Raw genomic sequence first — 72,089 nt, forward strand, 5'->3', positions numbered from 1 at the left:
TGTGTTAGCATTCCTTCGCAGGCATAACATACTTGGTTGTGTAGCTAGCCTTAGCACCTCTCCTAAGACCCTGTCCCTAGGCAAGTATAGCATTTCCATTATCATGTGGTTCATTTCCCAGAAATATTATCTCAAAAATAAAAGAAAAAAATTAAAGTATAATTAGAAGAGTTTTTGTTAGGCTGGATTTTGGCTTTTTGATTTGTGTTATCTCATCCACAGTTTTTATGTTTAATTTTATATCAACAATTCTTATTTTACTTGTTTTGCAGTAGTGTTGAGGACTGACCAAGGCCCTTCAGTTTGTTAACAGACATTCAACATTAGGGTAAAAGGGCCAACCAAAGTAACCCACCCTGGCCCTGAAACCAGAGCCAGTGAAGGAAACCCACCCTGGCCCTGAAACCAGAACCAAAGAAACACACCCTGGCCCTGAATCCAGAGCCAACCAAAGTAACCCACCTTGGCCCTGAGACCAGAGCCAGTAAAAGAAAAACACCTTAGCCCCAAGAACCGAGCCAGTGAAAGAAAGACTTTATCCCTGAACTCATGACCAAAGAAACATACCCTGGCCCTCAATCCAGAAACAAACAAACCCACCCTGGCCCTGAGACGAGAGCCAGTGAAAGAAACACACCTTGGCCCCGAGACACAAGCCAGTGAAAGACAGATTTTATCCCTGAACCCAGAACCAAAGAAACACACCCTGGCCCTGAGACCAGAGCCAGTGAAACCCACCCTGGCCCTGAAACCAGAGCCAGTGAAAGAAACACACCTTGGCTCTGAAACCTGAGCCAGTAAAAGAAAGACTATTCCTGAAGCCAGCACCAGAGAAACACACTCTGACCCTGAAACCAGTGCCAAAGAAACACACTTTGGCCCTACAAAGTGGTGTATCAGAGTCAGGGAAAGAAATTTGCCCTGGCCTTAGAATTAGAGCCAGAATCCCAAAAAGGTCAAGGGAAAGAAACACACTTTGGCCCTGAAACCAGAGCCAACTCTGCCCCTGACCAACTAAGCAAGAAACCAATCTAGCCACTCTGGGCTCAAGGACTGAAATCTGACCAATTCCTACCTGAAAATCTCCCTGGAAAACCTCCACCCCTAAGAAGCCCTGTACAAGCCCTGTGTCTGTTCAGGCCCTCTTCCCTGCTGCCTTCCACCCTGGCTGAGGCAACCACTCTCCTGGATTCCTGCCTCCCAATAAGTCTCTTGAAGGAGGTCTAGGTGAGACCTTCTTTCTTTCGTGGAGCAGAGAAGGAGCCTGGGCTGAGCCAAGCCGAGCTGTAACACTTTTGTTGCGGAAACCTTCCCCTAGCAGAGCAGAGCTGTTACACTCCAGAAACCGGACCAGAACTGTAACAACCTCCCTGGAGAAACCCTCCCCTACCAGAGCAGAGCTGTTACACTGGGGAAGCCTTTCCCTGGAGCAGGGCTGTAAGCTGCTATGTTTACTGTGACACTTGGTATTCCTGGGCTCCAGATTGCCAGGATCCCTTTCTATCCGAGTCACAATGCTTACATGACCACTGAGCTATACTGCCAGCTCTGTTCACTTTCCCTATTCCCCCTCAAACAGGATCTCACTAGTAGAACCTCCAGCTTCAGTTTACCAAATGCTGGGATCCACACTTGCTTTATGTGTTCACCTGTTGATGGAACTTTGTGTTTCTGTTAGTAAAGCTGCTATGAGCATCTGGGAAGTGTGGCAATACAACATTATGACAATACTGCCTACATTCATTCTAACGACTGGAACTTCTGCTAGACCTCACTACTGAATTAATAGTACATCTCTAGGTCACTTAAGACTTAAGACTGCTGTCCTATTGTGTACTAGGCCTACTTATTTCACTTACACTTCAGAGAACAATGCAACAACGAACCTTACTTACTTTCAATTTTTTGGTGCAATCAACTTTTACAACCTAAACTAATGCATAGCTATAATCTTGTTATGTGCATACTTCTCTGTGCCCTTGATCCAGAGTAATGTATACTGCACATGTTATGGCAATAAATGTGATAAAGAGCAAATACAGGTAGAAAGCAACCTCACAACCTCACAAAATGAATACCTGCCATAAATGTTGAAGACAACACACAGATATTACTTGATGTCATTTATTTATCTGGGTCAGCTGGAGTCACTGATTTAATCCCTTGTAAATACTCTGTTAAATATTTCTGTAAACTATCCTTCATTCCTTCCCCATGTGACTCTTTCTAGTCTGTTCAAAAGAAGAGAACAAACCCTTTGCATATGGACACACACCACACACACACACGAGAGGAAGAGAGAGAGAGAGAGAGAGAGAGAGAGAGAGAGAGAGAGAGAGAGAGAGAGAGAGAGGATAGCATTCAGGCAGGTACAAATTCAGAGTTACAGAACAAAGGGAGAGAAGTGAAAATCTGTGCTCACTGTTGGTTAAATTATACCAAGCAGAAATGCCGTTTCATTTCTTTTCCTTAATGTGACACATACATATAGTTAGTGTGTGGTGGTATTGTGTTCCCTAAAATATTGTGTACCTTAATAAACTTATCTGGGGTCAGAGAACAGAAAAGCCACAAGATACTTAGGCTAGAAAATGTTAGCACATGCCTTTAATCTTAGCATTCCAGAGACAGAAATCCCTCTGGATCTCTGTGAGTTCAAGGCCACATTGGAAATGGCCAGGCATGGTGACTCATGCCTTTAATCCCAGAAAGCAGCCTTTAATCCCAGGGAGTGGTGGTAGAAAGCAGAAAGGTTTATAAGGCGTGAGGACCAGAAACTGGAGGCATTTTGCCTGGTTAAGCATTTGGCTGGTTAAGGATTCAGGCTTCTAGCAGCAGTTCAGCTGAGAACCATTGGGACGAGGACACAGAAGCCTCCAGTCTGAGGAAACAGGACCAGCTGAGGAACTGGAAAGGTGAGATAGCTGTGGCTTGTTCTGTCTCTCTGATCTACCAGCATTGACCCCAATAACTGGCCTCAGGTTTGATTTTATTAATAAGAACTTTTAAGATTCATGCTACATTAGTGAATATCAGTTTATCACTAATGTATTCAAAAGGATGGAGTGATCAGTCTTTTCATGAAAATGTGCCTTTCCTTCATCCTAGCTTCCTTTCCTGTGGGATGATAAAAATACCTTGACAAAAGCACTGTAGGGGAGCGCGTGTTTACTTGACTCAGAATTCCAGGTTCCTGTCCATCATTGCAGAGAAGACAAGGGGTCAGGAATTGGAAGCAGCAGTCACACCCACAATCAAGAGCAGGGACATAATGAATGCATGCATGCTGGTGCTCAGCTTCCGTTCTCATTTATCACACAGTCCAAGACCCAACTCAGAGAAGGGTGCCACCTGCTTTTAGGCTGGGTCTCCCATGTCTATTAACATCAAGACAATCCCTCACAGGCACGCTCCCAGGCCAACCTCATCAGACAACCTGTCACTGGGACTCCTACCCAGGTGAATCTAGGTTGTGTCAAGTTGACAACTAAAACTAACCATCACTTCACCTACATTAAATAGAGAGGCCAGCAATGACTGGATCATATCTGAAGTATAAAAATAAGATAGCTCGAAATTCCTAGTTTCCATGTGGTTATACCAGTTTTCGTTGGCACCAGTATTATGGATTTCATCTTCTACAACTGTGGTTGTGCTTGATATGGTTAGTATTTTTCATTTTGGCCATGTTTATGGGAATGTACTAGTATCTTATTTTAGTTTTCATTTAGCATTTTCTCATGATTAAAGATATTGACCATCTTTTCATGAATTTATTTCACAGTTGTGCATTTTTAGTATAGTATTTGTTTAAATCTTTACCTTTTTTCAGTTGTAAAGTTTCTACTTTCTTATTGATTTTTTTGAGATTTTCTGTACATTGGACTGTGGGAGCCCACAACTGACTCAGTTTCCCAGTTTGAATCTGAAGTCTATTCTGAGTCAATAGAGTTCAGGCTTGCTTGCTCCAGGGCTGTGAGAAAGTCCTGATTAGCCTGCAGAGTCTCCTTGAAGGGCTGTGAGAAAGTCCTGATTAGCCCATGGGAAGGAACACACTATCTAGCTAGACCCAGGCTGTTAATACCAGCTGGAGGCACACTGAGATAGAAAACGAAACGCCTGCTCCTTGACACAAGGCAGGATAGATAGTTGCTGAATGCCTGTGCTGTGCATTGTTCTTCCTCTGTCCTTCAAAACGGTATATAAGCTGGCTGTGAAATAAACTCGGGACTGTCTGGCATTGACTGCAGTCCTCTTGACTCTTTTCTGTCTTCTTCATTGTCTCTACAATCCACACGCCCTTGCCCAGCTACCCAGCTGACTGTCGGCAGACTCCAACATTGGATGTAAATGACAAAATATATAATTTACAAATATTTATCCTAGCTTTAGGTCTTTCTTGTCATTGTTATCAACCACGCATTTGAAACACATGAAGCTTTGCAGCTTCAAAGTTTCCACTTTACCAAGCTCTTAACTTTTGGACCTTAGTTTATGTGTCACATCTATGGAATCTTTACCTAAATTCCAATCAGAAGAATTTTCCTGTGTATCCTGCATGAGGATCTACAAGTAGAGTAAGTTGATCTTTTATAAGATGAAGTACAGTAGTGATAGTTGTACATATGGATAGCCACTTGTCCCCACACCATTTGTTGAGAGATTGTCCTTTTCCCACTGAATTGCCTTTATGTTTGTCAAACATCAGTTGTCTAAGGAAGCAGGCATGGTAGCGTATGCCATAATCCCAAAACTTGGGACGATATGGCAAGAGGACCATAAATCTGTGCCAGGCTGGTCCACACAGCAAGTTTGCGGGCTGAAAAGAAATCTATGTCCTGAAGAAATCAGTTGTCGTGTATTTGTGAGAGTGTGTCCGGACTCTATTTTGTTCCTTTGATAGACTTCTCCCTTTCTTTTGGTTTGGTGAGACTGGGCCTCAGGTATCCCAGTTTGTCTTGAACTCACTATGTTATCAAAGATAACATTGAACTGCTTCTCCTGCCTGGACATCACAAGTGCTAGGATTGTGGGTGTGTGCCCCCATGCCTAGGTACTTGTTTATCTTGATGATGTAGGGTATCGTCTTGACGACTGTAGTTCATAATTAGTTTTCACTTCAGGTAGTATTGTTATTTATCCTTCTACTTGTGCTTTATTTCATGAGTTAGGCCCTCTGTATTTCTACAAATGTTTTAATCAGCTTGCTAATTTTTTTTTAATGGTAGGATTTTCAGGGGGAATCACAATGCATCCATAGATCAATGTTGAAGGCATAGAAATCATAACAATAGTGTCTTCTGACTTATGAAGACAGTATATATTCCATTTATTCTCTCAGCAATATTTTCTGGTGTGCAGTACATAGGCATTATACATCTGTATTTACATTACTCATGAATATTTCCCTGCTATAATTAACTATATTGTATTTTCAGAGGACTGTCAGTAGCCAAATGTTTAATAATGCTTGTGAGGAATTTATTCAGTTGAGAGTAGAATGGAAAACATATTTGATGTTTAACATGCTTTGTCCATATTTGCAGACTGGGTGAGAAAAATTCTATTTCTTGTAGGAGAGAAACAGTGTGAAGGATTTCTTTCTTATCCTGATTTCACTATTTTCTCTTTCATTCTGCTCTTACTTTTAACTGTTCTTTCAGCTCTGTTCTTTTATTTTACAGTTTTATGGTTCTTAGAATTGAAATTGTAGTGAATACTTTTTATTATGTATGAATATGGAATTTGGAATGAGCCATATTCCTCACAGGCTCTAATATCTGAACACTGGTTCCTTCCTTGGGGGTGCTATATTGGAGTGGAGAGGGGATATGGAACCTTGAGGAGGTGGGATTTTGCTGGAAGTATGTCACTGGGGTAAACTTTGAGATTTCATAGCCTCCCCAACTCCTGTTTGCCCTGCTTCTTGAGTGAGGATGAAAATGTGATCAGTCAGCTTCCTCCTCCTGCCAGCACATTGGCCTTCTGCTATGGCCTCCCTGCTATTACAGACTATTCCTCTGGAACCGAGGGTCAAGATAAACCCTTTCTTCTTAAGTTGCCTTTCCTTTTGGCGTTTTACCACAGCAGCAGAAACGTAATTAATACAATGTATTTAAAGCATAAAAATATCTGAACTGTGCCAGATGTCGTGGGGGTAGGGGCAAAAGCAAGTAGACATCTATGAGTTCAACCAGCTAACCAGAACTACATGGTGAGACTTTGTCCCCCAAAATATTTGAACTGCTCTAGTTTGATATTCCAAAATGTTTTCATCATTGTTCTCATTAAATTCCATAATTTTGATAGGTATTGGTCCAAGATTTAATAGTCTCATATTGAGTCAATGTTCATGAATGTTCTATGTCCACCTATGTTTGTAAGTAAATATCTTAACTTGTATCCGACTTAAGAGTTCCATATGTCCTCCTATGGGATCTGCCAGTCAGGTTAGGTTATACAGGTTTTCCCAATGATGAATAAATTATTTTCACATGATTGTTGTTGCACTGAGAAAAGTATATTACATTCATCTGCAATCGGTAATCAGTTTTCCTATACCTCCTTGTAGTTTTGCATCAATCAATATTTTGCTGTGTGACTGGAATATAGGTATGAAAGCTAACATTTTCCTAATGAATTTTAGACCTAACAATGTTGTGTGTTTCAAAATACTTTCATTGCATTTTGATTGTAGTTCTCTCTTAAATATTAAAATTATAACTCCTGGTTTCTAATTATTTGTACCTGGATGGTATTGTTTACTTATTTTTAAGTATTCAAGCTAACATTCGAATGCCTTTTGTTTCAGGTATATGTCTTAAAAAGCAATGGTTTTGGATTCTATTTCAATAGGCAATAAGAACATCTTTTTTTCTTGATAAGTTATATCCATTTACATGTTTTACAGTTATTTATCTGCTTGCTTATTTTGTATGTCTGGCAGGGGAATACGTGATCCAGTGTGCACATGTAGAGGTCAGAGAACAACTTGCAGGAGTCATTTCTCTGCTCCCACAATGTGGGTCCTGGGGATGCAACTCAGGTCATCAGATGCATTGCCAGGCACCATCATACTAGGGCTCCCATTTACATTTTAATATGATCAACATACGTGGTTATTTGGGCTCAGTTCTGTCCCAGTGTTTATTAATTCATCACTCATATAGAAAACTGCAGAAGGCCTTTTACTAGGCTGTGTATTTCATTGTACTTATTTCTGGTTCTGGGAATTGAACTGGGGTCTAGCACATGCTAAACCTATGCTCAGACACTGAGATTTTCCCCCGGCCACAGGAAATCTACTTTATTTGCTGTTTCCGTTTAAGTAGTATACAGTGCATTATTCCTCTTTATTGGTTTTTTTTAATTAACTTTTTTGTGTCACAGTAGAAATCAGACCCAAGACTTTCCAAATACCTAATAAGTGCTCTCTCTACCACTAACTTTGATTGCCAGCCAGACATTCACTTTTTAAAAAGTTATTACATTTATTTATTTGTTTGTTTATTGTGGCCAGAGTGTGCATATCCCAAAGCACATGTGTGGATGTCAGAGGAGAACTGGTAGGGTCGGTTCTCTCCCTCCCCCATGTGGGTTCCAGGAATCAAACTAGGGCCATCGGGCTCAGAGGTAAGTGCCTTTACAGGCTTGCCATCTCTCTGTCCTCAACATTAACTTTTTAATAGGCTTATTTAACATCTTGAGTAGGAAAAGTACTAGTTACTAGTACAGAAATATCTGGTGGTAAAAATGCGTAATTTACATAAAATTGTGTGTGTGTCAAAAGTAATTGTTAAATCACAAATTTATATGTTTGATTACCATACTGAATTAAGTAGGCAACTGCCTACAAATATGACTTCAAGCTAGGTGTGATGGCACACACACACAGCCCCAGTACTTGGGAGACAGCGGCAGGAGAACTGTTGCAAGTTCGAGGCCAGCCTGATCTTCATAGTGAGTTCCAGGGCAACTAGAGGGCTACCTAGCAAGACCATGCCTCAAAAACAAAATTTTAAAAGTGATTTCAATTTTCAATATAATACATGTAATGAATACATTTCATATATATTACATATATTCACACATATAGATCCTGATTCCTGCCTCTACCTAGACATATTAGATGCTCTTTTATTGTGTAATTCTTTACTAACTTGATCAAAGTCATTTGTTAAATGGCTACATTGATACTTAACACATGGACTGTTGTGAAGAGAAAATGGGCAATGTCTGACACATAATACTATACCAAATATATGTATTAGCCTCCCTTTTGTTAATCTTTACACAAGAGAGGACAATGTACAAACACATCCAGCATATTAATTAGTTATGATTAGGTAGGATATGATTTCATATTTAGTGATAGAAAGCTTTGCTATCCTTATGTGGTAAACACTACCTGGTGTGGAGGATAAAGTAAATCCTCCCCTCTCTGCAGTATATTTTTTAATGTCCTCTCTCACTATATTCTTTTGCTCTCTGTTTTGATGATGGAATAACAGCATGTAAAGGGGTGTCTGTTGCATGAAACACTGAGATCAGGAGGCCCAAGTCCCCAATACCAGGCCTGTCCTTGATTATAGGACCATTAGGAATTACTTAGCCTGTGCTAACATCAGCTCTATGCTGGCTAGTTTTATGTCAACTTGACACACAAACTAGAGTTATCTGAATGGAAGGAACCCCAGCTGAGAAAATGCCTCCATAAGGTCCAGCTGTAAGGCATTTTAATTAAGATTAGTTATGGAAGAAGGAGGGCCCAGCCTATTGTGGGTGGTCCCACCCCTGGGCTGGTGGTCCTGGGTTCTACAAGAAAGCAAACTGAACAAGCCACGAGGAGCAAGCCAGTAAGCAGCACTCCTCCATGGCCTCTGCATCATTCCTGCCTCCAGGTTCCTGTCCTGTTTGAGTTCCTGTGCTGACTTCCTTCAATGATGGACTGTGATGTAGAAGTGTAAGCCTTTACATAAACCCTTTTCTCCCCAACTTGCTTTTTGGTCATGGTGTTTCATCACAACAATAGAAACCCTAACTAAGATAAGCCCTGGCATAAGAAAAGAGCATTCATCTTAATGGTTAGGGGCCTGGGCTATGCTGACTTTTTACATCTTTCAGACTTTCCCCACTTTATCGGCTGCATGGAGACTAGGAGAATCCACTTTCTAATCAGTTTCCTTATTCACTGATTTTTATTTAATTGCTAAATCATAACTGTGTATATTCTTTAGGTACAATGTGATATTGTGATTTATGAATTCACACAAGAAAGGTTAAATTAACCTTTTCCCTCTGGAGGTGTCTACCTTTTCCTCATTGAAACACAACCTTGTCATCTACAAAGTTCATACTTTGTTAGAAAAATGTAAATATTGTCCCCTAATTGTTAATGAAAGTTTACAATTTTGTGTTGGGCCACATTCAATGCTATCCTTTTGGCTTAGTTTGGACACGCCTGTGAGATTCTCTGAAGCCAATTAACCTAAACAGTTTCTCGGGATAGCCTCAGGTAACACCTTCCATTTCTCCAGGCCCAATTGTGTCTCTCATTCTGTTGCATTGATTTGGATCTGGCTTGTACATTCAGAACTCAATGTGGACAATCATGGTTAAGTAAAGAAAAGAAAACATACACAACAACAAGTGGGGTTACCAGAGTTTGGATTTTCTGTGTTCTGGCTGACATTCAAGCCCCCTTGGCTGCTTTAGGGATAGCGTCGGCTTAGAACATGGTCTCATGTTTGCATTGCACATGCTAGGCCTGCATGCATCTTGCCTTCTCCTATCATATTTACTTACATAAAGACAGTCTTGTGAAGGTGTTTTAACTCTCATGGTGATTGTCGCTTGGGCCTTGGAACAAATTAGATTGTTACTCAGATTTGAAACCGAGTCCCTCTGTGTTAACAGTTTCTGCTCTGGGAAATAGGGGTCTGAGTGTGATTCTATGGAGTCCCTGACATTCTCTCTCCTGTGGAGTCACCGCTGGGCTAGTTAGGTAAACGGGAGCGTGCTGCCATTTCAAAGGACTTCATTGGAGATAGGGCAGGGGAAGCATGTTGGGAATTAGTTCATCTCACTGTTTTCACAGATACCTAAGAAAATAAACAGTGGAGAAGGAACAGAAGGGCTGTCTAAAAAGATGTGCCTTTCCTTCAGCACCTGTAATATGACTGGATTGCTGTCTTGTGGATAGTTACATACAATACTAATAGACCACCATATTATCTGGTTCCCTTGACTAAAGGTCCCCTTCTGAAGATGTATATTTCTGTAGGAATGAGGAAAATATATTGAAAGATTGAAATTATTTAAAAAAAACTTTATTATTGATTAATAAGCACTGTTGACGTGTGTGTGTGTGTGTGTGTGTGTGTGTGTGTGTGTGTGTGTGTGCATGTGGTCCTGGGAATTGAATCCAGATACTACACAAGCTAGCAAACTACCCTATCACCAAAGTACATGATTTCAATTTTCAAATAAAAATGTCTCTCTTAGTATAATAATATCCACTGGGTGGTGGCGGTGCATACCTTTAAACTCTGCACTTGGCAGGCAGAGGCAGGCAGATCTCTGAATTCCAGGCCATCCTGGTTTATGTAGCAGAGTTCCCGGGCAGCTAGCATTACACAGACAAACCCTGTCTCGACAAATCAAACCAAACCAAAGCAAACCAAACTCAAACAATAGTATTTAAGAATATAAATAATATCCTATTTCTGGCTTTTTAGAAAGACTACTATTCAGTAATGGAGAGGGGAAGCGATCAGGAGCATGCTGCCGTGAAAAGAGTCTGTTCCTCACTGTTTCTAAAAGGAGCAGTTCCTCATCCTACACCAGTCTACACAGGGGATAGCCTCTGTCAGTCTGTCCGTGCCCTCAGTGCATGGATGCTGTCTGTTCACACTGATGATTACAGATGTCTTTTATTCAGTCTTACTGGCTGAAATGCTCGTCTCTTCTAGAAGTATTCTAGGAGTCCCATCAGACAAACCTAGCCCATCTTTCCTTGACTTAGTCAAGTTGGCACATCAAACCACCACAGGCACAAGTAGGACACACTGTCTGCTTCCACACAGCATGAGAATTCGGCATTGTTCATAGTCACTGTTGAATCTTTTCTGTATTGTACATTCCAACCACAACCAGGATGTCTGTTTTTGTATATCTAAGCAAATCACATATTTCACTAAACTTTAATGCTTGCTAATATGACATTTTGGTGTTAGGAAGTTAGATTATTCTCTGTTTTCCTATCATGCTTTCTTGTATTAGTCTTAGTTCACATTATGCCTCAGATATACCTTGGAGTACTTCCAGGGTTTAAAGGGAAACTCTGATGACTGAATTATGTCAATTAAATACCCCATTTAAAAAGAAAATGTAGGAGAAGAAAACTCTGTACATTGCTGGTTTTCTTTGAAGAAAACCAAGACAACACTGACAAAAGCAAAATGTGAGATTTCCACAACTAATGCTCACTTGGCAATGTGGAGGACAGAGTCCCAAGCATGTGAATCCCCAAAATATGTACAAGATCAGTCACGGTAGCATGGCTACTCATATCAAAATAGTCCCAGACGACCTGACTACAGGAATCTCAGAAATACTTTCTAGAAGAAAGAAAATTTGGAATCTGGATCCTAATCTATGGTATCTATGGTTTCATTGACAGCTGCACACATCTCAACAATCATATGTTTTACATTATTCTCTCCTAACCGTTCTAGGAGGAAAGCACCATTTCCCCAATTTACACATGTCAGAACAAAAACTAATGAGGAATCACACAAAGTAAACTAAGGGGAAGGAATGAGATTCTACTTCTGCAAAGGGCACTTCTTAGTCTCCTATGTCAATGAAAAATGCCATGCTCATGCTATTGGATGCTTGTGCCTGCTCAGCCAGCAACCCTGTGTCTATGGAGAAGCTAATGGAGCAGAGGGCATCCCAGTGCAGGAAATCTCTAGGCTACAATGAATTGGCTGTAAAGGCCAGGAGCCTATGATTCCTCTCTCTCTCTCTCTCTCTCTCTCTCTCTCTCTCTCTCTCTCTCTCTCTCTCTCTCTCTCCCCCCCTCATGTGAGTATGTTCCTGTTAAGTATTGTCCAGTGGGAATCCGATACTGAATATCAGTATTATCAATATCAATCTCAATGTTCTGATACTCAACTATATATCAAGGAGACAGAAGTTAATGTGGAATAAAGAAACCATCTAATGATCTTTCCTCCTTAACCCATTATCAACATCACCCTGCATCACAATAATGGCTCCAAAGCTTTCATCTCAATGCAAGCATGGATGTGTGCTAATTCTTATTGCTACACTTCCAGGTGGTTTGCATGTCAGTCATACTGTTTGATTCCAGCCACTCTCATCATTTCTATGGCAGGAAGGAGAAAGCTGGGCCAGGAGGGACTGTGTTGAGGTCCTTCTATGTATCACATAGTCTGTGAAGGATTTCAGTTCTGTAAGGACCCATAGACTCATTTTAGAGAAAACCAGTAAAAATAAATAGAACCAGTAACTTCTCAAAAGCTTTCCTGTTATGTCCAGAAGATGCCAGGACCCCGAGAATACTGATTTCTCTGTTGCCCTGAATGAATGGAACCACGAATCCCCCTCACCTGCCCCAGTTCTCCTGTCTAGAGACCAACTGGCTAGTTAGTTGGCTTGCAGTCCTGCAATTCTCACATGGATCATCAGATGTCACCTGAATCCATTTTTAAGAGAATGTTTTTCTCACCATGAAATGGTATAATTTTTATAAACAGAAACAAAACTTTCCCTCAAAATATAATAGGAGAAGTTGCTTTGGGATAATGCTCTTGTACACTGTAAAGATTTGTCACTAGGATTGGTTTAATAAAACACTGAATTATGGGTTAAGTGTAAGATCTAGTTAACAATAAGCCTGAGGTACTGGCTGAGCATTTATAAGTAATATTAAGCCTCTGAGTCAATTATTTGGGAAGCAGCTGCCAGGTATTTGGGAACAGGTGGGTGGGAGAGAAACTTTTGCCTACAATAAGTACCAAATTTTCCCAATTTTCCTTGGTTGTTTTTGTCTTTAGATTTTAGTTTTAATTATGGGGGGAGGGCTGTGTATGTGAATGTCAGTGCCCAGAGGTGTTGGATCCCCCAAAGCTGGAGTTACAGACAGTTCTGAGCTTCCTGTCATTGGTGCTGGGATCTCAACTCAGGTCCTCTGGAGGAGCAAGAAGTGCTCTTACCAGCTGAACCATCCATCTCTTCAGCTCCCCAGGGGCTGGGCATGTAATTAACCTATTTGGGTGTATTAGAAATTTACTGTGTGATAGGGACTGTTAGTACAACTCCCTACCTGCATGTTCTACCATCTCACTGTATAGCTGCTTATAAAAGGACATTTCCCTGTAGATATCTGTGCCCGCTCAGAAGGAGTGACTTAAGAGACTTCCTTTCACCAGCTGGCCTGCTTCTTCAAGCAGCGTGAGAAATCAAAGTTCTTACAATTTCCTGTTTTAATAATTCGTCCAATGTTTTCATTGGTCCATATTCAACTAAATACCTGAAGAGAACACCTGTGTGGTAGTTTAAATGTATTTGGCCCCCATAAGCTCACATGGAGTGGCACTATTAGGAAGTGTGGCCTTGTTGGAGGAAGTGTGGTCTTGTTGGAGGTGCCTGGATGACACATGCCTTTAACCCAGACCTTTAGGCTGGAGGGCACACCTTTAATCTGGGCCACACCTTCTTTGGAAGTGTGCCATCATGGGAGCTGGCTTTGAGAACTTTTTCTAAAGTTTTATTCAGTGTGACAAGCAGTGAACTTCCTGTTGCCTCTGAGTCAAGATGTTGGACTCTCAGCTACAGCACCAAGTCTGCCTGCATGCTGCCATGCTCCTGGTCATGATGGACTGAACCTCTGAACCACCCTCTCTTCTCTGGGAAGGAGGAGAAAGTTGGACCAGGATGTACATTGTTAAACTCTGATTCCTAAATCCTAAGTTGTTCTAATGATCAGTTCTGCATAGAGAGCACTGTTTGCTTAAATGATGCATACTTCAGCAGCCTGGCAAACGCAAATTAAGGATTCCAGCATCACACATCAAGTAAGGGACGAGTGTGGCTTCATATTTGCTCCTACAGAAATGTTGCCTGAATTCTCAATAGGGACAGTATTCTCACAGAGGTGATGCTACACATTACTTTTGCTCTGTGGCAGGACTACAAAGTATAAAGAGTTTACACTTCATCTGTGATGCCATATCTCATAGTCTGGTCAGAAAAGGGTTTGTGAAGGGGGAATATGTCCAAAAATCTTCCTTTGCTGTGATAATGAAAGGACATTAAATGCTACCATCATGCAAATGATGGACCACCAAAGCTTAAGGTGGCATAGAGGCAGGAGCTGGGTCAGGATAACCGGTGGATTCTCCTGGACCTGGTGTTCTGCGAGTTAGGACTTAGCATTCTTGAAATGAAAATAAACAATTGTATTACAAATTCAACCCAGCTTGGGCTACACAGTCAGTTCCAGACCAACCTGGGCTACATAGTGAGCTAGTGCTTGAATGAATAAAATATATTTTCCTGAGAAGATGATCGTAATAATGAGAAAGTTGGGTGACAGGGATCATAACTGATGTACATCAGATTCCTTGTATGTCTCTAGCTGTTTGTCCAGAAGTTTCAAAGTACAAAAAAAAAAAAAAAAAGATTGCTGTTGCTTGCTGTGGGATGTTCTGTATGGCAAATGTGTTGCTAATTAGTCAATAAATAAAACACTGATTGGCCATTGGCTAGGCAGGAAGTGTAGGCGGGACAAGAAGGAGAATAAAGCTGGGAAGTGGAAGGCTGAGTCAGAGAGACACTGCCAGCCGCCACGATGACAAACAGCATGTGAAGATGCCTGTAAGCCACGAGCCATGTGGCAAGGTATAGATTAAAGGAAATGGATTAATTTAAGCTATAAGAACAGTTAGCAAGAAGCCTGCCATGGCCATACAGTTTGTAACCAATATAAGTCTCTGTGTTTACTTGGTTGGGTCTGACGGCTGTGGGACTGGCAGGTGAGAGAGATTTGTCTTGACTGTGGGCCAGGCAGGAAAACTCAAGCTACAGTTGCTCTCATAGAAAACATTTTTCCTATGGTAGCAACAGGCTGCACTTCCTTACCAGTGGCCCACAGTATTCCTGTACTCTACAACTATCCTTTCCACCAAGACTTTCAAAAATAAAAATGTTGGCCATAGTGACACACGCATCTGGGACCCCACTGCTGTGGGAGATGGGTTGTTGGGCAGGACATGCTGGTTTCCAGCCTATTTTCCAAGTTTAGTGAGAAACCCTGTCTCCAGTGAATAAGACACACAGTTATGGAGCAGGCCACCCAACGTCCTCTTGTGGCCTCCACATGACATGTAAATGGGCACATGCACACACTACACAAACATACACACAAAACCAAACCATCTTGGACAAAATGACTCTAATTTGCCTGTAAAAATGATAAGCACAAAAGAGTACTTAGAAAATATACCACAAACCCCAGGTTTCTCTTGGAAGTCACCAACAAGCATAGTGCAACACAATGCCATTGATTGACCAAGAGTGAAGTTGTCTAGCAGGGAGGGATCTGGGTGGCTGTACCATAGCCTCCTGGAGGGAGGATGGAAGGTCTGGGAAAGCCATCTGAGTATCAGGTAATTCAAGTGTGAACACCATATTCTCTACAGAGCAGCTCTCTGTATCCAGTCTGCACTCCTCACTTTACACTAAGGGAAGATAAAGTGAGTTGTTGAGCATTAGATTTGCGGTAATCCATAAATAAAACTGCTCTAGTGCATCTGCAAAGCTTCCAAGCAACCTAACAATACATTGCTGCTCTGTAAAACATCAACCCTTTTCATGAAAATGATGTAGGAACATGGTTAGGCTGCCACCTGCTGGCCATAATGAAAACTGCATCTGTGAGAGTCTTAGGTCACATGGAATCTATGGTGGGGCGGGAGGGGAAAAAATGCTGTGAACTGGACTTGATGGGACCTTACCTCTGGAGTGTGGGCAGTTTTTTCTCACCTCTGCATACATTCCTGGCATATAAAACTTCATGTCTTAGAGATATGTAATCTAAACCTGAGATTGGAAACCAATCCTGGTCTAAGGTTAATATAAAGTTGCAACGTTAGATAGAGATGGTGGAGCCATGTGTGTAAACACAAACACAAACACTCACATGCATGCATACAGAATCAGAGTCCTTTCCATTTGTCCATGTAGTTGAAACTGAACACGATGAATACTTTCCCGAAGTATGGAAGGTATATACATCCTTTATCAAATGTGTGTGTGTGTGTGTGTGTGTGTGTGTGTGTGTGTGTGTGTGTGTGGTACAGGTGTATTGTGGGCATACATGCATGTAGCAGGGGACAGAAGACAGCCTCCAGTGTTGTACCTCAGGTACCACCCCCTTTAAGTGTTGATTAGAGAAGGTTTCTTTCTCACGTGCCTGGAACACCCTGGTCGGCTAGGTAGGCGGGCCAGCAAGCACCAGGGACCTGCTGTCTCCACCTTCACAGGCAAGCAGGTGTCACCTGTTATTTTTTTCTGCTTTAGTTTTGCTTCATTTTCCTAATCATGCATTCGGGGATGGAACTCGGGGCCTCATGCCTACAAGGCAAGCCCTTTACTGATTTAGCTATCTCCCCAGACGTATTTTTACCAGCCGGAGCACAAGTATTTTCTCAGTTTACGTTTTAAAGTACTGGATGGTAGTGGCTCATGGCTTTAATCCTCGCACTCGAGAGGCAGAGGCAGGCGGATCTTTGTGAGTTCAAGGCCAGCTTGGGCCTCAGAGTGAGTTCCAAGATAGGCTCCAAAGCTACACAGAGAAACCCTGTCTCGAAAAACAACATTTTAAAGTACTTTTCCTTCCTGGATACAACATTTCAAATAACAAACAAAAGCACATTTATTACCACAGGCAAATCTCTGTCTGTCACTGGACTGAATCCTACCCCTAACCCAAGGGCTGTCTTCAGTGAAATGACCCTGACAATGAGCTATCCGAGCAGAGTCACACTAACCATTTTCTGACATCTTCCTTTGTGTTGCGGTGAATAAGTCACTGTAGGAAATACTAATCTTGAATGTGTCTGTGACAAGAAAGAATGCGGCTGGTGTGGTGCACATGGTTGAGCCTCGCATCAGATGAGGTGATGATGGTTCCCATTCACAGAACTAAGCTGAAAGTTTTCCACAAGGGAATGGAATGTTACTAGTCCCACTTTCTACTTTTTGTGTTTAGTGCAGCGTCTCACGGTGTAGCCAAGGCCAGTCTGGGACTCATCACCCTCCTCCTCAGCCTTCAGCATGCCAGGCTCCTGAGCTCACCCCACCAGCCCAGCTCAAGTATTCACTTGATGTAAACACACTCTTGATTCTCTATTCTTCTGCGTTTTCTTCTTGGCTCAAGAACATTTTTCTTTCCGTTTACTACATGTGCATTGCTGAATTCCCAAGCACTCAGTCATTTTCTAATTGCTTTCCTTGCAAAAGTTTATTTTAAACTGTCCCACAGCTCTTGAAAGAGCCTGTAATCTAAGACTGCTGGTCTAAGAATTTAACATTTTTCTGAGGTATTTCTGGCTTTTGTTTTGTCTTCATTTTGAGCCAGGGCTGTGGTATATTACTCTGGCTACTCCGAAACTTCTTGGCACACGTGATCCTGTGACGTCAGTGTTGAAAGAACTGGAAGTACAAGCATGTGCCACATAACACTGATGAAAATTGTCTTCTTTAGTGCTTGATATTTGATCATTTTTGTTTAATCATTCACTAGAATTATTTTAATTTGTGAACAATTTTAAGGAAAAGAATGTACATACCTTTTAAAATCATGTATATTCCTCTGCGTGTGTGTGTGTGTGTGTGTGTGTGTGTGTGTGTGTGTGTGTGTGTGTGTACACATGAATGCAGGTGCCTAAGAGGCCAGGAGAGGACACTGGATTCCCTGGAGCTGAGTTCCAGGCCATCAAGGATGTTGGTCATGGATGCTGGGAACAGAACTTGGGTCCTCAGCAAGAGTAGCGTGCACTCTTAACCACTGAACTATCTCTCCAACAAGACTGTAAACTGTTAAAGGATGGTAGCCATTTTAATGTTGCTGTATTTTAAATTCCACTGTGTTTTCCACTTGTTTCAATGACCTGGAGCTGATTCTTCTTTTCTGTCGTTTAGATTTTATTTTTATTTTTAATCATATATGCATGCCTGTCTGTCTGTCTGTCTGTCTGTGGGAATATGCACGTGATTGGCAGAGTTATTGGTTCCTGCTGGAGCTGGAGCTATAGGCAGGTGTGAGCTCCCTGACATGGCTGCTGGGAGCCATACTCACATAAACAATATGACTGTGGTGTTTCTTTCCTCCTGCCTCCACTTCTTGAGTGCTGGTATTACAGATGAGGGCTAACATGCCCAGATTATCAAAGATCCCAACACTCTGCATTCTAGGCAATCACACTACTACCTGAGCTACATCTCCAGCCCCCAAACTATGGCTTTGTATATTCACCAATGACTTCTTTTCATGTCAGTAGCATACCCATCTATAAACTACCAGAGAGATCGACAATGTGGCTGGGAAAGTCCTGCCACAGTTAAGAAAGGAACAGCAATGTCTAGGGACCACGTTAAAAATATCCCCGAATGTGCTGTCAGCCCACGTGTGAAGAGCTTGGGACAGGGTAGTCAGATGCAGTACGGATCTAAGTGCTTCAGTATCCTCGAGTCCAGCCTCTGGCAAGGACATCATGCTCCTGAGAGCAAGTCTCCTGCCAGCAAGCCTACCTTAGACCCCCAGCTTCCTCAAAGGTAAGCAACGGGGAACTGGACACTACTAGTGTCTTGTCTGTGGCCCTATGGGCAGAGCCAAAGACCAAGACCCTGCAGCGGAATCACAAAACAGGAAACAAGGACCAAATGACCAGTCACATCCTTAAGCTGAGTGATGAAGATAGAAGGAGCATATTTGAAAATACAGCACAGTGTGAGGAGATCCAAATAATGGGGAAAGAACAGGGTCCCTTTGCACTAAGCTGGGAGTGTGGGAGCACTGATGTTGGGCTGCCCCTCCCCAGGTATGTGGGGAGAAAGATACAGGAATCCAGACCTACTTGAGATCTGAGATTCTGTGCTGGGATGTCTGTAGACTAGTGGTTCTCAACCTTCCTAGTGCTGCGACCCTTTAATACAGTTCCTCAGGTTATGGTCACCCCCAACCCTAAAACTATTTCTGTAGCTACTTCATAACTGTAGTTTTGATACTCTTAATGGAAATAGTTTTGGAGATGGAGGTTTGCTGAAGGGGTCGCAAGCTACAGGTTGAGAACCACTGCTCTAGAGTGAGAGAGATGTGGGACCCTCCTGGCTCCAGTAAGTTTGGTTCCCTGAGCCAGCATGTCCTGGACCCGTTTTCCAACCCCAGACAGGCTTTTTCTTGGAGGAGGAGGAGCCAGAGGAAGACTGTGCTCTGAGCCTAGCTCCCCACTCTGTGAAAAGAGTCTGTCACAGTGCTCACCTACAGATTTGGGGGTCTTTTAGTGATCATACCTGTTTTAAATACCACTCAGAGGTTCCTGTGTATGTCTCAGAGTAATGTTGAAATATGCAGTTTGAGGGGGGCTGGAGTTTCGAGGCAGAGTTTCTCTGTGTAGTCCTGGCTGTCCTGGAATTTGAGGTTGACCTCGAACTCACAGAGATCTACCAGCTTCTGCCTCGTGAGTGCTGGTATTAAAGGTGTGGGCCACCACCACCTGGCAAAATATGTATTTTAAAAGAGAGTCTTCTTCTGAAGAAAGCATGGAGACAAGCAATAGCTGTAGCATCTAGATACTGATTGCACTTTTACTTTGCTTAAAACCTACTCATTTGCCTTATCAGCACACCTACAGGCTATAGAATAATAACCATTTTCAAAAACAGACTAAATTTTGTGTTCACTTTTCATTAGACAAATGTAAAGAATCTCATTCCTTTGGAAATGCTGCTACAGTTGTACTTAGAAAAAAGCTCACATCTGAAAATAATTAATCAGCTGACATATGTTATTAAAATGCTAATTTTTACAAAAACTATTTTGGGTATCTGACTGTCCTGAGAATGTGTCAAAAGCACCCAGAACAACTGATGTTAGCAAACAGAGCCACTGTGTGTTCACGTGGCCAGACAAAAGCAGAGGCCTTGGCCAAATGCACAGCAGGTCCAGGTCCTACTGCTCTCTCCCACACAAGGCTGCACAGGGCTGGCTCTCCCTCTGTGCACTGCTGCAGCATGGCGTCTAACCACTTCCACCCCTCCCCTGGTCTTCTGAAACATCCTTCAGTGGCGGACTCCACACACGCCCTCACCCTGCCCTCTTTGGCCCACTCTCTACACAGTGGCATGATACCTTCCACCAAAAGAATCAAATCAGGTCACCTCCACCAACCGTCCACAATACATTATAATCCAAATGACATACATAGAGGAAAACATCACATATCTGCCTTTCTATCTCATCCCCACGCAGTGCACACATTGTCTCCAAGGCTCTGGCCACTGGCCTTGACCTCTTCTCTTAGATCCATTGTACTCCATGTAGTGCAAGCACAACAACAACGTGGTTTGCACATGCCTTGATTCTTTTTGTCATTCAGGACTCAGGTCTAATGCTACTTCCTGAAACCCAACTTTTGGGACAACCCCACAGACCCTAGTCCCCATCACAACCATGTTCTATTCCCTTTGTGTTCTTTAAAGCACAAGTAATATATGGAGTTGCTCTGATTACTGATTTCCTCTGCTTACTGACATGATAATCTAACGTGATACTCCAGGACCCTGCTTGTCAATCAGTGCAGGAATCTGGTGCCCACAAAAGAGGCCAGTGTGTGAATATCTGGATAAACACGACATAATTGAAGGACCTGATGCATGTTTCACACACCACCTAAGACACTGATATTTAAATGAACAGCAAGGGAACATGTTGATGGATTTAAGCAGTTTGTGAAACAATATACTAGAACACAGAATTGCAAACCCACTGGCAATACATTTTAAATATGGACAATCATCAAAAAGAACTGGATATGCCCCACCCTCCTTCCCAGGCTTTGATTTAGCTGTGTTTTATGGACTTGGGATATCTACCATTTGAATAAGCACTACCTAGAAATGTGATGCAGTAATTCATGGCCCATTCGGAAAATGATGTGAACGACTTCCATTCTAGTAGTGGTCATTTAAAGGCACCCATGCAGAGTTCAGACATCTGGGGAGTCTATTAATGCCCTTGTTCCCAAGTGTGCTGCTCTTTGCTGCCACCTGACACCACAGGAGACTTTCCTACATGGCATCCCGACTCCACAGAACTGCTGCTGGTCAGAGGGATGGGAAGAGAAAAGGAAATGACTCACCTGTTGTGTCCCACATGATCTTACCACTCTTGCTCTGGTAACATGCTGACAAGACTCTACACCACACTTGGTTCTTCTCCAGGAGCTGGTTCTGGATGGAGAGTCCACAGCTTCCTCTCAGGTTCTACTAGAAGGCAGAGTAAGGGGAAAGAAAGCTCATGGAATAGAGAGTAATGCAGATGAAAAGCTCATGTGATATACTGTATGAATATAGGGATGGAGTAGCCTGTCTACATTCAGTCCAGTACAAGCTGTGCAATGACATTTTTCCTCTTCTCAGCTCATCTCACAAACACTTCCTACACACATGCACACACACACACACACACACACAAACACCCATGTACACACACACCCATGTACACACACACCCATGTACACACACACCCATGTACACACACACACAACCATATACACACACACCCATGTATACACACATACACACACACCCATGTACACACACATACACACACACCCATGTACACACACACACACACACACACACACACACACACCAGTGGCACTGACGACTCATACAGATTGGAAACACGGCATATGTCAGCTTGTTGTCAACTTTCTGCGTGTTCTATCTGCAGTCCTGCTGTTCTTCTCATAGACGAACCTGACATTGACACACAGAGGAGTCAAAGTGCCACTGACAACTAGCATTTGCTGAAGACTTTCTACATGTCACCCTCTGTAAGTTGTCATCTGTAAACCTTTATCTTCATGGTCTTCAAAGCACTGAGATGGACACCGTTACTTCCTTCCAGGGCTGGTCAGATGGTCCAGAATTCTAGGCAGGAAACAAATGAGCAGCAGGTCAACTTGAGTGTGTGTCCTTCCACTGGCACGGAATTGGATAATCTAGGCATCACAATATATAGCAATGGCAAAGGAGCACTCCTGTAAAAATGGGGGTCTCTGAGTAGTACTGATAGACACAAATGCATGAATAAATACATTAAGAAGCAAACGAGAAAAAAGTGAAACTATACTGAAAGACAAGTAATGCTTGGAGAGCAGTAAGTGCACAGGGAAGTGGGGATCAGAGGCAACATTAGCAGGTGTAATGGTGATAAGTGATGTGGCAAGAATCATACATAAAATACTCCATCTGTACACCATCCCACAGCAGTCACTGTTAAAATCTGCATGCTTGACAGCAAAACTAGAGGTAACACACACAGCTACTAACCTTGTCCTTTTTGTGATGGGAAAAATTATATATCATGGAAATGATTAAGTGTAAGTATTCTTCACAATGCACACATTCCTGCAGTTACGGATACATACACAGATGTTCACATGCATCACTTTCTCTCTCCACCCGTGATCTCAGCTCCTTGAGGGAGCCGGCTGTGAGATAGAGGACTATCTATGATTCTGCAGATTCCATTTGGAGCAAACATTTGGCCGATGGTTGTCTTAGTAATTTTCCCACACACTGGATGTTGGACATTTGTTTCCTTTCTCATAATTCACCAAATCCTCTGCAACTTCAAAATACTGGAGCTGAAACACAGGTAAATATGTTAACATGAAGGACGTTTTCATCATAGAATGAGTAACCTAACATTCCAAAACTAAAAGATTCTTCAACAGCCTCAGTTAAAATCTACCCACAGACAGTCACTTACTGTGAAATATGTGGAAACTCTAATTTAAAATACCTGTCACTTAGAATACCATCAGAAAACATGAAATAATTAGGAAAAGTCTGCTCACTTCTATGTAGAGTCTAGACACTGAATGGGACAAACTATTGTTGAGAGAAACTAAAGATACGTGGATTCATCATCTTCACAGAACAGAAGACACAGCATTGCTAAGGACTCTATTCTCCTCCAACTGACCTGCAGGTCCAGTACAGTAACGACAGAACCCTTAACAGACATTTTAGAAGGAAACTAAAGGGCTGACTCTGAAACTCACAGTGAGTATGAAGAACCCAAGCTTGAAAACAACCTTGAAAAGGAGCAAAGTTGGAGGATGAACATCTGGTTTCAAAACTCCTTATAAACCTAGAGTAGTGAAGACAGCGTGCTTGGTAATGGCTCCAAGACAGAAAAGGATACGGAGAGGACAGAAGGAGCCACACGCATGTGGAAGGATGCCTCTAGGAGAAGATACCAAGACACTTCACTGAACAAACCACATGCTTTTCAACGCGTTTTTCTGGGACTCTCAGTGGTGGTAAGGAGATGAGCCCAGCACTGTGACCAACAACCTGAGGAGTGCCCTGTCTCTTCAGTGTCCTCCACTTTGGTGAAGCTTGAGCTATGACTAGTCTGGAGAAAAGGATTTCAGAACAAGACAGAGTGAAGCAAAGGTAGTGAGCTTATTAATTCTTTGGACAGAGACTCACCTAGAATAAAGACCGTTCATGTATGAAGACATGAGTGTGGACTAGAGAAAGACTTGAGATTAGGTGTCATTACATACATGTATGTGAGGAGGAGAGGGAGGGTGGGAGAGAGGTTCTGTGGCTTTCAATGTTACATTGTTCAAGAATATAATTGGGAAGGTTTAAGTTTAAAGGAAGCTTAAATTTGGACTTTAAAATTAAGTAAAAGAATACTTTTAAAATGATCTTTTGTCTCTTCAAGAATTTCTTTTAGCAATTAAATTGTAAGGTGGTCGTATGATTTAGGCATGATAACAGAGTGCTAATGGGGTTCATCTCAAGGCTAGAAGCAATCTGGCCCTAAGTAAGCATAGTGTGTTTATTAATTTATTTATTTATTTTTGCATTTTTTTCCAAATGTAATTCTGGGCACCACATGAGTGCCTAAAGCCCAGGGAGGGCACCAGAGTTCATGAGATCTCTGGGAACTGGAGTTACAGACAGTGATAAACCATCAGGTAGGTGCTGGGAATCAACTCTGGATCCTCTGGAAGACATCCACTGCTCTTAAACAATGAGCAATCTCTTCAGGCCCTAGTTTATTTGTTGTTATTTAAAAAAAAAACTTTGATATGTCTTAAGGAATAGTTGTATTACACCTTCAGGCAATTTCGGCTCTATGAGTTGAGTTGAGGTTTCCTGGCTGTCAGCTTACAAAAATGCAAACTAGGTCACAGGGTGAGGGGCTCTTTCCCCTCTCCTGTCCCCTTTAATGTCCTGTCTTTCTGTCTTATCTCAGGACAACCAGACAATCTCATGCGCAAATACAAATACAGACAAGTCATATATCATAGGATACAATAGTCAACTCAAAAAGAACAATTGATCTAAATAGGGCTAGAGAGACATCTCAGAGGTTAAGAGCCCATTTTTCTATTGCAGAGGACCTGAGTTCAGTTTTCAGCTCCCACATGGTGGCCCACAATTGCCTATACCCCCAGATCCAGGGGAACTGACAGTCCTTTCTGGTCTCCGTAGACATCTGCACTCATATGCACATACCCCACACACAGACACTCAAGCATATATACAGTAAAAATAAAAATAAATCCAAAAGATGATTGATCTAAAATACAATCTAAACATAAGGCTTGTAGCAGCACACATTTCAATGTTCAGCATCATGGATTAGAAAGAAACTTCTTAGATATAACAAATCCCCTTTCATTAAATGATGAACTGGATCATTAGGACTTCCATGAAGTGAAAAATGTACCCTCTCCCACGTATATGGCAGAAAAAAAAAAGGTTTTCCCTACCTAGGAAAATAAATGCTGGAAATCATGTATCAAAATGCAGACTTCTTGTTTCCAGAATACAGAAAGCCTCAAAAATAGCCATTAAGAAATAGACAATTCCATAAATAAAAATGGTCCAGAAGTGTGAATAAATGTTCTGCTAAGAGACACATACAACATCAACAACCTCAAAGCATAGGAAAGAGAAACAGATAACTCTGATGGGAAACTCAACACTCCCCCAAAAAGAGCCATAACTAAAGACTTGACACACTGAGCCCTGGCAAGGTTGTGGAGGATGAAACTCTCATACCCACTGCTGGTGACCATGAAAAACAGGACAATAACTTGGAAAAATATTTCTCAGTTCCTTGATATATTAATTGTGATCTGGCCATCACACTCCCAATTATTTGGAAAAAGAAGATATATTTTCTTGAGAAGACTTATTTACATAAATTCACACCAGGTTTATATACTGTGAGGGTCTGAGAATGGCTGAAGACCCCAGACCCAATTAATATGTAGAACCAAAGAGCATTTATTCCAGCATGTGGGTGTCTACCATTTGTAAAAAATGGTGACCCTGAAAGGAGCACATAGGCCCCTTTTAAGCTAAGCTAGGGGAAATCTAGGAACAATTCGGTCATCTCAAACACAATTGGTGAAGCAGGCTATAGCTACCTGAGTACATTTTTAATTGGCTGTGGTTATTGTTGTACCCAGAGTACCCCAAAGATCATCAAGAGACCAAATCCAATGCAAAAGCAAAGATTCTTTTTATTTTGGGTTAACTCGGGACTCTCCATCCATGTGACACAGCAGCAGAGCAGGAGAGACCTTGAGTAGCAATGGGGCAGGGTTTTTAAAGCAAGAGGAGCTTGGGGTCAACACATTACAAAGGAACCAACTCAGAATTGGCTTATGTGAGTGGTAATAATGTTAATAGATTTAATTAGCTAGGGTTAGTGGGAGTTACAGTTATCCATTTTTGGGCAGGCCTGGACAAGTGCCCAGTCTTTGTCCTTGAGCTGCTATGGAGGCTGGCTGGCTGGCCTAGCACGTACTGACTGTGGGGACTGACTCAGTGGCCCAGGCATGGTGGGTCCTATCTCCCTGTCCCTGCTCTCAGGGGCATCAGTGACTAATTGTCTTTTGTTCATGGCCCTCCCAGAAACTGCTTGCCCAGTCTCAGGAAACTGAAATTGAGGCCTGATCTCTGAGAAAGGACTGAGTAGCCTGTAATGGCTTCTCCTTGGTCCTTTCCGTTATAATTTTACCATTTGGGGGCATTCTTGGGCAAACAGGGTATGTTTTAAGAAGATTACAGGAGCTGTCCTTTTTGGTCACAGCCCTGAGGTACTGTAGGGCTGGCTCAGGCATAGTACGTGCTGTCTCCCTCGTCTCTGTGTTTATGCTGACTCCCTCGTTGTCCTTTTAGGAAACTGAAATTCAGGCCCAGTTGTAAAATGGGGAAAGTTCAGACATTTCAATACAAGAGATAGAAATGGAAAACAACCCAAACAATAGCCAACAGGGAAAGAGATTCAACTCCCAAAACCAACATAGCAGCTCCCAACTGTCTGTAATCCCAGTTCCAAGGGATCCAACACCCTCTTCTGGCCTCCATGGGCACCAGCCATGCATGTGCTGTTCAGACTGACATGCAGGCAAACATATATACACATAAAATAAATCTTTAAAACTTGTAGTGAAGCTACACATTGCCACACCATTTAGTATTACGAATGAACAATTATCATATGCAACAAAACAGATAAATTTAAACATATGTGCAAGATGAATGAAAGGGTCCAGATGTCTCTAACCTCTGATTCCATTCAAATACTTTCCAGCAGATATAAAGTGGTCTATAGTGACAGGTTGCTCTCTTTGCCTGCACACAGGGTAGGGCAGTGGGTTGGACTGAGAACCTGAGTAACACAGACATGAAACCTTATGGATGGGTAAATAATAATGAAACTTGGGCCTACTTGAGTACAAGAAGATGTCTATTGTCATTATGGGGCAAAGTAGAACCATAATAACTGTGTTTAAAATGTGGTGTATTAGACTTCAGAGATGGCCCAGTGGTTAAGAGGACTTACTGCTCTCACAGAAGACCTGGACTGTGTTCCCAGCACCCATGTGGTGGCCCAGGGGATTCCATACCTCTTTCTGGCCTTCACCAGGCACCCACTCAGTATATGTTCACACAGGTCCTCATATATGTAGGATAAAAGAGCCAGCCAAAAAAAACACACCCTGACCCTGAAACCAGAGCCAGAGAAACACACCCTGACCCTGAGATCAGAGTCAATTCACAGGCCCTGCAACCAGAGCCAAAATGTTAAAAAGGGCCAGTGAAGGAAACATACTTTGGCTCTGAAATCAGAGCCAAACAAACACACTCTGCCCTTGACCAACTCCTGACCAAAACCAACCAATCTCTGAGCAGGAAAACCAACCAGTCCCTGAGCACCAAACCCACCATACACTGAGCACAAATCCGCCAATCTCTGAGCTTGTCTAAACTCAGGGATTGAAATCCGACCAATTTCCACCCTGAACATCTTCGCCCTGGAATAATTCCACCCCTAAGAAAAACTATATAAAGCCCTGTATCTGTCCAGTTGGGAGCTGCTCCTTTCCATCCTGGCAGAGGCAGCCACCCTCTTGGATTCTTTCCTCCCAGGAAATCTCTTTTTTTTTTTTTTGCAATTCAATTCAGTTCTACATATCAGCCACAGATTCCCTTGTTCTCCCCCCTCCCGCCCCCCTCACCTTCCCCCCAGCCCGCCCCCCATTCCAATCTCCTCCAGGGCAAAGCCTTCCCCACAGACTGAGATCAACCTGGTGGACTCAGTCCAGGTAGGTCCAGTCCCCTCCTCCCATGCTGAGCCAAGGGACCCTGCATAGGCCCCAGGTTTCAAACAGCCGACTCATGCAATGAGCACAGGACCCGGTCCCACTGCCTGGATGCCTCCCAAACAGATCAGGCCAATCAACTGTCTCACCCACTCAGAGGGCCTGATCCAGTTGGTGACCCCTCAGCCATTGGTTCATATTTCATGTGTTTCCGTTTGTTTGGCTATTTGTCTCTGTGCTTTATCCAACCTTGGTCTCAACAATTCTCGCTCATATAAACCCTCCTCATTCTCACTAATTGGACTCCCAGAGATCCACCCGGGGCCTAGTCATGGATCTCTGCCTCCAGATCCATCAGTAGTTGGATGAGGTTTCTAGCACGACAATTAGGGTGTTTGGCCATCCCATCACCAGAGTAGGTCAGTTCGGATTGTCTCTCGACCATTGCCAGCAGTCTGTTGTGGGGGTATCTTTGTGGATTTCTGTGGGCCTCTCTAGCACTTTGTTTCTTCCTATTCTCATGTGGTCTTCATTTACCATGGTCTCCTATTCCTTGTTTTCCCTCTCTGTTTTTGATCCAGCTGGGATCTCCCACTCACCCAAGCTCACTTTCCCTCGACCCTCGCCCTTCACTACCCCCACTCCTGTCCAGGCTGTTCATGTAGATCTCATTCCATTTCTCTGTCGTTGGGCGATCCCTGTGTCTTTCTTGGGGTCCTGTTTTCCAGGTAGCCTGCCTGGTGATGTGAGTAGCAGTCCAGTCATCCTTGTTCCACATCTAGTATCCTGTTATGAGTGAGTACATACCATGTTTGTCTTTCTGAGTCTGGGATACCTCACTCAGGATGATTTTTTCTAGATCCATCCATTTGTCTGCAAACCTCATGATGTCATTGTTTTTCTCTGCTGAGTAGTATTCCATTGTGTATATGTACCACATTTTGTTTATCCATTCTTCAGTTGAAGGGCATCTAGGTTGTTTCCATGTTCTGGCTATTACAAACAACGCTGATATGAACATAGCTGAACAAGTGCTCTTGTGGTGTGGTTGAGCATTCCTTGGGTATATGCCCAAGAGTGGTATAGCTGGATCTTGGGGGAGATGGATTCCCAATTTTCTAAGAAATCGCCATATTGATTTCCAAAGTGGTTGTACAAGCTTGCATTCCCACCAGCAGTGGAGGAGAGTTCCCCTAGCTCCACATCCTCTCCAGCATAAGGTGTCTTCAGTGTTTTTGATCTTAGCCATTCTGACAGGCGTAAGGTGGTATCTCAGAGTTGTTTTGATTTGCATTTCCCTGATGATTAGGGATGTTGAGCAATTCCTTAAATGTCTTTCAGCCATTTGAGTTTCCTCTGTTGAGAATTCTCTGTTTAGTTCTATAGCCCATTTCTTAATTGGACTGTTGGGCATTTTGATGTCTAATTTCTTGAGTTCCTTATATATTCTGGATATCAGTCCTCTGTCAGATGTGGGATTGGTGAAGATCTTTTCCCATTCTGTAGGCTGTCGCTTTGCTTTGTTGACCGTATCCTTTGCCCTACAAAAGCTTCTCAGTTTCAAGAGGTCCCATTGATTGATTGTTTCTCTCAGTGTCTGTGCTACTGGTGTTCTATTTAGAAAGTGGTCTCCTATGCCAATGTGTTCAAGACTACTTCCTACTTTCTCTTCTAGCAGGTTCAGAGTAGCTGGATTTATGTTGAGGTCCTTGATCCACTTGGACTTAAGTTTTGTGCACGGTGATAGATATGGATCTATTTGCAGCCTTCTACATGTTGATATCCAGTTTTGCCAGCACCATTTGTTGAAGATGCTTTCTTTTTTCCATTGTGCACTTTTGGCTTCTTTGTCAAAAATTATTTGTTCATAGGTGTGCGGATTAATATCAGGGTCTTCAATTCGATTCCATTGGTCCACATGTCGGTTTTTATGCCAGTACCAAGCTGTTTTTATTACTGTAGCTCTATAGTACAGCTTGAAGTCAGGGATCGTGATGCCTCCAGAGGTTGTTTTATTGTACAGGATTCTTTTGGCTATCCTGGGTTTTTTGTTTTTCCATATGAAGTTGAGTATTATTCTTTCCAGGTCTGTGAAGAATTGTGTTGGTATTTTGATGGGGATTGCATTGAATCTGTAGATTGCTTTTGGTAAGATTGCCATTTTTACTATGTTAGTTCTGCCTATCCATGAGCATGGGAGATCTTTCCATTTTCTGACATCTTCTTCAATTTCTTTTTTCAGGGACTTAAAGTTCTTGTCATATAGGTCCTTCACTTGCTTGGTTAGTATTACCCCAAGGTATTTTATGTCATTTGTGGCTATAGTAAAGGGTGATGTATCTCTGATTTCCTTCTCCGCTTTTTTGTCCATTGTATATAGGAGGGCTACTGATTTTTTGGAGTTGATCTTGTATCCTGCTATGTTGCTGAAGGTGTTTATAAGCTGTATCAGTTCCTTGGTGGAATCTTTGGGGTTGCTCAAGTATACTATCATGTCATCTGCAAATAGGGAAAGCTTGACTTCTTCCTTTCCAATTTGTATCCCCTTAATCTCCTTATGTTGTCTTATTGCTCTGGCTAGAACTTCAAGTACTATATTGAATAAGTATGGGGAGAGCGGACAGCCTTGCCTCGTTCCTGATTTTAGTGGAATTGCTTTGAGTTTCTCTCCATTTAATTTGATGTTGGCTGTTGGCTTGCTGTAAATTGCCTTTATTATGTTTAGGTATGTTCCCTGTATTCCTGATCGCTCCAAGACCTTTATCATGAAGGGGTGTTGGATTTTGTCAAATGCCTTTTCAGCATCTAGTGAGATGATCATGTGGTTTTTTTCTTTGAGTTTGTTTATATGGTGTATCACATTGACAGACTTTCGTATGTTGAACCATCCTTGCATCCCTGGAATGAATCCTACTTGATCATGGTGGATAATTGTTTTGATGTGGTCTTGGAGTCTGTTTGCCAGTATTTTATTGAGTATTTTTGCATCAATGTTCATGAGGGAGATCGGTCTGTAGTTCTCTTTCTTTGTTGTATCCTTGTTTGGTTTGGGAATCAGGGTAATTGTAGCCTCATAGAAGGAGTTTGGTAATGTTCCTTCTGTTTCTATTGTATGGAACAATTTAGAGAGTATTGGTATTAACTCTTCTTTGAAGATCTGGTAGAATTCTGCACTGAAACCATCTGGTCCTGGGCTTTTTTTGGTTGGGAGACTTTTAATGACTGTTTCTATTTCGTTAGGGGTTATTGGACTATTTAAATAGTTTATCTGGTCTTGATTTAATTTAGGTATGTGGTACCTATCCAGAAAATTATCCATTTCTTTTAGGTTTTCCAGTTTTGTGGAATAGAGGTTTTTGAAGTATGACCTGATGATTCTCTGGATTTCCTCAATGTCTGTTGTTATGTCCCCCTTTTCATTTCTGATTTTGTTGATTTGGATGCTCTCTCTCTGTCTTTTGGTTAGTTTGGATAAGGGCTTGTCTATCTTGTTGATTTTCTCAAAGAACCAAGTCTTTGTTTCATTAATTTTTTGTATTGTTCTCTTTGTTTCTATTTTATTGATTTCAGCTCTCACTTTGATAATTTCCTGGCATCTATTTTTCCTGGGAGACTTTGCTTCTTCCTGTTCTAGAACTTTCAGGTGTGCTGTTAAGTCACTAGTGTGAGATTTCTCCAGCTTATTTATGTGGGCGTTTAGTGCTATGAATTTCCCTCTTAGTACTGCTTTCATAGTGTCCCATAGGTTTGGATATGTGGTGTCTTCATTTTCGTTGATCTCTAGGAAGTCTTTAATTTCTTTCTTTATTTCTTCCTTAACCCATTGGTGATTCAGGTGGGTATTGTTCAGTTTCCATGAGATTGTAGGTTTTCTGTAGTTTTTGTTGTTGTTGAAATCCAACTTTAGACCATGGTGGTCTGATAGAACACAGGAGGTTATTCTAATTGTTTTGTATCTGTTTAGATTTGCTTTGTGACCAAGTATGTGGTCGATTTTAGAGAAGGTTCCATGGGGTGCTGAGAAGAAGGTATATTCTTTTTTGTTAGGATGGAATGTTCTGTAGATGTCGATTAAGTCCATTTGAGTCATGACATCAATTAAGTCCTTTATTTCTCTGTTAAGTTTCGATTTGGGGGATCTGTCCAGTGGTGAAAGTGGGGTGTTGAGGTCTCCCACTATTAATGTGTGGGGTTTTATATGTGATTTAAGCTTTAATAATGTTTCTTTTACATATGTGGGTGCCCTTGTGTTTGGGGCATAAATGTTCAGAATTGAGACTTCATCTTGGTGGATCTTTCCTGTGATGAGTATGTAATGCCCTTCTTGATCTCTTTTGATTGATTTTAGTTTGAAGTCTATTTTGCTGGATATCAGGATGGCTACACCCGCTTGTTTCTTAAGACCGTTTGATTGGAAAGTCTTTTCCCAGCCTTTTATTTTTAGGTAGTGTCTACCTTTGAATTTGAGATGTGTTTCTTGTATGCAGCAGAAAGATGGGTCCTGCTTTCGTATCCATTCTGTAAGCCTATGTCTTTTTATAGGTGAATTAAGTCCATTGATATTGAGGGATATTAATGTCCAGTGATTGTTCATTCCTGTTATTTTTTGGTGGTGATGTGTGTGTACTTTTCTTCGTTGGGGTCTACTGCTGTGGCTTTATCTATTGCCTGTGTTTTCGAGGTTGTATCTGACTTCCTTAGGTTGGAATTTTCCTTCTAGTGCTTTCTGTAGGGCTGGGTTTGTGGATAAATATTGTTTAAATCTGGCTTTGTCATGGAATGTCTTGTTCACTCCATCTATGACGATTGAAAGTTTTGCTGGGTATATTAGTCTAGGCTGACATCCATGGTCTCTTAATGTCTGCATTACATCTGTCCAGGACCTTCTGGCTTTCAAAGTCTCCATTGAGAAATCGGGTGTTATTCTGATAGGTTTGCCTTTATATGTCACTTGGCCTTTTTCCTTTGCTGCTCTTAATATTCTTTCTTTATTCTGTACGTTTAATTGTTTAATTATTATGTGGCGAGGGGACTTTTTTTGGGGGTCTAGTCTGTTTGGTGTTCTATAGGCTTCCTGTATCTTCATAGGCATTTCCTTCTTTAAGTTGGGAAAGTTTTCTTCTATGATCTTGTTGAATATATTTTCTGTGCCCTTGAGTTGGTATTCTTCTCCTTCTTCTACCCCTATTATTCGTAGGTTTGGTCTTTTCATGGTGTCCCAAATTTCTTGGACATTTTGGTTCATGACTTTGTTGACTTTAGTGTTTTCTTTGACTGATGAATCCATTTCTTCTATTGTATCTTCAACGCTAGAGATCCTCTCTTCCATCTCTTGCATTCTGTTGATTATACTTGCATCTGAAGTTCCCAATCGTTTTCTCAGATTTTCTATTTCCAGCATTCCCTCTGTTTGTGTCTTCTTCATTTTTTCTATTTCCCTTTTCAGGTCTTGGACTGTTTCCTTCATTTGTTTCATTGATTTTTCTTGATTTTCTTTCAGTATTTTATTGTTCTCTTCCAGGACTTTATTGATTTCTTCTAATTTGTTTGCCCTTTCCTCTAGTTGTTTACAGCGTTCTTCACATTTTTTTGTCTTTTCCTCTACACGAGCCTCTAGCTTCTTCATGATGACATTCATAAGGCTATTTTCTTCTGCTTCTTCCAATTTCTGATGTTCAGGTCTAGGTGTTGGAGGAGGGCTAGGGCCTGGTGATGGTGTATTACTATTCATTTTGTTGTATGTGTTTCTGCCTTGACGTCTGCCCATTTCCTTGTGGTTCGTTCCTGGCCTTATTTGCACACTTGGTTCAGAGCTGACAGATTCAGGAAGTCTCTCTCTCTTGTCCAGATGGGAGCTCTCTTGTCCAAATTGGAAGTCCGGGACAGGATGGAAGCTCTTGTTCAGAAGGGAAGTCCGGGGGAGGATGGGTGCTCTCCTCCCTCTCTCTCTCTCTCTCTCTCTCTCTCTCTCTCTCTCTCTCTCTCTCTCTCTCTCCTCCAGATGGGAAATCCACGGCAAGATGGGGGCTGGGGGCCAGCCTCTAAGTCTCAAGAAGAGGCTTGGGGCTCAGGCGGATGGGCGTGGGGGCAGGGCGTGGAGACTGCAGGGTCTGCCAGGGGTCTTGGAGAAGGAGATCCTTCCTGGTGGGGCTAGAAGGGCACCTGCCCAGGGACCAGAACCTGGGGCCAAGTTGGGCAGGTCTTCCCTGGAGTTGCTGGTGCCCAGGGATGGGGTCCGGGGCAAGCTAGGGCACTCACCTGTGCTTCAGAAGGGAAGTCCTGGGCAAGATGGGAGCTGGGGGGCCTGGCCTCTAAGTCTCAGGAAGAGGCTTGGGGCTCAGGCAGATGGGCGTGGGGGCAGGGCGTGGAGACTACAGGGTCTGCCAGGGGTCTTGGAGAAGGGGATCCTTCCCGGTTGTGGTAGAAGGGCACCTGCCCGGGGACCAGAACCTGGGCCCAAGTTGGGCAGGTCTTCCCCGGAGTGGCTGGTGCCCAGGGATGGGGTCGGGGGCAAGCTAGGGCACTCACCTGTGCTTCAGAAGGGAAGTCCTGGGCAAGATGGGAGCTGGGGGCCGGCCTCTAAGTCTCAGGAAGAGGCTTGGGGCTCAGGCAGATGGGCGTGGGGGCAGGGCGTGGAGACTGCAGGGTCTGCCAGGGGTCTTGGAGAAGGGGATCCTTCCCGGTTGGGGTAGAAGGGCACCTGCCCGGGGACCAGAACCTGGGCCCAAGTTGGGCAGGTCTTCCCCGGAGTGGCTGGTGCCCAGGGATGGGGTCGGGGGCAAGCTAGGGCACTCACCTGTGCTTCAGAAGGGAAGTCCGGGGGAAGATGGGAGCTGGGGGCCGGCCTCTAAGTCTCAGGAAGAGGCTTGGGGCTCAGGCAGATGGGCGTGGGGGCAGGGCGTGGAGACTGCAGGGTCTGCCAGGGGTCTTGGAGAAGGGGATCCTTCCCGGTTGTGGTAGAAGGGCACCTGCCCGGGGACCAGAACCTGGGCCCAAGTTGGGCAGGTCTTCCCCGGAGTGGCTGGTGCCCAGGGATGGGGTCTGGGGCAAGCTAGGGCACTCACCTGTGCTTCAGAAGGGAAGTCCTGGGCAAGATGGGAGCTGGGGGCCGGCCTCTAAGTCTCAGGAAGAGGCTTGGGGCTCAGGCAGATGGGCGTGGGGGCAGGGCGTGGAGACTGCAGGGTCTGCCAGGGGTCTTGGAGAAGGGGATCCTTCCCGGTTGGGGTAGAAGGGCACCTGCCCGGGGACCAGAACCTGGGCCCAAGTTGGGCAGGTCTTCCCCGGAGTGGCTGGTGCCCAGGGATGGGGTCCGGGGCAAGCTAGGGCACTCACCTGTGCTTCAGAAGGGAAGTCCTGGGCAAGATGGGAGCTGGGGGGCCTGGCCTCTAAGTCTCAGGAAGAGGCTTGGGGCTCAGGCGGATGGGCGTGGGGGCAGGGCGTGGAGACTGCAGGGTCTGCCAGGGGTCTTGGAGAAGGGGATCCTTCCCGGTTGTGGTAGAAGGGCACCTGCCCGGGGACCAGAACCTGGGCCCAAGTTGGGCAGGTCTTCCCCGGAGTGGCTGGTGCCCAGGGATGGGGTCGGGGGCAAGCTAGGGCACTCACCTGTGCTTCAGAAGGGAAGTCCTGGGCAAGATGGGAGCTGGGGGCCGGCCTGTAAGTCTCAGGAAGAGGCTTGGGGCTCAGGCAGATGGGCGTGGGGGCAGGGCGTGGAGACTGCAGGGTCTGCCAGGGGTCTTGGAGAAGGGGATCCTTCCCGGTTGTGGTAGAAGGGCACCTGCCCGGGGACCAGAACCTGGGCCCAAGTTGGGCAGGTCTTCCCCGGAGTGGCTGGTGCCCAGGGATGGGGTCGGGGGCAAGCTAGGGCACTCACCTGTGCTTCAGAAGGGAAGTCCTGGGCAAGATGGGAGCTGGGGGCCGGCCTCTAAGTCTCAGGAAGAGGCTTGGGGCTCAGGCAGATGGGCGTGGGGGCAGGGCGTGGAGACTGCAGGGTCTGCCAGGGGTCTTGGAGAAGGGGATCCTTCCCGGTTGTGGTAGAAGGGCACCTGCCCGGGGACCAGAACCTGGGCCCAAGTTGGGCAGGTCTTCCCCGGAGTGGCTGGTGCCCAGGGATGGGGTCGGGGGCAAGCTAGGGCACTCACCTGTGCTTCAGAAGGGCCAGGAAATCTCTTGAATGTGATTTGGGTGAGGACCTTCTTCAGCCAGAGTGCAGTGGAGCAGAGAAGGAACATGTCCTGGAGGCTAAGTGGTGCTGAGCAGAGAGGAGCAGAACTGTAATGCTTTCATTGGGGACTCCTTCCCCTAGGCGCAGTTGTTACACTCCGAGGGACCTGAGCAAAGCTCTAACAACTTTCCTGGGGATCTGTCCCCTACTAGAGTAGAGGTGCTACATTGGGAGAATCTTTCCCTGGAACAGAGCTGTAAGCTGCTATGCTCTTGGTGACTTTGTGGTGTTCCTTGGTTCCAGACCGCCAGGATCCCTTTCCATCTAGGCTACAATGCTTACAATATGTACACAATTTTTAAAGTTGTAATCATTGGCTGGTGGGAAGACATCCCTGGCATGCCTGATACCATTCCACTCAGTCAGGGTCCAGTCACCCACTGGCAAGCCTGGGTCCTCAAAGCCAGGCCTGACAGGAAGACAGATATGTACCCGCCTGGTGCTGCAAGGGTGCTATTATGAGGAGAAAATGGGTGGTGAAGAACTGGGAGGGAACGAGTAGCTGAATGGTTCTTCTGCCGTGGAAAGAGGTGGAAAGGAAGAAGTGAAGGTGGTGAGGGACAGGTTGAGGTGTGTGGTCTTCCTGCCACTCTGGGCCATGGTGGCATCGGGGTCCTCTTGCCACTCTGGGAAATCAGGACTCAGGCTGCTGCCAAGGGCCATGCCAGGGTCTGACTTGACATCCTTGGCTCCTGTTACCATGGAAGGCCATGTGGATACCCGAGGTCTGGGCAACTGCCATGCACAGGCTCCTAAAGAGATGTCCCCATCCATCGTCCCTTGTGCCCGACTTTCTCTGAAAGCAAAATGTCTTCGTAGACCTTTGGGCTACCTGAAAAAGCACACTGGGAGAAAGTAGGTGTAAACAGGGCTGGAGGGATGTCTCAGGAGTTAAAAGTGCACTTTGCCACTACAGAGGACCTGAGTTCAGTTTCCAGTACCCACCTGGAGGCTCTCAATTGCCTGTAAGTCCAGATCCAGGGGAACTGATGTCCTTTCCTGGCCACCATGGGCATATGCACTCATGTGCATATATTCCACACACCAACACACAGCATTCTCAGGAAGGAAAATAAAAATAAATCTAAAAGAGAATCATCAATCTAAATATCCAACCTAAACACCTTCATGTTCAGAGTCATGAATTTAAAAACTTCTTAGATATAAAAAGCACTTTTGATAAGTTGAGAAGTGGATTGTTAGGACTTCCATAAAGTCACAGATGTCCACTCTTCGAAGTCCATGCCTGAGAAATGTAGACAAGCCCCTGCCTGGGGAAATAAATGTTTGAAAATCATGTATCTGATTAAGGACTCCTTGTATCTAGAATGCAGAAGGTCTCACAAATGTCATTAAGATAAGATTTGCTTATGTGTGTCCATGTAATAGAACAGAGATGATTCTAAATGACCAAGTGTATAGATTTTATAAAAAATGTAAATGGATAGAAATTTACCAAGCAAAGAAAAAACTTTCAGATTGCATGTTAAGGTAAAATCTGAAACTACTGCCTTTCAAAGCACATTATCCATTTCAATGTTACATTGAACACTTAAAAATGAACAAAAACAAAGATACATGCCCAACTAGGTTCATATCAGCACTATTTGTAATATGATGTATGTGATGGCTAATCTGAGTTGCCAACTTAACTACATCTGAAATCAACTAAAACCCAAGCAGCTGGGCACTCCTGTCAGAGATTTTCTTGATTGGATCATTTGAAAGGAGAAGACCCACCCTAAATCTGGGCTACACCGTTGTTGGAAGACCACATAAAAGGACGTGGAAGAAGAAAGCTTTTTTTTTTGTTTGCCCTCACTGTCACCAGCAAGTTCCTCTATCCTGTTTCTGAGGCATCCCCTTGCTGGTGTTAGAACCTACATTTTTGGGACTCCAATATAGACCAAAGACCAGTAGTAGCTCCCTAAGAATCTTCTAGAACTCCAACACCAAATTGGGACTGCTGAGACATCCAGTCTTGTTGACTGAACAACTACCAGATTTTTGGTCTTTCTGTCCAGAGACAGCTATTGTGGGACTCGCTGGACCAAATTCTATCAGTTACCTTCCTTTAGAGCAGTGGTTCTCAACCTGTGAGTTTGACCCCTTTGGAGGTCAAACAACCCTTTTACAGGGATCGCCTAAGACCATAGGAAAACACAGATGTTTACATTATGGTTCATAACAGTACCTAAGTTACAGTTATGAATTATGAACTTTGAAGTAGCAATAAAAATAATTTTATGGTTGGGGGTCACCACAACATGAGGAACTGTAGTACAGGGTCTCAGCATCAGGAAGGTAGAGAATCACTGCCTTAGAGAAACCTGGCTGATACAAGGGGTAAGGAAAAGCTCAGGAATAATAATAGATTGTAATATACTGACTTCAATGCAACAATAATCATGTGGAAAAATAATAAATAGAACAGATTAAAAAAAAACTAACTTTCAGGGTAGATCCTATATGCAGCTATATGAAATTCTGAAACATGATACATACACATCAACCTACCGACTTTCCAGATGAATATGGAACACTCACCAATACCAACTCTACATCAGGCTGCTAAATTTCTACAGAAATGTAAATGCAGATTAAAATGGTCCAATTTGATAAAGACAATGAAAACAATAATTTTAGAACCTAAAGATGGAGTAGTTAAAATATTTTAATTGATAAATACCTATATCAATACAAATGAAACGAAGTTTGTGGTATGATTGAGCATTCCTTGGGTATATGCCCAAGAGTGGTATGTCTGGGTCTTGAGGTAGATCGATTCCCAATTTTCTGAGAAACCGCCATACTGATTTCCACAGAGTGTGCTCACACTCTCTTATGTCCCTCCAGCTCCCTCCCCCAGAACAGCTGTGTGGTGATATTTTCATTGTGCTGAAATGTGATTTTATTTGTATGTTAATAAATAAAGTTTGCCTGGAGATCAGAGGTCACATAGAGAGGTCATACAGGCATAAACAGAAGTCAGGCAGTGGTAGCACATGCTCTTAATCCGATCACATGGCAGGCACAGTCTCTGTGTGGTCAAGGACACAGCCAAGCATGGTGACACAGGCCTTTAATCCCAGTACCAACCATAGAGACTTGGAGGTCTATATAGACAGGCAGTGATGAGGAAGTCATGTGGCTGGGTTTAGAACCAATGATAAGGTAGAACAGGAAGGCAATAAAAACACAAGTTAGACGGGAAGAAACTCTCTGGGGAAGCGACGGTGGCGAGGTGGTAAGATAAGGTAGTAGTGGCTCTTTGCTAGTTCTCTGATCTCTTTGGCTATTATCTCTGTATTTGGCTCTGTGATTATTATTTAATAAGACTGTTTAGAAATTCTTCTATACAGCTGGCCTGGACACGGGCTCCAGCACACCCCTGCACAGAACAGCACACTGAAGAGGCACAATAGTCTCAAGTCTCTCTCCTTCTGGAGACACACTGGCTACAAATCTTAAAGTGCGGGTGAACCTACTTGGGTCTGGGATCCCTGCACCTGCCTCTCCACCCTCAGGAAGATTCCAGTGCTCACCTCCAGGAATCCAAAAGCTCACTCAGTCCAAACATTAGGAATGCTCATTTTCCAGGACACCGCCTGGATCGACATTGGAAACAGTCACCATATTGAACCCAGGTTTCTATGACAACAGCAATGCTTCCCCTGTTCAGTAAGCAGGAATGGTTCTGCCCAGCCCTCCCTTCCTTCCTCTCAAAGCAAGAACTCTTCACCCTTGTTATCACCCGAGAAAGCACACCCACTAGAGAAACTGCCACCAGTAGGAAAGCAGAGCTTTGCTGTTTTGTTCTGTAAACCAAACATATCCCTCGAAGTGTGACCATATTCTACTCACCAGAATATGGTGGTTTCCATGGAAATGTCGTCACATTGTTGTCACTGAGAGATGAGCAATGTCTTCCAATAAATAGCTTTGCATATATAACCTCATAGAGGAAGTTAAAGTCTGGGACACCTTGTGCAGGGACATGCTGCAAAAGGAAACCTTGAACCTGGAACCTCACATATACAAAGCATACAAAGCATGCACTCTACTGCTGAGCTACTTCATTGATGAAAGCACTTAAGAGAGAAAATGATCAGCATTCATATTGACTACAAGGTATTGTGTCAGGTCCTTTCAGGCTATTTTATGGCTTCCAGTTCAGGGTTTTGACAAGATTTTTAGGACATATAAAGAATGAGAAAACAATCTATTTTCAATAAATAATAATAACAAAAAATAGTACCCATTAGTGAAAATGCCACCAGCAAGAAAGCTGAGTTTGCTATTTTTTCTGTGAATAAAACATATCCCTGCAGGCACAACCATGTTCAACTCACTAGACTATGGCGGTCTCCATGGAAAAGTAGTCACAGTCATAGATGAACATTGATGTCATGGTGACAGATGAACAATTTCAACCAATAATTAGCTAAAATTTAAAGTCTCTGGCACCTTGTGCAGAATCATCCTGAAAAGCAAAATATGAAAGTTAAAAGTACTAGGAGATGCTGAGAATCGAACCCGGGACCTCATATACGCCAAATATGTGCTCTACCACTGAGCTACACCTCCGCGTTCGAAGCACTGCTGATCAAAGCCCTTATAAATGCTGAAAGACTGATCCAGCGTACATATTGACTACAAGGCTCTGCATCAGGACATTTGAGTATATTTTACGGCTTCCAGTTTAGGGTTTTGATAAGATTTTTAGGACATATAAAGAATGAGAAAATCTATTTTCAATAAAAATAATTATAATAAAAATAATAGTACCCATTAGAGACACTGCTACCAGCAACAAAGCTGAGTTTGGTTGTTGTTGTTTTTTTTTTTTTCTGTGAACAAAACATATACCAAGAGGCATGACCTCATTGTACTCACTAATCTATGGCAGTCTCCATGGAAAAGTAGTCAAGGTCATAGATGAACATTGTTGTCATGGTGACAGATTTCATCCAATAATTTCATCCAATAATTAGCTATGCACATAATTTCCCCTAACAAAAAGTTAAAGTCTAGGACACCTTGTGCAGAAACATCCTGAAAAAGAAAATTCAAAAGTTAAAATAACAAAAACTGTTGGAGATGCCGGGAATCGAACCCGGGACCTCACAAATGCAAAATATGCGCTCTGCCGCTGAGCTACATCCCCCTTGCCTTAACACAGTTGATTAAAGCCTATATGAATGCAGAGAGACTGAGCTACCATTCATACAGACCTCAAGGGTCTCCTTCACCTACTTTGAGTATATTTTACGGCTTCCACTTTAGGGTTTTCATAGGATTTTTTAGCACATTTATTGGATGAGAAAATAATCTAGTTTCAATCAAAGGAAAAAATAATAATAAACCACCTTTATGCTATTTAAAACAAGGCAGGATAACAATAAATAATACTTTATTCAGGCCCATCAATTTTAATTCAACTTTATGTTGTAGTATTAGTTCAACTTGACACTATCATGTGGAATAAATAATTATGTCTTGCTCACTAGCAATATGATAGCATATCTGAGAGCATGTGAAGTTTCCTGAAACCTTCCTTATCATACCTCTATTCTCTTTTAAAACATGCCTTAGCTTTCATGGCTTAAAGCCAGGCGGTGGTGGCGCACGCCTTTAATCCCAGCATTCGGGAGGCAGAGCCAGGTGGATCTCTGTGAGTTTGAGGCCAGCCTGGGCTCCATAAGCGAGTTCCAGGACAGGAGCAAAGCTACACAGAGAAACCCTGCCTCAAGAAAAAAAAATATACTTTTTTTCTAATTTTGGACAGTCTGATCATCTTGTTCCATAACTTTCCCACACACTATTTATCACTTCATTTATTCTAAAAACTAAATTTGAGGAAACTGTTCATAAAATCCTAATGTGCTGTCACTTTCTGTAATTTATGTATCTCACCACATGCGCTGTAAGCTTCTGAAATGAGAGGTTTGTTACATGTGTTCCCTTTTTCTCACGTCATCTGGTATATTTCTCAACACACGAAATCATTAAATAAATATTTTATATATGTATATATGTATATATATATGTGTATATGCAAGTACTATAGTCAACAAACATGGAAAGAGTGGAAACCTTTTCTTACTCCTGATTTTAGTAGTATTGCTGTGTATTTCTCTTCCTTTAATTTGATGTTGGCTATTGGCTTGCTATACATTACCTATAATTTGTTTAGTTATGGCACATGCAAGATAATCATGTGGTCTTTTTCTCTGAGTTTATTTATATATTGGATTACATTAGCTGTTTTTTGTATGTTGAACTATGCCTGCATCTCTCCAATGAAGCCTACTTAATCATGGTGGATGAACTGTTTGATATGATATTTGATTTTGTTTGTGAGTATTTTAGTGAGTACTTTTACATCTTTGGTCTAAGGTAAATTGGTCTGTATTTCTCTTTCATTCTTGATTCTTATGCGGTTTAGGTATATGGGAACTGTAGTCTCTTACATAGAATTGGGCAGTGTTCCATCTTTTTCTACTTACTGGAATATTTTGAGGGGTATTGGCATTAACTCTTTCTGAAAGTCTGCTCTAAGTCTGTTCTAAACCTGTCTTCAGAAGATGTCTCCAACCATCCACAGACACCCTGAGAAAACTGTCCTAAGACCACAACTGGTTTGTGCTAGTCCTAGGATATGGCTCTAGCCTGTCTGTGTGAATCTGTTTTCACTAGATTTAGTGTTATCACAAGCCTCAAGGAAACTTAGAAGGGCATGGAATCATTTCCAATAAGCCTGAGGGGAGCCCTTTTTGGGATGGCCTAGGAGAGGTACTGTATGTCTGGTGGTCAGACACAAGCTGTGATTGGTTTAAAAGCAAAGCCTCAGTGATTGTGATTGGTGGTAAAAGGCAAGACTGCACTGGGACAAAATACAAACCTGAGTGATGCTGATTGATGCTGAGAGGCAAGGCTGTGATTGTCTTCCAGATGGTTGTAGTTGGTATCAATTACAATCAGGTTGCTCAGGCTTGACTGGAAGATGCTCTCCTGTGCTGTGTGACCTGGTGTTGTAGCATTAGACACAAGAACAGGCCTCTCTTGCTTTGTCCTCCCTTACCTCTGTTCAGTACCATAGCTGATGGGATGGAGTTAGCACCAGCAGAACCAAGTGTAATGGGTCACCCTTGTAATCACAGCTCTCAGCGAGGGCAGCAGCAGGGTCATGTTTCAATGACCACCTGGGCTATGAAGACTGTGTCTCAGGGAAGGAGCATGAGACAGAGGTGAGGGGGAGGACAGAGAGACAAGGACAGGGAGTCAGAGGACAGGGGAATGGCATTGACAGTGGGGATGTAAGGCCAAGTAGGAGAAGAGACAAGGCAACCAGCTGTCGGACGGCTGAAGAAGCAACAGCTGTGAAACATCTAGAGTTCAGGAAAGAAAGAAGGGCAAAAGAAGAGGAACGAGGTCAAGAGAGCAAGAGGGTTGATACTGAAGAAGGAGAAGGGCTGTAAGATGACAGGAAAGAGAAAATGAAAGTCCTTGCTGGGGAGGGTTCCAGAAGTCTATCTACATTTCAGTTTGTATTAAGGGTTAAGGAGCACAGAGTCCCGACCTACCGAAGAGCTCTGTCAGTGGCTCCTGTTAAGGATTGAGTAGCCCTGGTACTTGGACTGCTCTGAAGCTGTGGTGCAAGTTGGAGCCAGGAACTGAGCAATCTGCACCCGGTGGGGCCACAAGATCTGTACTATTGGCAGGGCTGAGGGTCCTGTTTCTATACCAGCCTGCATATGCTCATGACTGGCAGTTGTCAAGTTCAGTGGGCAAGAAAATGTGACAAATCCAGCACTTGAAGATCTCCCCTCTACCCACATTGATTTCTATGTGGGTGAATCAAATGACATCCAGCCAGCCTATTGGCAGCTCTGCCACTGTTTGAAAAAACCTCCATAGATCAGGAAAATCAACAATAGAAAATCAGTGTGCGAACTCTGAACACAAACACAGCAGGGGATATCCTTACATGTGATATAAGCTTAAGTATTAAATGGTTTACAACTGTGTTCTTTACAGTGTATGGGGCCCTGGCGAAAAGAGTGATAAGGTGTATCCTTTTGTGGAAATACAAACTAGAGCACTAAGCTAACCCATGTTAATAAAAAGACTTAAGAACTATGAAGAGATTATCAACCATGACTGATGTCACACTACCGGACCAGATTTCCCTAACTCTTCCAGGTCAGACCATATGCATTTTTTTAAAATAATCAAATGTTTTTAAACTATGAGGAGAAAAACCCTAAACAAGCAAATAAATCATCTCATTCTTATGATATATTTTAAGACATATTGAATGAAGCCTGTCATTAATTATGGTGCATGAGTTTAATCCGAGCACTTGGGAGGCAGAGATGAGTTCAAGCCTTGCATGGACTACAGAATAGTTTCCAGGATAGTCAAGGTTATTCCTCAGAAAATCACTGTCTATAGAAACAAAAACAATTATCAAAAAAGACATATTTGTAGTGGTTACCTGTTACACCTAGGAATGACCTCAGACAGGCTAAGACCTGAGGGGCATGAATGCCTGGTTCTCCCCCTCTCTCTGGGCTTGCATGGTGTGGACTGACTTAGGCAGCAGGAGGAGCGTGGGACAGGACATCAGCCTTCCAGGACTCTGAGATGATTTTGCCTTATTCTGTTTAGTGAGTTGTTCTCTCCAATTTATATCCTAATAAATTCCCTGTACCCCTTAAGCAGACTCCCTTGGATTTCTGGCTACATCTGGTGCCTCCAATGTGTGGGTGGGCCATCATTACAGCCCTAGTGGCTCTTTAAGAGCTCACCTGTCCATGTGGGCTTGGGAGCACATTGACGGGCTTAAAGACACAGGCACAAGGTGACAGGGACCACAGTGTATGTCTGGGGAAACAGGAAGTTCTGGCCTCTGCAGGTGGCAACTGAGCTGCAATTAGCAGGCCAGGGATATTACACCTGGGTGCCAATTGTAGCCACAAGTTTTCTTGTATCCCGCCTGGTCCTGCAGCCTCTCAGTCCCAAGTAAACACACAGAGGCTTATATTAATTACAGACTGTATGGCATATGGCTCAGGCATCTTGCCAGCTAGCTCTTAGAACTTAACTCAACCCATTCCTATTAACCTATGTTTGGCCACTTGGCTTCATGGCATCACCTGTTCTCTCACATCTTGATTCTCCAGGAGGCAGCTCCCAGCATTTGCTGCAACTACACTCTTCTTCATCTCCATGTTCAGTTTGAATATACTGCCTAAAATTATTCTGCCTCACCATTGGCCAAACAACTTTATTTATCAACCAATGAGACCAACATATATACACAGCATATAGAACCACATCCCACAGGACATACTGATTCCAAAAATAACAGCAAATACTCTTGGGGTTAATGGGCTCATTAATAACATAATTTTTAAAAAGACTCAATGGAAATTTGATGACAATAAAAAGTTAAGATTTGTTTTTAATTTTTATGTGTGTGGGTATTTTGCCCGCATGCGTACATGTACAGATCTTGTATTGTTGTGCTGGAAGAGGTCAGTAGAGGATGTCAGATCCACAGGAAATGAAGTTACAGATGGTTGTGACATTCCATATGGAGAACTGACCAAGGGTCTTCAATAAGAACAAGGGTTCTTAACTACAGAGATATCTCTCTAGCTTTTGTAGGACAATGGCATTAGAATTTAAAAGAGAAACCCTAAAGTCTTTAGAGCACTTGTTCCTGCAGAAGACCCAGGTTTGGTTCCAGCATCCACCAGGAGGCTCACAACCATGCACACCTCCAATTCCAGGGGATCTGATGCCATTTCTGACCTCTTTGCCTACCAGGCACCCAAGTGGTACACAGACATTTATGCAGGCAAAACACTCACACATAGAGAATAATATAAATAAACCTAAGGAGGAAAACAGAGAAAGAAAAAACTGAAAAGCTCCAGGGCAGGTAATTGCAAATCTCAGCTGTACCAAGGAAAGAGATAAGCAGAAAAAAGAGAAAAGCTGTCCCATCTGAATTAAGCCTGCATGGCTGACACACAGGGTTCAGAAACAGCCACACGGTAGGGAGGGAACTTTAGAGAAAGGTCACAGTGTCAGGGAAGAAAAGAGAGTTAGTGAAAGCACACCTTGGAAAAGAGAAAAGTGGGCAGATCCTAGAGGCTGTAAGACTGCTGCTATGCTTGAGATTGCTAGAAGAGTGGGCTTATGGGATGAAAAAGCACAGAGAATAAATCCTTCTCTTTAAATTACAAGGTAGCATGGGGGAAAGAAAACACATCAAATCTAGGAATCCAGAATGAGAAAACAATAAAACCCAAGGGATGGAATGGCGGTGCCTTACCTGTGCAGACTCCATCAGTGGAAGGTATGCAATGATGCTTTTCCTCTTCCCAGCTCATCCCATCACCATGGACACTCACGGTGATACCTAGGACTGTGTACACATAATGGAAGTGAGAGCTTGTTCATTTGCCATTACCTTGCCAAGTACTCTCCCTTGTGTGTACTCATGAACTACTTCCATGCCAGAGTCATCACACTGACTGCATGAAAGAGGCAAGGGAAATTTGCCTTACTAGACACACACAACATGTGTCTGCTTTCTGTCTCTTCAGGCCTCAAAATGATTCTTTGAGGTGGGCATCAGTAATTCCTTTCTATACAAGGGCTCAGACAGTGCAATGTTTAGACTCAGGAAATGCTCCACAGGCATCTTTAATGGACTCTTCTGGGCAATACTGGGAAAAATTGAGCATCAAAACACAGAATGCCAATATGACAGGGCAATTTTATTAGGTATTCTGAGACATTCTGAGATAAATCTATATATGAATAAATAACTATGGAGAATATGTAAGCAATATATTAAACACCAGATGATCATGAAGAAGCAGGAGTAGAATTATTACACATCAAACTCATCACAGTAATAATAGACTTAATTAACTTTCACGAATATATTATTAGTATCTGCTATAGCACACAGAAATCATTTAGGCATGGGGTAATGATGTTGGCCTAGGAATAACAGGGAGAAAAATACATACCACACTTGAGCCTAATATGCTCTTAATCTGTGAATGACATGAGCACATTATTAAACATTCAGTGATAACTATGCCTGGCAACTTCAGAGACATATTCACACAAGTATAACAGTATACACTCTGGGAGCCCATTTTCAGGTTCCTCGTGGCTTTACCCAGCAGGTCCGCATAGAGAGGATGATTAGGATCATGGGCCTGAGTTCAGGTGTCTGAGATGGTATACACTTGGCTGTGCTGGGGGAGGTCTTTTGCTCCACCCCTTGTCATTTCTATAAATGCCCTAGGGAAGAGACTGTCGGGGCCCATTGAAATAGGTTCCCGGTCCTCTCAAGGCTATCCAATATTTTCTGTTTACCTCCACAATATAAATCCTTCTATCTAACATTTCCTGCTACTCTTACTCAAGAAAACTCTTGTGGTGTTGGTGAGTAGTTGTCTTCCAATACACAAATTCACACTTACAAATGTCAATGCAAAAACACAGCTCTCACCTCAAAGGAAGAAAAGAGAGTTTATTCTGGAATCAAATATGAGTGTGAAAATATGAGTGGGACAGATTTAGGTTAGAACAAATTTCATGTCACAATGTGGAAACAGTTGCGTGCAGTTTGTCTAGTAAGAGAATGAAGAGAACTATGAATCAAGGCACTCCTTAAGTGCATTGGTGGAGATATTAAGTAGGCTACTATGGTAAAGCAGAGAAACCTCAGCTACAGGCATTAGCTGCCTTATGATAACACTCAGTCCTTTGGCAGAAAATTAAAGCTTTGTTAAAGTGATATTTTCTGATTTTTTTAAATGTCAGGTCCAACTTCATCTGTTAGCGACAAGGTGCTAGGTCAGTCCAACACAGAGGGGCCGAGTTAGAGAACAGAATTGCCTAATAGGAGTACTCCATTTGAACCTACAGTAATTGGACCAGCATGCTATTGGAATCAACATTGGCAAGTAAAAGACCAAAATCTACTGTCCATGCTTACACCCACACATTTACAGACCATTGCCTACTGTGCGCCAATATTTTCCTATGTATCCCATGCTGACATCAAGCCTGTGCAGAGTCTGGGCTGAAAAGAACTGACAATATTGCTGCTGCAGCCTCTCAGGCACTGGGAATATTGGCATATGTACCATGCCTGGAATGTTGGAGAACTGGTGTTGGACAAATATGCAGAGGCATCTTGGTGCAGAAAGGATGGTCTTTCAGCAAACAATGCAGAGGCAAGTGTATATCCATATCCACAAATATAAATATAAATCATATCATGTACAAAGACCACTCAAAATAAATTAGAGAAGTTAAAAATATAAAAATAAGCCTATAAATGTCAAAGAGAACACACAGAAGAAAATCCTTGTCTCTGGGACTGAGTGAAGATTTCACAGACAAGACACCAAATAAAAACCATAATTGAAGAACTGGAAAAGGTGAATCCTTACAATTTAAAAACTCTTGCTCTTCCAGAGGATGGATGAGAACTGAGAAGATAACTCTATGGCTAGGAGAAAAGTTAGAAAAACATATATTCAATAAAGAATTTCTATGAATCATACAGAAAAGCTCACAAAAGTCAGGCAGGAAATAGAAATTGAGAAATGGGAAAGGTTTCAGGTATGTTGTTCAAGGGGACATTGATAGAACTGTCCTTTTTATAAGAGATTCATTAGAAATATTAGTGCCATATGCAGAGAGCATCATGGCAGGGATTCTGAGTAAAGATCATTGCCACCTGGAGGGTGGGTATCACAAAAATGGAAATTAAAATCCCAAACTGGTGCCAAGTATACTGTGTTCCACACCTGAAGTCCCTACAGGAGGCAGCTGAGGCAGGAGAATGACTGAGAGTTCTCAACCAGGATAGGAAACAGTGAATTGTTTTCTCAAAAGCAAATAAAACCTCAAATTACTAAAAACAAAAAAGAAAATCCTCTAACCAACTGCATATTGAAATAATCATCTGAGACATGCTGGGTAATCATTGACTTCTCTTTAGGCTTTACCACTTAATGTCCCACCGATCCTGAGTGAGCAATCTCATCCCCTTTTCACAGAACAGGAAACTGGGATCAGAGTGTGCTCACACTATCTTGTGTCCCTCCTGCTTCCTCCCCCAGAACGCCTAGCCCGGACAATGGCTCCAGGACACCCCTGCACAGAACAGCACACTGAAGAGGCACAATATTCTCAAGTCTCTCTCCTTCTGGAGACACACTGGCTATAAATCTTGAAGTGGGGGTGAACCTACTTGGGTATGGGATCCCTCCACCTGCCTCTCCACCCTCAGGAAGATTCCAGTGCTCACCTCCAGGAATCCATTAGCTCACTCAGTCCAAACACCAACAATGCTCATTTTCCAGGACACCGCCTGGATAGACATTGGAAACAGTCACCATATTGAACCCAGTTTTCTATGACAACAGCAATGCTTCCCCTGTTCAGTAAGCAGGAATGGTTCTGCCCAGCCCTCCCTTCCTTCCTCTCAAAGCAAGAACTCTTCACCATTGTTATCACCCGAGAAAGCATATCCACTAGAGAAACTGCCACCAGCAGGAAAGCAGAGCTTTGCTGTTTTGTTCTGTAAACCAAACATATCCCTCGAAGTGTGACCATATTCTACTCACCAGAATATGGTGGTCTCCATGGAAATGTCATCACATTGTTGTCACTGAGAGATGAGCAATGTCTTCCAATAAATAGCTTTGCATATATAACCTCATAGAGGAAGTTAAAGTCTGGGACACCTTGTGCAGGGACATGCTGCAAAAGGAAACCTTGAACCTAGAACCTCACATATACAAAGCATACAAAGCATGCACTCTACTGCTGAGCTACTTCATTGATGAAAGCACTTAAGAGAGAAAATGATCAGCATTCATATTGACTACAAGGTATTGTGTCAGGTCCTTTCAGGCTATTTTATGGCTTCCAGTTCAGGGTTTTGACAAGATTTTTAGGACATATAAAGAATGAGAAAACAATCTATTTTCAATAAATAATAATAACAATAATAGTACCCATTAGTGAAACTGCCACCAGCAAGAAAGCTGAGTTTGCTATTTTTTCTGTGAACAAAACATATCCCTGCAGGCACAACCATGTTCAACTCACTAGACTATGGCGGTCTCCATGGAAAAGTAGTCACAGTCATAGATGAACATTGATGTCATGGTGACAGATGAACAATTTCAACCAATAATTAGCTAAAATTTAAAGTCTCTGGCACCTTGTGCAGAATCATCCTGAAAAGCAAAATATGAAAGTTAAAAGTACTAGGAGATGCCGAGAATCGAACCCGGGACCTCATATACGCCAAATATGTGCTCTACCACTGAGCTACACCTCCGCGTTCGAAGCACTGCTGATCAAAGCCCATATAAATGCTGAAAGACTGATCCAGCGTACATATTGACTACAAGGCTCTGCATCAGGACATTTGAGTATATTTTATGGCTTCCAGTTTAGGGTTTTGATAAGATTTTTAGGACATATAAAGAATGAGAAAATCTATTTTCAATAAAAATAATTATAATAAAAATAATAGTACCCATTAGAGACACTGCTACCAGCAACAAAGCTGAGTTTGGTTGTTGTTTTTTTTTTTCTGTGAACAAAACATATACCAAGAGGCATGACCTCATTGTACTCACTAGTCTATGGCGGTCTCCATGGAAAAGCAGTCAAGGTCATAGATGAACATTGTTGTCATGGTGACAGATTTCATCCAATAATTTCATCCAATAATTAGCTATGCACATAATTTCCCCTAACAAAAAGTTAAAGTCTAGGACACCTTGTGCAGAAACATCCTGAAAAAGAAAATTCAAAAGTTAAAAAAACTAAAACTATTGGAGATGCCGGGAATCGAACCCGGGATCTCACAAATGCAAAATATGCGCTCTGCCGCTGAGCTACATCCCCCTTGCCTTAACACAGTTGATTAAAGCCTATATGAATGCAGAGAGACTGAGCTACCATTCATACAGACCTCAAGGGTCTCCTTCACCTACTTTGAGTATATTTTACGGCTTCCACTTTAGGGTTTTCATAGGATTTTTTAGCACATTTATTGGATGAGAAAATAATCTAGTTTCAATCAAAGGAAAAAATAATAATAAACCACCTTTATGCTATTTAAAACAAGGCAGGATAACAATAAATAATACTTTAAATTATTCAGGCCCATCAATTTTAATTCAACTTTATGTTGTAGTATTAGTTCAACTTGACACTATCATGTGGAATAAATAATTATGTCTTGCTCACTAGCAATATGATAGGATATCTGAGAGCATGTGAAGTTTCCTGAAACCTTCCTTATCATACCACTATTCTCTTTTAAAACATGCCTTAGCTTTCACGGCTTAAAGCAAGACGGTGGTGGCGCACGCCTTTAATCCCAGCACTCGGGAGGCAGAGCCAGGCGGATCTCTGTGAGTTTGAGGCAAGCCTGGGCTCCATAAGCGAGTTCCAGGACAGGAGCAAAGCTACACAGAGAAACCGTGCCTCAAGGAAAAAAAATATACTTTTTTTCTAATTTTGGACAGTCTGGTCACCTTGTTCCATAACTTTCCCACACACTATTTATCACTTCATTTATTCTAAAAACTAAATTTGAGGAAACTGTTCATAAAATCCTAATGTGCTGTCACTTTCTGTAATTTATGTATCTCACCACATGCGCTGTAAGCTTCTGAAATATAAGGTTTGTTACATGTGTTCCCTTTTTCTCACGTCATCTGGTATATTTCTCAACACACGAAATCATTAAATAAATATTTTATATATGTATATATATATATGTGTATATGCAAGTACTATAGTCAACAAACATGGAAAGAGTGGAAACCTTTTCTTACTCCTGATTTTAGTAGAATTGCTATGTGTTTCTCTTCCTTTAATTTGATGTTGGCTATTGGCTTGCTATACATTACCTATAATTTGTTTAGTAATGGCACGTGCATCCCTAATATCTCCAGTAATTAACCTGAAATGCTGTTGAATTCGGTCAAAGGATTTTCCAGAATTTCATAAGATGATCATGTGGTCTTTTTCTTTCAGTTTATTTATATATTGGATTACATTAGCTGTTTTTTGTATGTTGAACTATGCCTGCATCTCTCCAATGAAGCCTACTTAATCATGGTGGATGAACTGTTTGATATGGTATTGGATTTTGTTTGTGAGTATTTTAGGGAGTACTTTTACATCTTTGGTCTAAGGTAAATTGGTCTGTAATTCTCTTTCTTTCTTGATTCTTATGCGGTTTAGGTATATGGGAACTGTAGTCTCTTACATAGAATTGGGCAATGTTCCATCTTTTTCCACTTACTGGAATATTTTGAGGGGTATTGGCATTAACTCTTTCTGAAAGTCTGCTCTAAGTCTGTTCTAAACCTGTCTTCAGAAGATGTCTCGAACCCTCCACAGACACCCTGAGAAAACTGTCCTAAGACCACAAGTGGTTTGTGCTAGTCCTAGGATATGGCTCTAGCCTGTCTGTGTGAAACTGTTTTCACTAGATTTAGTGTTATCACAAGCCTCAGGGAAACTTAGAAGGGCATGGAATCATTTCCAATAAGCCTGAGGGGAGCCCTTTTTGGGATGGCCTAGGAGGGGTACTGTATGTCTGGTGGTCAGACACAAGCTGTGATTGGTTTAAAAGCAAAGCCTCAGTGATTGTGATTGGTGGTAAAAGGCAAGACTGCACTGGGACAAAACACAAACCTGAGTGATGATTGATGCTGAGAGGCAAGGCTGTGATTGTCTTCCAGATGGCTGCAGTTGGTACCAATTACAATCAGGTTGCTCAGGCTTGACTGGAAGATGCTCTCCTGTGCTGTGTGACCTGGTGTTGTAGCATTAGACACAAGAACAGGCCTCTCTTGCTTTATTCTCCCTTACCTCTGTTCAGTACCATAGCTGATGGGATGGAGTTAGCACCAGCAGAACCAAGTGTAATGGGTCACCCTTGTAATCACAGCTATCAGTGAGAGCAGCAGCAGGGTCATGTTTCAATGACCACCTGGGCTATGAAGACTGTGTCTCAGGGAAGGAGCATGAGACAGAGGTGAGGGGGAGGACAGAGAGACAGGGACAGGGAGTCAGAGGACAGGGGAATGGCATTGACAGTGGGGATGTAAGGCCAAGTAGGAGAAGAGACAAGGCAACCAGCTGTTGGACGGCTGAAGAAGCAACAGCTGTGAAACATCTAGAGTTCAGGAAAGAAAGAAGGGCAAAAGAAGAGGAACGAGGTCAAGAGAGCAAGAGGGTTGATACTGAAAAAGGAGAAGGGCTGTAAGATGACAGGAAAGAGAAAATGAAAGTCCTGGCTGGGGAGGGTTCCAGAAGTCTATCTACATTTCAGTTTGTATTAAGGGTTAAGGAGCACAGAGTCCCGCACCTACCGAAGAGCTCTGTCAGTGGCTCCTGTTAAGGATTGAGTAGCCCTGGTACTTGAACTGCTCTGAAGCTGTGGTGCAAGTTGGAGCCAGGAGCTGAGCAATCTGCACCCTGTGGGGGCACAAGATCTGTACTATTGGCAGGGCTGAGGGGCCGGTTTCTATACCAGCCTGCATATGCTCATGACTGGCAGTTGTCAAGTTCAGTGGGAAAGAAAATGTGACAAATCCAGCACTTGAAGATCTCCCCATCTACCCACATTGATTTCTATGTGGGTGAATCAAATGACATCCAGCCAGCCTATTGGCAGCTCTGGCACTGTTTGAAAAAACCTCCACAGATCAGGAAAATCAATGATAGAAAATCAGTGTGCGAACTCTAAACACAAGCACAGCAGGTGATTTCCTTACAAGTGATATAAGCTTAAGTATTGAAAGGTATAGGACTGTGTTCTTTACAGTGTATGGTGCCTTGTCGAAAAGAGTGCTAAGGTGTGTCCTTTTGTGGAAATATAAACTAGAGCACTAAGCAAACCCCATGTTCATAAAGAGACTTCAGAACTAAGAAGTGATTATGAACCCGTGACTGATGTTACACTACCTAGCCAGACTTCCCTAAGTCTTCCAGGTCAGACCATAAAGCATTTTTTAAAAATAATCAAATGTTATTATACTATGAGGAGAAAAACCCTAAACAAGCAAATAGTTCATCTCATCCTTATTATACATTTTAAGATATATTGAAGCTTGTAGTTAATTATGTTGCATGAGTTTAATCCCAGCATTTTTGAGGCACAGGTGGGCATTTCTGTGAGTTCAAGCCTTGCATGGACTACAAAGTAATTTCCAGGATAGCCAAAGCTATTCCTCAGAAAATCACTGTCTATAGAAACAAAAACAATTATCAACAAGACATATTTGTAGTGGTTACCAGTTCCACCTAGGGATGGCCTAGGCCAGGCTTGAGACCTGAGGGGCATGAATGCCTGGCTCTCCCCCTCCCTCTGGGCTTGGGTAGTGTGGACTGACTTAGGCAGCAGGAGGAACGTGGGACAGGACATCAGCCTTCCAGGACTCTCAGATGATTTTGCCTTATTCTGTGTACTGAGTTATTTCTCCAATTTATATCCTAATAAGTTCCCTGTACCCCTTAAGCAGACTCCCTTGGATTTCTGGCTACATCTGGTGCCCCCAACTTGTGGGTGGGCCATCATTACAGCCCTAGTGGCTCTTTAAGAGCTCACCTGTCCATGTGGGCTTAGTAGCACAGTGACGGGCTTAAAGACAAAGGCACAGGGTGACAGGGGCCACAGTGTATGTCTGGGGAAACAGGAAGTTCTGGCCTCTGCAGGTGGCAACTGAGCTGCAATTAGCAGGCCAGGGATATTACACCTGGGTGCCAATTGTAGCCATAAGTTTTCTTGTATCCTGCCTGGTCCTGCAGCCTCTCAGTCCCAAGTAAACACACAGAGGCTTATATTAATTACAAACTGTAGGGCATATGGCTCAGGCATCTTGCCAGCTAGCTCTTAGAACTTAACTCAACCCATTCCTATTAATCTATGTTTGGCCACTTTGCTTCATGGCATTACCTGTTCTCTCACATCTTGATTCTCCTAGAGGCAGCTTCCAACATTTGCTGCAACTACACCCTTCTTCACCTCCATGTTCAGTTTGAATATACTGCCTAACCTTATTCTGCCTCATCATTGGCCAAACAGTATGGCAACTTATATATTAATCGAAATGGGTTAATTTAAGATATAAGAACAGTTAGCAAGAAGCCTGCTATGGCCATACAGTTTGTAAGCAATATAAGTCTCTGTGTGTTTACCTGGTTGGGTCTGAGCAGCTGTGGGACTGGCGGGTGAGAGAGATTTGTCCTGACTGTGGGCCAGACAAGAAAACTCTAGCTACAAAACAGCTTTATTTATCAACCAATGAGACCAACATGTATGCACAGCATGTAGAACCATATCCTACAGCACATATTGATTCCAGAAATAACAGCAAATCCTCTTGCTGTTCTTGGGCTTATTAATAACAATTTTTAAAAAGACTCAATCGAAATTTGATGACAATAAAAAGTTAAGATTTGTTTATAATTTTTACGTGTATGGGTATTTTGCCCACCTGCGTACATGTACAGATCTTGTATTGTTGTGCTGGAAGAAGTCAGGAGAGGATGTCAGATCTCCAGGAACTGAAGTTACAGTTGGTTATGATCTTCCATATAGGTTCTGAGAACTGACCAAGGGTCTTCAGCAAGAACAAGGGTTCTTAACTACAGAGATATATCTCTAGCTTCTGGAGGACAATGGAATTAGAGTTTAAAACAGAAACCCTAATGTCTTTAGAGCACTTGTTCCTGCAGAAGACCCAGGTTTGACTCCCAGCATCCACCAGGAGTCTCAAACCATGCACAACTCCAATTCCAGGGGATCTGATGCCATTTCTGACCTCTTTGCCTACCAGGCACCCAAGTGGTACACAGACATTTATGCAGGCAAAACTCACACACAGAGAATAAAAAAAAATAAACCTAAGGAGGAAAATAGAGAAAGAAAAAAACTGAAAAGTTCCAGGGCAGGTAATTGCAAATCTCCTCAGGTGCCCTGAGGAAAGAGATGAGCAGAAAAAGAGGAAAGCTGTCCCATCTGAATTAAGCCTGCATGGATGACACACAGGGTTCATAAGCAGCCACATGGTAGGGAGGGAGCTTTAGAGGAAGGTCACAGTGTCAGGGAAGAAAATGAGTTAGTTAAAGCACACCTAGAAAAGAGAGAAAAGTGGGCAAATCCTAGAGGCTGCAAGATTGCTGCTATGCTTGAAATTGCTAGAAGAATGGGCTTATGGGATGGGAAAGCACAAAGAATAAACTGTTCCCTTTAGACTAGAAGGTAACATGGGGGAAAGAAAACACATCAAATCTAGGAATCCAGAATGAGAAAACAATGAAACCCAAGGGATGGAATGGCGGTGCCTTACCTGTGCAGACTCCATCAGTGGAAGGTATGCAATGACGCTTTTCCTCTTCCCAGCTCATCACATCACCATGGACACACACAGTGATACCTAGGACTGTACACACATAATGGAAGTGAGAGCTTGTTCATTTGCCATTACCTTGCCAAGTGCTCTCTCTTGTGTGTACTCATGGACTACTTCCATGCCAGAGTCATCACACTGACCGCATGAAAGAGACAAGGGAAATTTGACTTACTGACACACACAACATGTGTCTGCTTTCTGTCTCTTCAGGCCTCAAAATGATTCTTTGAGGTGGGCATCAGTAATTCCTTTCTATACAAGGGCTCAGACAGTGCAATGTTTAGACTCAGGAAATGCTCCACAGGCATCTTTAATGGACTCCTCTGGCCAATAGTGGGACAAATTGAGCATCAAAACACAGAATGCCAGTATGCCAGGGTAATTTTATTAGGTATTCTCAGACATTCTGAGATAAATCCATACATGAATAAATAACTATGGAGAATAAGTAAGCAATATATTAAACACCAGATCATCATGAAGAGGCAGTAGTAGAATTATAACACATCAAACCCATCACAGTAATAATAGATTTAACTAACTTTCACGAATATATTATTAGTATCTGCTATATCACACAGAAATCATTTAGGCACTGGGGTAATGATGTTAGCTAAGCAATAACAGAGAAAAATACACACCACACTTGAGCTTAATATGCTCTTAATCAATGAATGACATGAGCACATTATTAAACATTCAGTGATAACTATGCCTGGCAACTTCAGAGACATATTCACACATGTATAACAGTATACACTGTGGGAGCCCGTTTTCAGGTTCCTCGTGGCTTTACCCAGCAGGTCCGCATAGAGAGGATGATTAGGATCATGGGCCTGAGTTCAGGTGTCTGAGATGGTATACACTTGGCTGTGCTGGGGGAGGTCTTTTGCTCCACCCCTTGTCATTTCTATAAATGCCCTAGGGAAGAGACTGTCGGGGCCCATTGAAATAGGTTCCCGGTCCTCTCAAAGCTATCCAATATTTTCTGTTTACTTCCACAATATAAATCCTTCTATCTAACATTTCCTGCTACTCTCACTCAAGATAACTCTTGTGGTGTTGGTGAGTAGTTGTCTCCCAATACACAAATTCACACTTACAAATGTCAATGCAAAAACGCAGCTCTCACCCCAAAGGAAGAAAAGAGAGTTTATTCCGGAATCAAATATGGGTGAGAAAATATGAGTGGGACAGATTTAGGTTAGAACAAATTTCATGTCACAATGTGGAAACAGTTGCATGCAGTTTGTCTAGTAACAGAATGAAGAAAATTATGAATCAAGGCACTCCTTAAGTGCATTGGTGGAGATATTAAGTAGGCTACTATGGTAAAGCAGAGAAACCTCAGCTACAGGCATTAGTTGCCTTGTGATGACACTCAGTCCTTTGGCAGAAAATTAAAGCTTTGTTAAAGTGATATTTTCTGATTTTTATTAAATGTCAGGTCCAACTTCATCTGTTAGTGACAAGGTGCTAGGTCAGTCCAACACAGAGGGGCCGAGTTAGAGAACAGAATTGCCTAATAGGAGTACTCCATTTGAACCTACAGTAATTGGACCAGGATGCTATTAGAATCAACATTGGCAAGTATAAGACCAAAATCTACTGTCCGTGCTTACACCCACACATTTACAGACCATTGCCTACTGTGCACCAACATTTTCCTATGTATCCCATGCTGACATCAAGCCTGTGCAGAGTCTGGGCTGAAAAGAACTGACAATATTGCTGCTGCAGCCTCTCAGGCACTGGGAATATTGGCATATGTACCATGCCTGGAATGTTGGAGAACTGGTGTTGGACAAAGAAGAAAAGGCAATTTGGTGCAGAAAGGATGGTCTTTCAGCAAACAATGCAGAGGCAAGTGTATATCCATATCCACAAACATAAATATAAATCATATCATGTGCAAAGATCATTCAAAATAGATTAGAGAAGTAAAAATATAAAAAAATAAGCCTATAAATGTCAAAGAGAACACACAGAAGAACATCCTTGTCTCTGGGACTGAGTGAAGATTTCACAGACAAGACACCAAATAAAAACCACAACTGAAGAACTGGAGATGGTGAATCCTTACAATTTAAAATCTCACAGAAAAGCTCACAAAAGTCAGGCAGAAAATAGAAATTGAGGAATGGGAAAGGTTTCAGGTGTATTGTTCAAGGGGACATTGATAGGACTGTCCTTTTTATAAGAGATTCATTAGAAATATTAATGCCATGTGCAGAGAGCATCATGGCAGGGATTCTGAGTAAAGATCATTGCCACCTGGAGGGTGGGTATCACAAAAATGGAAATTAAAATCCCAAACTGGTGCCAAGCACACTGTGTTCCACACCTGAAGTCCCTACAGGAGGCAGCTGAGGCAGGAGAATGACTGAGAGTTTTCAGCCAGGATAGGACACAGGGAATTGCTGTCTCAAAAGCAAATAAAACCTCAAATTACTAAAAACGGAAAAGAAAATCCTCTAACCAACTGCATATTGAAATAATCATCTGAGACATGCAGGGTAATCATTGACTTCCCTTTAGGCTTTACCACTTAATGTCCCACCGATCCTGAGTGAGCAATCTCATCCCCTTTTCACAGAACAGGAAACTGGGATCAGAGTGTGCTCACACTATCTTGTGTCCCTCCTGCTTCCTCCCCCAGAACGCCTAGCCCGGACAATGGCTCCAGGACATCCCTGCACAGAACAGCACACTGAAGAGGCACAATAGTCTCAAGTCTCTCTCCTTCTGGAGACACACTGGCTATAAATCTTGAAGTGGGGGTGAACCTACTTGGGTATGGGATCCCTCCACCTGCCTCTCCACCCTCAGGAAGATTCCAGTGCTCACCTCCAGGAATCCATTAGCTCACTCAGTCCAAACACCAACAATGCTCATTTTCCAGGACACCGCCTGGATCGCCATTGGAAACAGTCACCATATTGAACCCAGTTTTCTATGACAACAGCAATGCTTCCCCTGTTCAGTAAGCAGGAATGGTTCTGCCCAGCCCTCCCTTCCTTGCTCTCAAAGCAAGAACTCTTCACCCTTGTTATCACCCGAGAAAGCACACCCACTAGAGAAACTGCCACCCGCGGGAAAGCAGAGCTTTGCTTTTTTGTCTATAAACCGAACATATCCCTCGAAGCGTGACCATATTCTACTCACCAGAATATGGTGGTCTCCATGGAAATGTCGTCACATTGTTGTCACAGTGAGAGATTAGAAATTTCATCCAATAATTAGCTATGCATATATAACCTCATAGAGGAAGATAAAGTCTGGGACAACTTTGCAGAGACATGCTGCAAAAGGAAACCTTGAACTTCGCACATATAAAGCATGCACTCTACTGCTGAGCTACATCCCCATGTTCTCAGGTTCGTTGTTGAAAGCACATGTGAATGCAGAGAGAATGATCACCATTCATATTGACTGCAAGGTACTGCGTCAGGTCCTTTGAGTGTATTTTATGGCTTCCAGTTTAACGTTTTGATAAGATTTTTAGGACATATAAAGAATGAGAAAACAATCTATTTTCAATAAATAATAATAATAACAACAATAATAGTACCCATTAGTGAAACTGACACCAGTAAGAAAGCTGAGTTTGCTATTTTTTCTGTGAACAAAACATATCCCTGCAGGCATGACCTCGTTCTACTCACCAGACTATGGCAGTCTCCATGGAAGTCACAGTCATAGATGAACATTGATGTCATGGTGACAGATGAACAATTTCATCCAATAATTAACTATGCATATATGATCTCCTAAAAAAAATTTAAAGTCTGTGATACTTTGTGCAGAAACATCCAGAAAAGGAAAACTCGAAGGTTAAAAGTACTTGGAGATGCCAAGAATCAAGCCCAAGACCTCATATATGCCAAATATTCGCTCTACCTCTGCGCTACATCCCTGCCTTCACAGTTTTGTTGATCAAAGCACATATGAATGCAGAGAAACTGATCCAGCATTCATAGAGACTGCGAGGGTCTGCCTTAGGATTTTTTAGTGTATTTATGGCATCCACTTTAGGGTTTGATAAGATTTTTAGGACATATAAAGAATGAGAAAACAATCTATTTTCAATAAAAAATAATAATAACAATAATAGTAGCCATTAGTGAAACCACCACAGGCAAGAAAGCTGAGTTTGCTTTTTCTTATATGAACAATCCTATCCCTGCATGCACAACCACATTCTACTCACCACATTATGGTGGTCTCCATGGAAAAGTAGTCACAGTCAGAGATGAACATTGATGTCATGGTGACAGATGAACAATTTCATCCAATAATTAGCTATGCATATATGATCTCCTAAAAAAAAAGTTGAAGTCTCTGACACCTTGTGCAGAAACATCCTGAAAAGCAAAATACAAAAGTTAAAAGTACTAGGAGATGCCGAGAATCGCAAAATACGAAAGTTAAAAGTATAGGAGATGCCGAGAATCGAACCCGGGACCTCATACACGCTAAATATGTGCTCTACCACTGAGCTACATCCCCACGCTCTAAGCTCTGTTGATCAAAGCCTATATGAATGCTGGAAGACTGATCTGGCATGCATATTGACTTCAAGGTTCTGCGTCGGGCTTTTGAGTATATTTTATGGCTTCCACTTTGGGTTTTGATAAGATTTTTTTTTGGTTTTTTTTTTTTTGGTTTTTTGAGACAGGGTTTCTCTGTGTAGCTTTGCGCCTTTCCTGGAACTCACTTGGTAGCCCAGGCTGGCCTCGGACTCACAGAGATCCGCCTGGCTCTGCCTCCCGAGTGCTGGGATTAAAGGCGTGCGCCACCACCGCCCGGCAGGATTTTTATGACATATAAAGAATGAGAAAACAATCTATTTTCAATAAAAATAATAATAGTAACAATAATAGTATTAGAGACACTGCTACCAGCAAGAAAGCTGAGTTTGCTTTTATTTTGTGAAAAAAACATACACCAGGAGGCATGACCTCATTCTACTCACCAGTCTATGGCGGTCTCCATGGAAAAGTAGTCACAGTCATAGATGAACATTGTTGTCATGGTGACAGATTTCATCCAATAATTAGCTATGCACATAATTTCCCCTAACAAAAAGTTAAAGTCTAGGACACCTTGTGCAGAAACATCCTGAAAAAGAAAATTCAAAAGTTAAAAAAACAAAAACTGTTGGAGATGCCGGGAATCGAACCCGGGACCTCATAAATGCGAGCTATGAGCTCTACCGCGGAGCTACATCCCCTTCGCCTTAGCATAGTTGATCAAAGCCTAGATGAATGCAGAGAGACTGAGCTACCATTCATAGAGACTGCAAGTGTCTGCTTTACGTACTTTAAGTATATTTTACAGCTTCCACTTTAGAGTTTTGATAGGATTTTCATGTCATTTAATGGATGAGAAAATAATCTATATTTTTAATCATAGGAAAATAATAATAAACCACCTTATGCTCTTTAAAACAAGGCAAGCTAACAATAAATAATACTTTGAATTATTCAGGCCCTTCAATTTTAATTCAACTTTATGTTGTAGTATTAGTTCAACTTTACACTATCATGTGGAATTAATAATTATGTCTTGCTGACTAGCAATATGCTAGGATATCTGAGAGCATGGATAGTTTCCTGAAGCATTCCCTATCATACCTCTATTCTCTTTTAAAACATGCCTTAGCTTTCATGGCTAAAAACGTATTTTTTTTCTAATTTTGAACAGACTGGTCATCTTGTTCCATAACTTTCCCACCCACTATTTACCACTTCATTATTCGAATAAATTTGAGGGAACTGTTTGTTCATAAAACCCTAATGTGCTGTCACTTTCTGTATGTTTATGTATCTCTCTACATGCTCTGTAAGCTTCTGAAATGAGAGGTTTGTTACATTGTTTCCCCTTTTTCTCATGTCATCTGGTATATGTCTCAACACACAAAATCATTAAATAAATATTTTATATGTGCAGGTGAGTGAAAAGTAATAAATACAACCAGAGAAGATGCCAGATTATAGATGACCAAGTCTACAATTAAGGACATTGCACAACCTCAACAATTATTGGAATACTACAAAGTATGTGATCAAAATAAGACTTTACTATATAACTCCTAGATAAAGACAAAGAGTAATAGCAAACAAGTAAAAGTAGCATAGGAGAATGAGAGCAACCTAAATAAAATGAAGACAAAATCAAAAAGAGAGGGGAGGAAGGAAGGAACAAAAAGTCAGATGAGGGGAAGGGGAGAAGCAATAACATTTCACTGCTGATTGTGGTCTAGCTTTGGGGCATTGGTGGATAAGTACTGAAGTGACCTACTAGTAACAAAATAAGAGTCAGTATATCTCTGTGAACCATGATTCCTTTGTGTTATACTTCAGTCTGGGAAGCTTCCTTCCATGATTTTTATTCACAATAGGTTTTTCTCCATAATAGATCCTGATTAGAGTTTCCCTCCCCTCTACTCCTCCCTGTTCCACTCCACCTCCCCTCCCATCCGATCCACTGTGGTTCTGTCTCTCATTAGAAAAGAACAGACTTCTAGGAGATAACAGCGAAACACAGCTAAATAAATCAGAATAAGACGAAACACAACTATCAAATACAATTGGACCAGGCAAACCAACAGGAGGAACAGAGCCCATAAGGAGACACAAGAATCAGAGACCACTGGTTCATTCACTCAGGAGTCCCATAAAAATATGAATAAAAGGCCCCCCAAAATACGGAAAGGTAGAACATATACATAGAGGACATGGTGAAGACCCATGGACCCAAAGTGCTTGCTTCTTTACTCTGAGTTTCTGTGAGTTGATTTAGAAGGACTTGTACTCCAGATGGAAATCAGTCTACCTTAAATTCCAGAAATACCACTCTTGGGCTTATACCATAAGCAAGCTTCATCCTTCCTTAAGGACACTTGCTTGGAGTGCAAAGCTAATTAGTCTTAATAATACAAACCCAGAGTCAGGTATCAGGATGAAAGCTGAGAGATCAGAGGGTCAATGTGCAGCCACAGTCAACTCTTACCTCTCTGATTGCTCTGAACTAAAGGGGCAAAGCTCCTGTCTCCTCTCTTGTGGGGCGTTTACCCACCATCCCCACAGCTCTCCAGAGTTTTCTTGAGTGCGAGCAGCAGGAAATATCAGATAGAAGGATTTATTGCTGAGAATATTGTGGAGATAAACAGATAGAAAATCAAGGACAGTCTCGAAAGGGCCTGGAACCTATTCCAAGGGGCCCCCGACTGTCTCTGCCCCAGGGTATTTATAGAGACGCCAAGGGGTGGAGCAAAAGACCTCCTCCCCCAGCACAGCCAAGTGCAGACCATCTCAGACACCTGCACTCAAGCTTGTGGTCCTAATCATCCTCTATGTGGACCTTCTGGGTAAAGCCACGAGGAACCCGAAAACGGGCTCCCACCTTCTCTGCCTCATCACTTTCTCTCTCTGCCCAGTCATAGCATTTCCTGTCTCCTCTTTGTACAGAACTCCAGACCTCTATGGTTAACTAGTGGATGGTTCCACCCTCTGATCTTCAGGCAAGCTTTATTTGTCAGAACGAAAACAAAATATCAAAACACTTGCTCAACCATGATCATTGCTGCTCTATTCATAAAGGCCAGAAACTGGAAACAACCTAGATGTCCCTCAACAGAAAAATGGATAAAGAAAACCTGGTACATTTAAACAATAGAATATTACTCTACTATGAAAAAATGACATCATGAAATTTGCACGAGAATGGATGGAGCTGGAAAAAGGATCCTGAGTGAAGTAACCCAAACTCAGAAAGGTAGATATGGTATACATTCCCTTGTACATGGATATTATTGTTCAAATAAATGATAACCTAGCTACAATCCACAGTCCCAGAGAGATTAGGTATAGTGGAAGGGACTGGGAGGACACAAGGATCTCCCTGGAAGGGGGAACTAGAATAGATTTTATGGGTGGACTGGAGGAGTCTAGAGCAGCAGGGTCAGCTTGGGTAGTGGGGGGAATGGGTTTGAGTGAGAGAATGCAGGGAGACACAGGTAGAATTGAGGGTCATCTGAGGGGTGGTATGGACACCTAGTGCAGTGGAAACTTTCTAAAATATATGAAGGCAAGCCTAATGAAGTCTCCTATAATGAGGGAGACAGAGTCCCATCTGGCAATCTCTTGTCATCAAACAACACTTCCGTTACCAGGACTGGGTTACATGCAATGGAGATGTTGGAAAAAGGGGTCCCATGGAAATCCCCAAACAACCCAGGCTGTTGCCAAGACAATAGGTTGCACTCCACAAACTGAAAGCAAGGCCCCATTGCTGAAGGATACTCACACACAACTCATTGAACATGGAGAAGTCAAGCTGGTGCCTACATAGAACCTTCATTCCTACATCCTAGTGTCTTTAGAGTAGGAAGGTACCCTGTGGGCTACCAAAAGAACAATAGAACTATCAATCCAGCCAAAAGTCCTCTTATCTACACTGCTCTCCTGCTTGCAAAATATGGTAGGGCAATGTTGGCAAGAAGCTTGTATCTGATTTGAGTGAAGGCCCACTCTACCAGATGGAACCCATACCTGATACTGCCTTGGTGACTAATAACCAGAGACTAGATAGCCCTGAGACCTAGTCTTAAAGCAAATACTACTGTTTTGGGTTTTTTTTTTTTTTTTGGTAGTGAAAAAAAAATGAGTTCTAATGATGTTAAGCTATACTCATAGATCAGAGCCTTGGTCTGACCTCATCAGATAGGCTTCCTCCCGCAGCAGACAGAAACTACTACAGAGACCCACATGCAGACATGTGTGTGTGTGTGTGTGTGTGTGTGTGTGTGTGTGTGTGTGTGTTGTGTGTATGTGTGTGTGAGAGAGAGACAGATGCAGAGAGAGACAGAGACATAGCCAGAGTGACAGAGAGAGAGAGAGAGAGAGAGAGAGAGAGAGAGAGAGAGAGAGAGAAGGAGAGAGAGAGAGAGAGAGAGAGAGAGAGAGAGAGAGAGAGAGAAAGAGAGAAAGAGAGAAAGAGAGAGAAAGAGAGAAAGTTTGGAATTTAGACAGAGGTCTAAATAAGATGTGTCCATCAAATCTATCCACTCAAGGAAACCTGAGGAAGAGGAAGCAGAAAGAGTGTAAGAGCAAGAGATGATGGAGGACACCAGGAGACCATCAACTGAGACGGCTCATATGCAGTCACAGGGACTGAAGCAGCGTGCACAGGGCCTGCATGGCTCTGCACCAGGTCCTCCGTGTCTACATTACAGCTTTCACCTCATATTTTTATGGGACTCCCGACTGAGTGACAGAGTAGGTCTCTGACTCTTTGGCCTTCCTTGGGTTCTTGTTTCCTTGGGTTGGTTTGCCTTGTCTAACTTCTATGTGATAGTTGGATTTTATCTTAGTCTAATTAGTTTGTTATGTTTTCTTGTATCTCTTAGAAGCCTGTTCTTCTCTAACAAGAGACAGAAAGGGGGTGGATCTGGATGTTGTCGGAGCAAGGGAGGAACTGGAGGGATTAGAGGGAGAGGAAACTAACCAGGATATAAATGAGAAAAGAAAGTATTTTCAATAGAGGAGGAAAATAAGCAATGTTGTCCTGGTAGCTGTTAGGATATCATGCTTCTGTCAACCGTGGTGTGCAACTGTTCCTGCACACAGGAAATGCCTCTGGAGATGCAGTCCTCCCTTCTCACCTTACTTTTCATTCAATGCAAAAAATGTCTTCCTTAGAAGGCCACCAAATGAGAAGCATAACTACAAGGATCTAGGTGGAGACAATCAACAGAACTCAGGTTTTGGAAATAACTATCTCTTGTCAGGAATTTAGCATATTATGGTAGTGAGCTTATGGAACTACCAGCAATGTATAGCAAGGGATATATGGTAGAACTATGGGACATGGACATTCCTCTAAAGAGGAATGCACAATCCATCCATGGCAGAAAACTGCAAGATTTTCCTCCAACACCTTCACTAAATAGCCTAGGACACTAAAATACCAAAATAAAACAAACCTCCAAAAAAAATCCCCCCAAAAAACCAAAAAACTACTTTTAGCCCAGATTGGTGGCATATGCCTACAATCCCCCAACTTCCTAAGTGGAGAAAGGAAGACCAGGAGTCCAAGACCCTCCTCCTTACAATGTAAGTTTGAGGCCAGTGTAAGATACAAGAGACCAAAAGAAGTCACCAAAGGAATCTCAAAATTATTTGAAAGAAGCTGAATTGGCATATTATACTTATCTTAGTAAAGAGAAACTTAGCTACTTAGTTGAACCACATTGAATGATCTTGGAAACTCCTTCATTCCATTTTTCTCCCCTGGGTCATCCAAGACCACAATACATCTAGACTCTCTACAACAAACATTAACCTCATCATTAGTTTAGAAGGAAACAAGGGAGTACATAGTCCAGTCATGTGCTGTTAATTCTCACGGTGATATCTTGTCTTAGCCATCAAATGTGCTGCTGTGCCCTTGAAGGTAGATTTGAAAAAGGGCCAACTGATTTTTCCTCAGCCTGTCTCCTTGGATCCCCAATTTCACTATGGTCTTTTTCCAGAAATGTTTGAGTATGTCAGGGGTCCTCCTAATACTTCCCTCTTCAAGTCCCAGAACTTAACTAACTTAAAATCATGACAAAACAATAAGAAGATATATGATTGAATTCTTCATATATGGTAATAGAAATACAAACATATGAGAATATTCTGAACATAAATATAATAATTCACACATGTATCAACAGTCTCTTTCTTTATCAAGGAGAATCATGATATAAGATTACGTATGGAAGGTAGTTATGAGTAATTTCTCAGTTCTGAGAGGCAGGTGAAAAGGAAATATAACAAAACTTCCTCATGGAAATCCCTTTAAGAAGTTGCATTAGTTACTTTTGTTGTTACTGTGATAAAAGATCATGACACAAAGCAACTTATAGAAGGAAGAGTTTGTCTGGTTTATGGTCCCTGAAGGATAAGAGTACACCATGGCTTGGAGATGAGGGGATCATGGCAATAGGAGCAGGAAGCTGAGAGGTCATGTCTGCAACCACGAACATGTAGCAGAGAGCACACTGGAGAGGGAGAAAGGCTATAAGTTCCCTAAGCTTCCTCCCGCTGATGTACATCCTGCCGGGGAGATGAGCTATCCTTCTGTAGAGGAATATCTAAGATGCACAACCCATCTGCAAGGTAGCACCTCCATGGAACCTCTCAAAGAGTACCACCTGCTGGAGACCAAGTATGAAAATGCCAGAGCCCATGGGACACATTTTCATTCAAATTTCTACATTCTAGCTTAGGGCCATATCATGAAGCAAAATGCATTAAGCGCAACTTTAAGATTCCTCATCCTCTTTTGCACTCTCAATACTATTTAAAATGCTAGTCTCTTTTGAGAGGTAAGGTAATCCCTTAACTATCAAACCCTGAAAAATAAAAAAAAGGAAATTACATACTTCCAACATATCATAGCACACCGTACACATTTCCATTCCCATGAGAGGAATGATGGAAGAGTGAGGGAATATTTCACAAAAGTGGAACCTAGCAAGGCAAATGCCAAATCCAGTAGTTTTATGTCCATTGCCTAGGACCTTAGTTCCTGTGGTGATCTGAATAAAAATGGTTCCCAAAGGCACATCCATGTCAGCACTAGGTCAACTGGGAGTGGAACTACTTGAGAAGGGTTAGGAGTTTTGGCCCAGTTGGAGTAGCTGTGCCTTGTTGAAGGAAGTATGGCACCGGAGGTGGACTTTGGGGCTTCAAAGGTTTCAAAAACTCAAGCCAGTCCCAGTTCTCTCTCTCTCTCTCTCTCTCTCTCTCTCTCTCTCTCTCTCTCTCTCTCTCTCTCTCTCCCCTCTCTTCCTGATGCCCAGAGATTTGGATATAGAATTCTTAGCTACTTCTCCAGCACCAGGTGCATGCCATCATGCTTTCCTCCAGGATGACAATGAACTAAACCTCTGAAACTGTAAGCAAGTCCCACTTACAATTGCTTTCCTTTAGAAGAGTCACCTTGCTCATGGTGTCTCTTCACAACAATAGAACACTGACTAAGACAGATCCCAAGGGCTTAGGTGGCTCAGCCGATTCAGCTTTGCTGCCTGCAACATACACTTCTCTCAGACTGGTTCCACTACCTGCATGCTGCTCTCCTTAACAGATGTCTCGTGGTTCTAATATCTACAACATCCTGGGATCTCTACCACACCCCAGGCTTTAGATTCACAGCTTTCACACAATGGCCTCTAAGGGCGTTCTAACCCCTTAGGGCCCTCTTCTCACTGTGACCTCAGCACTGCCACACATGTTACTTGGCTTCAGTTGTTCACAGTTGCAGGAAGAATCCACAACTCCCTCACTCTAGCATCTTTCATGCCTCCAAAGGCAGTACCACAAAATGACACTGTGGGGTTCTCTGCCAGTTTAGGACAGACCCTGATGCCTCTGAATCACATTTGTTTCAGCCTGTGTTTACAGCTGATTTCTAGAAGCAGCAAAGTCCTCTTAGACTCTGCTTCCACATGATGGAGGCTTATTTGGTTGGGGGTGGTAGGCTTTTGTCTTTGGAACAGCTTTCTTATTGTTCCAGTGCAGAGCAGGAGGCCACTCTGAAATGCACCAATCTCATTAACAGTTCCAGCCTCTCCTCTTTCAGGACAAACTTTGGCTAAAACATGGTTTCCTAGTGTTCTTTGTCTCTGCCAATTGTACATTCTGTATTTATTTCTATGCCATTTGCTCTTTCACATTGTAGAACTGCATAAGTGTGATGAGTATCAATAATGCCACAGATTAAATGCCATGCTCTCTTGGAACTTCCTTTGCCAGAGATATTAGTCCATTACTTTCTAATTTAGTCTCAGACAAGTTCTTAGGAATGTCCAGGACACAGCAACATTCTTATTCAAAACATCCAGGAAATGGCTTCTAACCATCTGCTCTTAAAGTCTTTGCTTCTCTCTGAAATGTCTTGGGTCAGGCCTTGATATTCACCATTGTTCTCAGCACCACAGCTCCCAGGCTGCCAGCAAAAGAGCCCATTAAATTCTGCTGACAGCATTCAATCACTTTTGTGTCCAAAGTTCCAGTCTACTACACTCCTCCAAGAAACCACAAGATCATGGTCTTCATAGCAACAGTCCACTCTCTGATACCAACTTCTACCTTAATTACTTTCCTATTACTCTGACCTAATACATCTTAAGGAAGAAAGTGTTTGTTTTGGTTTGCATCATGGTGGGGTGGGGAAGCATGGCAGCTCATGGCAGGCATGGAAACAAGAAGTGATAGTTAAGATTTCACATCTTCCTCAAAAACCATGAAGCAGACTACAAGCTGGAAGTGGAACGAGTCTATAAACTCTCAACTTCCTCCAGGAGGGCTGCACCTTTCCATGATCTCCCAAAACAAAGTTATCAACTGGAGAGCAAGTGTTCAAATACCTGAGCCTACTACAGAAATTCTCTTCCAGTCCACCTCAGAATGGTTGATAAAGGGCTAGAGAGATGGCTCAGTGATTAGGAGTACTCTGTGCTCTCCCAGAGGACCCAAGTTCAGTTCCTAGCACCCATGTCAGGTGGCTTACAACCACCTGTAACTCCAGCTCTAGGGTGTGTGACCACTCCCTTCTGCCTTCTGTAAATACCTTCATGTACAAGTAATTGATAAAGTATCCAAAAGTCACAACCACATAATCAGACAATGGATCATATTCTATAGATAGAAATGAGTCTTGCAGCAAATGGCACAGATTTTATGTCTTTCCCAAAACATGACTAAATCTTCAAGTACTATATATTCAACAAACATGGAAAGAGAGGAAACCTTTTCTTACTCCTGATTTTAGTAGAATTGCTGTGAGTTTCTCTTCCTTTAATTTGATATTGGCTATTGGCTTGCTATACATTACCTATAATTTGTTTAGTTATAGCACTTGCATGCCTAATATCTCCAGTAATTACCTGAAATGGTGTTGAATTTGGTCAAAGGATTTTCCAGAATTTCCTAAGATGATCATGTGGTCTTTTTCTTTGAGTTTATTTATATATTGGATTACATTCACAGTTTTCTGTATGTTGAACTATGCCTGCATCTCTCCAATGAAGCCTACTTAATCATGGTGGATGAACTGTTTGATATGGTATTGGATTTTGTTTGTGAGTATTTTAGTGAGTACTTTTACATCTTTGGTCTAAGGTAAATTGGTCTGTAATTCTCTTTTTTCTTGATTCTTATGTGGTTTAGGTATATGGGAACTGTAGTCTCTTACATAGAATTGGGCAATGTTCCATCTTTTTCTACTTACTGGAATATTTTGAGGGGTATTGGCATTAACTCTTTCTGAAAGTCTGCTGTAAGTCTGTTCTAAACCTCTCTTCAGAAGATGTCTCCAACCCTCCACAGACACCCTGAGAAAACTGTCCTAAGACCACAAGTGGTTTGTGCTAGTCCTAGGATATGGCTCTAGCCTGTCTGTGTGAAACTGTTTTCACTAGATTTAGTGTTATCACAAGCCTCAGGGAAACTTAGAAGGGCATGGAATCATTTCCAATAAGCCTGAGGGGAGCCCTTTTTGGGATGGCCTAGGAGAGGTACTGTATGTCTGGTGGTCAGACACAAGCTGTGATTGGTTTAAAAGCAAAGCCTCAGTGATTGTGATTGGTGGTAAAAGGCAAGACTGCACTGGGACAAAATACAAACCTGAGTGACGCTGATTGATGCTGAGAGGCAAGGCTGTGATTGTCTTCCAGATGGCTGTAGTTGGTACCAATTACAATCAGGTTGCTCAGGCTTGACTGGAAGATGCTCTCCTGTGCTGTGTGACCTGGTGTTGTAGCATTAGACACAAGAACAGGCCTCTCTTGCTTTGTCCTCCCTTACCTATGTTCAGTACCATAGCTGATGGGATGGAGTTAGCACCAGCAGAACCAAGTGTAATGGGTCACCCTTGTAATCACAGCTATCAGCGAGGGCAGCAGCAGGGTCATGTTTCAATGACCACCTGGGCTATGAAGACTGTGTCTCAGGGAAGGAGCATGAGACAGAGGTGAGGGGGAGGACAGAGAGACAGGGACAGGGAGTCAGAGGACAGGGGAATGGCATTGACAGTGGGGATGTAAGGCCAAGTAGGAGAAGAGACAAGGCAACCAGATGACTTACAGCTGAATAAGCAACAGCTTAAAAACCTCAAGAGGCCAGGAAAGAAAGAAGGGCAGGGGAAGTAGAAAGAGGTCAAGAGAGCTAGTAGGGTTGATACTGAAGGAGAAGGGATGTAAGGTCACCGGAAAGAAAAAATGAATGTGGAGGGTTCCAGAAGCCTATCTACATTTCAGTTTGTATTAGGGTTTAAGGAGCACTGAGTCCCGCACCTACCGAAGAGCTCTGTCAGTGGCTCCTGTTAAGAATTGAGTAGCCCTGGTAC

At 42.5% G+C, this 72,089-nt stretch overlaps 6 non-coding genes across 6 annotated transcripts; all 6 read right to left on the reverse strand.

Annotated features, from left to right (window-relative positions):
• Positions 1–40,698: 40,698 nt before the first annotated feature.
• Positions 40,699–40,770, reverse strand: Trnaa-ggc (transfer RNA alanine (anticodon GGC)). The gene has a single exon. It is a non-coding gene; the product is annotated as a tRNA-Ala (tRNA).
• Positions 40,771–41,278: 508 nt separating this feature from the next.
• Trnaa-ugc (transfer RNA alanine (anticodon UGC)) lies at positions 41,279–41,350 on the reverse strand. Its single transcript has one exon. It is a non-coding gene; the product is annotated as a tRNA-Ala (tRNA).
• A 9,159-nt stretch (positions 41,351–50,509) lies between these two features.
• Trnaa-ggc (transfer RNA alanine (anticodon GGC)) lies at positions 50,510–50,581 on the reverse strand. Its single transcript has one exon. It is a non-coding gene; the product is annotated as a tRNA-Ala (tRNA).
• A 503-nt stretch (positions 50,582–51,084) lies between these two features.
• On the reverse strand, positions 51,085–51,156 carry Trnaa-ugc (transfer RNA alanine (anticodon UGC)). The gene has a single exon. It is a non-coding gene; the product is annotated as a tRNA-Ala (tRNA).
• Positions 51,157–61,124: 9,968 nt separating this feature from the next.
• Positions 61,125–61,196, reverse strand: Trnaa-agc (transfer RNA alanine (anticodon AGC)). The gene has a single exon. It is a non-coding gene; the product is annotated as a tRNA-Ala (tRNA).
• A 652-nt stretch (positions 61,197–61,848) lies between these two features.
• Trnaa-cgc (transfer RNA alanine (anticodon CGC)) lies at positions 61,849–61,920 on the reverse strand. Its single transcript has one exon. It is a non-coding gene; the product is annotated as a tRNA-Ala (tRNA).
• Between the last annotated feature and the right edge of the window lie 10,169 nt (positions 61,921–72,089).

The sequence above is a fragment of the Peromyscus eremicus genome, chromosome X (genome assembly GCF_949786415.1).
Source record: "Peromyscus eremicus chromosome X, PerEre_H2_v1, whole genome shotgun sequence".
Classification (NCBI taxonomy): Eukaryota; Metazoa; Chordata; class Mammalia; order Rodentia; family Cricetidae; genus Peromyscus; species Peromyscus eremicus.